Source organism: Castanea sativa, chromosome 11 (genome assembly GCF_040712315.1).
Source record: "Castanea sativa cultivar Marrone di Chiusa Pesio chromosome 11, ASM4071231v1".
Taxonomy (NCBI): domain Eukaryota; kingdom Viridiplantae; phylum Streptophyta; class Magnoliopsida; order Fagales; family Fagaceae; genus Castanea; species Castanea sativa.
In genome coordinates, this window is record NC_134023.1 from 70144546 (window position 1) to 70207491 (window position 62946).

General features: G+C 38.2%; 2 protein-coding genes and 2 pseudogenes across 2 annotated transcripts; 2 read left to right on the top strand and 2 right to left on the bottom strand.

Annotated features, from left to right (window-relative positions):
* Positions 1-5016: 5016 nt before the first annotated feature.
* LOC142617062 (ankyrin repeat-containing protein BDA1-like) lies at positions 5017-8303 on the top strand (annotated as a pseudogene).
* A 30094-nt stretch (positions 8304-38397) lies between these two features.
* On the top strand, positions 38398-44717 carry LOC142617344 (uncharacterized). The gene is made up of 5 exons (XM_075790147.1): positions 38398-38457; positions 39493-39640; positions 41031-41709; positions 42139-42891; positions 43447-44717. Exons 3-5 carry the CDS (start codon positions 41107-41109, stop codon positions 44206-44208), a joined length of 2118 nt encoding a protein of 705 aa, XP_075646262.1. The 5' UTR covers positions 38398-38457; positions 39493-39640; positions 41031-41106; the 3' UTR covers positions 44209-44717.
* A 1375-nt stretch (positions 44718-46092) lies between these two features.
* On the bottom strand, positions 46093-48865 carry LOC142617343 (G-type lectin S-receptor-like serine/threonine-protein kinase LECRK2; annotated as a pseudogene).
* A 2187-nt stretch (positions 48866-51052) lies between these two features.
* On the bottom strand, positions 51053-54518 carry LOC142614802 (beta-hexosaminidase 2-like). Its single transcript, XM_075787437.1, has 2 exons — positions 53648-54518; positions 51053-52193 (listed from the first exon to the last, which is right to left on the bottom strand). Exons 1-2 carry the CDS (start codon positions 54447-54449, stop codon positions 51238-51240), a joined length of 1758 nt encoding a protein of 585 aa, XP_075643552.1. The 5' UTR covers positions 54450-54518; the 3' UTR covers positions 51053-51237.
* Positions 54519-62946: the final 8428 nt, after the last annotated feature.

Consider the following 62946-nt stretch of genomic DNA (forward strand, 5'->3'; position numbering starts at 1 on the left):
TGGTTCGGTAAACTCTGCCACCAAGTCAGCAAAGACCTGGCCCTTCACTGAGGTGCGAGGCTTGTACTTAACATCAAAAGCTCCCAAAATGGTTCCCCATTTTGCCACCCTGCCAGAGTAATCAGCACTGCGTAACACCGCCTTGAGAGGCAATTGGGTCAGAACAACCACAGTATGAGACTGGAAATAATGAGGAAGTTTGCGCGTGGCGTGGACTACGGCTAGCAGCGCTTTTTCCAAGGGCAGATAGCGCACCTCGGCCTCATTCAAAGACTTACTAACGTAGTAGACCGGTCTTTGCACCCCGTTTTCATTCCTTATAAGGACTAAGCTCACCGCATGGACAGCCACTGCCAGATAAGCGAACAAAACCTCGTCCACCTCAGGGCGAGACAAAATGGGTGGCCGAGAAAGATACTGCTTAAGCTGCTGGAAAGCTAACACGCAGTCCTCGGTCCATTGAAACCCTTTCCACCTATTTAATAATTGAAAGAAAGGACGGCATCGGTCAGCTGACCGAGAGATAAACCTATTCAATGCGGCAATCATTCCGGTCAGTTTTTGGATCTCTTTTGGGTTCCGAGGCGGCTGCAAATCCTGAATAGCCTTGACCTGCGCTGGGTTCACTTCTATGCCTCTGTGAGTAATCATATACCCCAAAAACTTTCCAGACCCCACGCCAAAAGAGCACTTTGAGGCGTTAAGGCGCAGCCTATACTTTCTTAGCATCTGGAAAGTGTCGGCCAGATCTTTCATGTGTGAAGGTATTGTCTTACTCTTTACTACCATATCGTCCACGTATACTTCAATGGTCTTCCCCAGTTGTTGTTCAAACATTCGGGTCATCATTCTTTGGTAAGTAGCCCCAGCATTTTTCAACCCGAACGGCATAACCTTATAATGATAGTTCCCGGTTGGAGTAATGAAAGCAGTCTTCTCCTGGTCTTCCAATGCCAAGGGAATCTAATGGTAACCCTGGAAGGCGTCCAGAAAACTCATCCGAGGATGTCCGACGGTAGCATCCACCAGTTGATCAATATGAGGCATTGGGAACGAATCCTTGGGGCAAGCCTTGTTCAAATCTGTGAAGTCCACACATACTCTCCATGTGCCGTTCTTCTTTTTAACAACAACTGTATGGGCCAACCACTCGGGGTAGAAAACTTCTTTAATAGCCCCAGCCCTCTTGAGTTTGAGCACCTCTTGCTTCACAGCTTCGGAATGTTCTTTGGAAGAACGCCGAGGTGGCTGCCTTCTCGGCACAATGGCAGGATTGACATTTAAATGATGACAGATAAAGCTCGGATCTACGCCTGGAGCCTCATAGGGGTCCCACGCAAAAACATCTATATTGTTCTTCAGAAATTCCAACAACTCTATCTTCTCTTGATGTGGCAAACGTATGCCAACTTGGAAGAACCTCTCTGGGTCATCTGCTATTACAAACCTCTCTAACTCCTCACAAACAGCCTCATCTCCTGTCGTCGCTCCAGGTGCAGCCGGAGCTGTTAATTGCTATGACCCTTGGATGGGCAAAGTTGATGATTCAGCTTCTGACTGACGAAGCACTGCGGCCGATATACATTGCCTAGCCACTATCTGGCTGCCGAGGATTTCCTCTACGTACTCTCCCGAGGGGAATTTAACCTTAACATGCAAGGTAGAGGAGACAGCTCCCAGAGCGTGCAGCCATGGCCTGGCAAGGATGGCTGTGTATGGGGAATACGCGTCGACCACAATGAAATCCACCTCGACCGTTTCTGAGCCAGATTGGACGGGCAAACGAATCTGTCCCTTCGGCACAACAGCCCTTCCTTCGAAGCTTATGAGTGGCGAGTCATAAGGAGTTAAATCTTCCAACGTCAGCATTAGCCCCTTAAATAAATCAGGGTACATGATATCTGCACCGCTGCCCTGATCAATCATCACTCTCTTCACATCATAACTCCCTATTCTAAGAGTGACCACAAGAGCATCGTCATGGGGTTGAATGGTACCAACCTTATCTTCCTTCGAAAATCCTAAGATGGGTAAGGTCATTCTCAACCTCTTCGGCCTGCAGTCCGCATCCTCAGCCTGAGAATGGGAAACTGCCATCACCCTAGTGGGACCTGAGCCGGTCCTACCAGGTGCAGCGAAAATAACATTGATTGTTCCCAATGCCGGCCGAGACGAATTGTTCCTCTGATTGTTTGAGCCGGACTAGCTGCCCTGCCCAGTAGGTTGACACAAGTGCTGCTTCAGCTTTCCTTCACTGACAAGCTGCTCCAAATGGTTCCAAAGGGTACGACAATTCTCGGTAGTGTGGCCCGCATCCTGATGGTACTGGCAAAAGAGGTTCTGATTCCTCATCGCAGGGTCCCCTGACATCTTACCAAGCCATTTAAAGAAGGGCTCCTTACGAACTTTCTCCAGCAATTGATGTACTGGTTCTCGGAACACAGTGCTCACGGCCTGAGGTGCTGCCGAGCCGGACTGCCCAACGTAATCTCTCCTCGGCTTGTTATTGTGGTACCTGTCTGACCTGAAATCCCTTCTCTCCTGCGGGATAACCTTCTCCTTACCCTTTCCTTGCTGCTGGTCTTCCTCCACCCTCTTGTACTCATCAATACAATCCATGAGACAACGTACGCTGCGAACGGGCTTTTTGGTCAAAGACTTTCTCAAGTCATGATCAGTAGGAAGACCCACCTTAAAGGTATTGAGCGCAACCTCATCAAAGTCACCATCTATTTCATTAAACATCTCCCAGTAACGGTCGGAGTATGCTTTCAACGTCTCCCCTTCCCTCATGGACATGGATAACAGCGAATCCAATGGCCGAGGTACTCTGCTACACGTAATGAACCGCGAAGCGAATACTCTAGTAAGCTCCCCAAACGAACCTATAGACCCCGATTTAAGGCCGTTAAACCACCTCATAGCCATAGGTCCCAGGCTAGAGGGGAAAACTTTACACATCAGGGTCTCATTGTGAAAGTGCACCGCCATCCTCTGGTTAAAGTGATTCACGTGCTCCACTGGATCAGTCCGGCCATTATAGATGGTAAAAGTGGGCTGGGTAAACCTTCTGGGAAGCCTTCCTTTCTTAATCCTCCGTGTAAACGGCGATTTGGAGAGTTGGTGCAACACCCTACTCATAGCATCGTTGCCTAAGCCCCTAGAATGAATTTTCTTACGCCTGCGAGTTGGCTGGTCGTCCTCCTCACCGGAGGATGTTGCACTGGTGGGAGAGCGCGACCTTGAGCTGTAGCCACTTCCCCTATCCTCCTCTGAGGAAGGATTAGATGAGGATGATAAAGGCCTACGTCTGGCGCGGCGTAGCTTTCTCTTTAAACGGTTGATCTCTTTCTGCATGACTTTAGAACTGTCCTCCTGGGGGGTGCTACCCTCACCATGAGTATGGCTGGCACCTGGGTACTCTGTATGGATACTTCCCTCACGATCCCTTCGATGTTCAAGACGCTCGAAATGGTCCTCCGGTTGTGATCCTTGTGATTCTGCATGGTGAGAGCCTAAGCCTGCCATGGTGTCCCAACTTTTTCTAGACTAGGTTCCCACAGACGGCGCCAATTGTAAGTGCACAATTGCACCTGGCCCCCAAGAACAGTTACGGGCTCAGGCCCAATGAGCCTTAAACAATATGAATTTGTAGAGTGTGGGCTTGAAACCTAGGTTAGAAGTGTCTGAGGATTAAATGACAAGCCAAAGATTGCAAACACTTGAAAACAACAAGGAATATTGTCAATCAACCTGCTCGGACATAAGCCGAGAGCTGTTCTTATATTATCTCTTTCTCTTTTTTCTTTTAGATTACAAAGAAGGAAGAAGCTCTATTCCCGTTCTAGCTCTTTTCTTAAATACTCCTCTTTTTGATACTTTATACACGTGTTGCCCCCACTCCCCCTTAGCCTAGATATCTCTTTTCTCAATGCCTTTGAATAGTAACCAGAAGCTTCCCTTCCACTGTTCAGGTGTCACTTCCTCATTAATGCGGCCAGGGTGGTAGATGCAGGGTCTTTAATGTGGAGGTGACAGCCTTTATCTTTGATATTTCTCTAACTTCGGTGCTTTTAGGACCTTCAAGGGTTCACCCCCTTTAACCCTTGGTCTTGACCGTGTCATTCCCTAACCTTTACCATGAAGTCCCGGGTTCCCCGGTGTCCGTCCGAAGGGAAATTCACCCTCGGCTGGATCCTCGGATCCTCGGCGCATGGGCCAACCCGTAGTACTAACAAGTTCTAAACCCAAGAGCAAGTCGGCCTTCCTTAGCATGGCCCAAAGGCCCACATTCCCATCAGGGTCTTTTTACTCCCCACAGAAACTATATAAATAACAAAAATGAAAACATTCCTATACACTTTGGTGATATCAAAAAATAAATAAAGGGCAAAATATAAATCTAAGTTATCCAAAAATTTTGAAGTTTACTAAAATAAAATTCGTGATAACATTTGTATAAACTATAGAATAATGCTAGATATACAAACTATTTTACTAAATATTTTGAAGTTTACTAAAATAAAATTTGTGATACTTCCACTAAAAAGAAAGAACTTCCTTTTTGAATAATAAAAAATAAAAAAAAAAACACAAAAACAAAGAAAAACTTATTTCCTAGGTTTCGTTTAGGATCATTCCACACTTATGACAAAGTCTTTTTCTTTCTTTCTTGTTTTTGATTTTTTGGTTTTTTTGTTTTTGTTTTTTGACGATTCAGTAATAACAACAATGGAATAGGGGATTTGAAGTAGAGAAAGTGTCTTCTCTCTCAAAATAATAAGAAAGTCGACTATGTCATGATATAGATAAAGAATAAAGAGTTGAGTTAAAATATATGCTAATCTAAAGCAAGCTTGGCAAGAAGCATAATCTAAATCAAACAGAAATAATATTCCGAAGCAGTCAAAACCACGTAGGAACAAGAATCTAAAACATACCGAAAGTTTTAATTAGGTGACATGCTGGAGATCTTTGAAACTAATTAGGTTGAGAGAATTGAGAGGATGAAGCAGGATGGATGAGAGAATTGAGAGGATGAAGCAGGTTGCTGAAAGTGGAGATTTTAATGCCTTTTACCAATTAATTGGAGAGGATGTAAAACTTTTGGAGCACATTGATCAGCTACCATTTGTTCAAACTCCTTTACACGTAGCTGCATTTACTGGGAACATCCAATTTGCCATGGAGACGATGGGTTTAAAGCCTTCATTTGCTTGGAAACTAAATCCAGACGGGTTTAGCCCTATTCACCTCGCTCTACAAAATGGGTATATCAAGCTGGTGCGTAAGCTTCTACAGTTTGATGGGGACCTTGTCCGTGTCAAAGGAAGAGAGCATATCACTCCTTTGCACTATGTAGTAGCAAACATTGATAACCTTGATCTATTGGACAAATTTCTATTAGTCTATCCCAATTCTATTGCAGATGTGACGGTTCGAAATGAGACCGCTTTGCATATTGCATGCCCTCAAATATTACAACCTTGAGGCTTTCAAATTCTTGGTGGTATGGCTTGGAAGATATTGTTCTAAAAATACTTTATTTAATGAAAAAGCAGTCTTTAACTGGGAGGATGATGATGGTAATACTGTGTTGCACATTGCAGTATCAAAAATTGAAACCCAGGCAAGTTTTATGTCTCTTCATTAACAAAATATAAATAAAAGGGAATACAATTAAAATAAAATAACTAACTATGAATAGTCTAAGTGAGCATTTTATTTTTTGAATTATTTGAATTAAAAATATTTCTTTGGGGAGAAGTAAATTTTTTTTTCTTTTAAAAATTTATAATATTTTATATCTAAATGTACAATTTAAAAATGCATAAAAGTTAGGGAGCGATGGCCTCCCTTGGTCTACGCACAATTCCATTTTTATCACTGGTATTATATCAAAAATTATTTTATCATTTAATGATTTAGTGGCTTTGTAATAGTATGTATTATGATAATTTTTTCTTCTTCTTTAATTACAAATTTAGTTAACAAATTATAAAAGAAAAAGAAGTTTATACATTTGGATTAAAAATTAACCAAGGATGAGATTGACTAATTTACATTATGCAGGCTGTGAATCACCTACTCGCATGGGTTTCGGATTTGTTCATGTAAACCATAGGAATTCAGAGGGTAAAACAGCATGGGATATCTTCGAAGGACAAACACAAGTAAACAACAAAGAGATCAAGATTTTGCTACGCAATGCTGGAGCTTCATCGGGTTCATCTCATTCTGCAGTTACTCAAAGTGATTATAATGATATTGATGAATTTTACAACTTAATTGGGAAGGATGTAAAACTTTTGGAGCACATCGACGAGCTAACATTTGTTAATACTCCTTTACACATAGCTGCATCTGCTGGGAACATCCAATTTGCCATGGAGATGATCTTTTTAAAGCCCTCATTTGCTCGAAAACTAAATCAAAATGGGTTTAGCCCTATTCACATCGCACTACAAAATGGGCATATCGAGCTGGTGCGTTAGCTTCTACAATATGATAGAGACCTTGTTCGTGTCAAAGGAAGGGAGTGTCTCACTCCTTTGCATTACGTAGTGGAAAGCGGTGAGCACCTTGATCTATTGAAAGAATTTCTATCATTTTGTCCTGATTCTATTATAGATGTGACGGGGCCGAAACGAAATAGTTTTACACATTGCCCTCAAATATAACAGGCTTGAGGGTTTTAAATTCCTCGTGAAATGGCTTGGAGTAAATGTGTATGAAAATGCTGAATCACATCAAAGGTTTTTTTTTGAACAAGAAGGACAATGAAGGCAATACTGTGTTGAACATTGCAATATCAAAAAATCAAACCGAGGTAAGCTATCTCCATTAACATATACTAAGTATTAACAAAATATGAATAAAAGAATTAAAAAAAAAAACATAAAATAACCAACCATGAATAGTCTAGATGACCATTTTATTTTTTGAAAGAAAACTTATTTTTTTGGATCAAGTAGATTTCTTTCTTCTTCTTTCTTTCTTTCTTTTTTTTTTTTTTTTCAAAATTTAAAATACTTTATAACTAAATATACAATTTTAGAATGTTTAAAATTTTAGGGAGTGATGGCATTCGTTGGTTTATGTGCGTAATATATACTAGCCTCATCACACGCACTCCGTACATGCGATGAGGCTCTTTTATTTATTTATTTTGAGTTTAATGTAACTTTTCAACTTGAATTTATTTATTGTTAGTGAGGTTACACATGAAGGGATTTTTAAAAAATTAAAATTTAGGATTTTGAAAATGAGTAAACTGCTGAGTTTAGTGTGTGCTAATTTTTAGGGAAAAAATTGTATCAAACGTGTGTAGATATATTTAAAAAAAGGTGCTACGTCCACAACATTTTTACAACACTTTCACAACAAATCATAGGTGGTTAGTTGTTATTGGTTTAAATTTAAACCTAGCACTAAGATTACTTTTTTGTCCCTACAATAACAACCAGTAATAATATGTTATTTAAGATTTGTAGTGAAAATATTGTGGATATATCATTTCTCATATTTAAATAGAGAATGTATGCTAATTTTTAGGAAAAATGTTTCTCGAGTAGTTTTTTGTTTTTGAATTTTGTTGAATTACAATTTTAACCCTATTTTTTTTTTTTTTAAGAATAAGGATTATCTAATTAGATTAGGGACATTTTTAACATTTTTTAAAACTATAACTAACTTTTTGAATCCTCTTTATATATATAAATAAAAAAAATTATCTGATCTTGTAATGATTTAGTGGCTTTGCAATTGCATAGTAATACATTATGATTTTTCTTCTTAATTATAATTTTAATTTAAAAACATATATATATATATATATATATATATATATATATATATATATATAAAATAATAAAAAGAAACTTATGCATTTGGATTAAGAACAGAGCAAGGATGAGACTTAACTGATTGACATTACGTAGGCTGTGGGGCTCTTACTCTTTTAGGGTGACGAATTTGTCGATGTAAACCATAAGAATTTAGAGGGTAAAACAGCATGAGACATCTTGCAAGGACAGGCACAAGTAGACAACTCAGAGATTAGAGTTATGCTACGCCATGATAAAGCTAAACCGGCTTCATCTCTTTCTACATTTAATAGCCATCCAAATAACCAAAGGCTGCTGGACTACCCAAGGCATTTTGTGTATGTGAGTACGGATATCGTAAGGAAATCACTAGAAGAAAGGCGCAGTATGCTTCTGGTGGTTACAATACTGCTTGCAACACTCAGCTATCAAGCGGTCCTCACCCCTCCTGGTGGACTTTGGCAAGATAATGATTAGTGCATAAATACCACAGTAGTAGGGAGTATTAATAGTCCTGTTACCACACTAGTGTGTGAACACAAAGCAGGGACAGCCATTGCTTTTGAAGATCCCCTTTTTATAATGTTCCTCTCTTGTAATTTTATCACATTTGTGATCTCAAACTGATTAATTGTTCTCCTCACTCTAAATGGGGAAGTTAAGTTTCTGTTCTTCGGACTCAATGTCACCCTCTGTTTCTGCAATTGTTATACAGTCTGGGCCATAACGGATGAGCAATATTCTTGGATATTGTTGGCAATTGGTCCGATGGGGTATGTAGTTGCAGACTTAATTCATCTGGTCTTGTAATGATTTAGTGGCTTTGCAATTGCATAGTAATACATTATGATTTTTCTTCTTAATAATAATTTTAATTAAAAAAACATATATATAAAATGATAAAAAGAAATTTATGCATTTATATTAAGAACAAAGCAAGGACGAGACTTAACTGATTTACATTGGCTGTGAGGCACTTACTCGCTTGGGGTTCCAAATTTGTCAATGTAAACTATAAGAAATTAGAGGGTAAAACAGCATGGGACATCTTGCCTGGGTTGCACCGACACGCCATTTTTGGCATCGTGTCGGTGTCTGACACGTATCGGACACCGGAACCGATATAATTTGCCGGACTCCGGTGTCCAAGCAGTGTCTCTTTTTTTTTCGCTTCTCCAACACGGCTCCGACGCGGCTCCGACGCGGCGCCGACACGTCCGACACGCTAGGAGTGAAAAAAAAAAAAAAAAAAGAGAAGAAAATCACAGATTGGCGATCGGCGCTGCCGCTGCGGTGCCCTGTCCATCGCCGCTGTCGTGCCCTCTGCTCGCTACTGTTGCCCTCTGTCCATCGCCGGAGCTAGATCGGGCCGATCGGCGAGCTCCATTGACATCGCCGATGTGCCCTGTCCCTTCCGATCTCTCTCTCTCTCTCTCTCTCGACGTGGACGTCAGGTCCGATCTCTTTTCTTTAAGCTTCTCTGTGTGTGTGTGTTTTTTTTTTTTTTTTTTCTTTTAGATATTTGGCCATTTGGTAATGGGTGAGTGGGTTACTTATAAACACTCACTTGTTATAAGGACAACGTCCCCTTTTCTTTTTTTTCTTTTTTTTTTTTTTTAATCCCACTCTCACTGTCACTGTGTGAGAGTGGGATATAATATAACCTTTATGTTGTTACTGTCATGATGTGCCAAATATAATGTTGTTAATTGTTACTGTCATATAATATAATATTGTTATTGCTATAGTTTTATTAATTTATTAAAGTTAAACTTAAATATTGTAGATGATTTTATTAAAATGAATACTGAAAGTATAAATTGAAAATGAATATTGTAGCTTTTGAATGTAGCCTATTTAAACTTTTGGTTTGTACTCTAAACATTTTATGTGTATTATTGTACTATTTTGAGTGTTAGTTTACTTATTTGTAGTTCTTACATAATTTAAATTCTAGACATAAACGTATTTTATGTCTAAAAATATTTAAAAATATGCCTAAATATAAAATTTAATTAATTATTTAATTGCCGTGTCCACGCCGTGTCGTGTCCTTGTTTTTCAAAAATTGCCATATCGCCGTATCAGTGTCCGCGTCGTGTCTGTGTCCGTGCATCATAGCATCTTGCAAGAACAGACACAAGTATACAACTCAGAGATCAGGGTTATGCTACGCCATGATAAAGCTAAACCGGCTTCATCCCTTTCTACATTTAATAGCCATCCAAATAACCAAAGGCTGCCATACTCATACTCAAGGCATTTAGTGTTTTGGCGTAGGGATATTAATCGTGAAATTAAGAAATTATCAAAAGAAAGGCGCAGTATGCTTCTGGTGGTTACAGTACTGCTTGTAACAGTCAGCCCTCTTAGAGGACTTTGGCAAGATAATGGTCAGTGCATCAATACCACAGAAGTAGGGAGTAGCAGTCATAATGGAACCAATCATCTGACTCCCACTCCGTCCAATACCACATTTACGTGTGAACACAAAGTAGGGACAGCCATTGCTTTGGAAGATTCCCATTTTGTGTTGTTCCTCATTTGTAGTACTTTGACATTTGCGCTCTCAAACTCATTAATTGTTCTCGCTCTAAATGGGAAAATTAAGTTTCTGTTCTTTGGACTCAATGTCACCCTCTGTTTTCGGCTTTTAGCTATTGTTATTCAGTCGGGGGCCATATCCGATGATCCATATTTGGAAATTATAGTGGCGACCGGGTATTTACTTTTAGCACTGACTTATTCCAGGAAGTAATGATCAGACTCAGTGCAGGGACAGCCATTGTTTTGGAAGGAACCACCTTTTCTGATTTTCTTGATTTACAGTACTTGCACATTTGGGTTCTCATACTCAGTAATTGTTCTCCTCATTCTAGATGGGTACATTAATTTCTTCATAATCAATGCCTAATTCCTCTGGTTTTGTTATTTTTCTCCACTCCTGACCATAACTCAGGCTCCAAATTGCTATTTGTCTTTCTTTCAGCCTTGATTTTTGCAATCTTACCAGCGAATTTTCCCGCTTTGGAAAGAGTCAAGCTAAGTGGTTTGTGGATTCAATCATGGGAGAAGAATTGACGAAAAAAAAAAAGTAGCCGACCTTGGAGTAGTATGCATATGTAATGTATGTCAATTTTTATTTTTGTTTCTTTGATAATAAAATTTAGACTATGTTTCTATGGGCATAGTTGAATTACTTAATGTATATTGCAATAAGGTAGTGTGATTGCATAGCATTACTTAATTTTTGTATTTAGAATCAAATTTCTCACATACCTTATATGTTAAGAGTGTTTGGTTCTGAAAACTGCGGATATTATTGGGTGCTTTAAATTTCAAAAAAGATCATGTTTTGGAAGCATACTATCATGACGATGAAACAGTGGACAAACTCAGTTTAGCTGAACAGTTAGCAATAGCAAAGAGTGCTTCCAAGTCTTATATGAATAGCTGGAAAAACAAATAAAGTTCTTTGGTTCTTTTTCTTATTCCTCAACAATTTTCTTTTTTTTTTGTACTTTGGAACTATGGTATCAAAAAACAAAAAATATTGTGCCATGGTAAGAAAGGCCTAGTGAAAATGTAAAATCATATCATTATGCCACCCACTATCTACAGGGGAATATAAATGAAAATCCATTGTGGTCAATCTAAGCAATGGAAGTGATATTGTGCCATGGTAAGAAAATGGAAGTGATATTGTGCAATGGAAGTGATATTATTGGGTGCTTTAAATTTCAAAAAAGATCATGTTTTGGAAGCATACTATCATGACAATGAAACAGTGGAAAATGGATTGACCACAATGGATTTTCAGCTGAATATCACTTCCATTGTTAGGTTAATGTGTTCTAACACTGTTCACTGAACTTGTTTTTGGTTTTGTTAACTAAAGAATTAGTCGAACTATTATGAAGTGGTTCACTTGCAAGGTTGTACATGAGCTATGTTCATGTATAAATACTTGTACTTGCTCGAACAGTGAAAGAATATAAATTAGTAGTCCTTGTTTTGCTGCAGAAAATTGCAGCTTCTTTCTCTACTGAAAAGGGTTGGTTTGTTGCAACCTTTAAGCTATCTTTGTGCATCTTATCTGCTAGAATGTACACCCTAGCATTAGTTTTTTACCCTTTCATGTGAAACTCCCTGTCAAGCGTCATTTTATAGTACAATGTCTTTGTCTCCAAGTACTTCAACTAGCAAATTGATAACTATTCAGCAACCAAGCCCAAGTGTAGGCTTTAAGAAATTGGAGGATTGTATAAGTAGAAAATGAGAATAAGTGCTTAATGAACAGTACTATATAGAAGGAGCTTATATATAGAGAAATCAATCAACTCAAGAGTACGAGTAGTAAAATACAACTACACAGGTGGCACAGTGCAGTACAATAGTATAAGAGAGTACCAACGAATTTGTAGCAGTACAGTAGGCCCAAGAATGAGCTTGGGGCTGATACTTCTCAACGTCAAGGTGGAGAATGAGAGACCAACTTCAGTTTGGATACGAGGTCATGGGAACGACAACAAGGGTGTGACTTTGTGAAAAAGTCTGTAGGTTGATCATCAGATGGAATAGAGTAGAGTTGGAGGGAGCCTTGGAGGGGATGATGACAAAGATCACAATCGAAATCATTATGCTTGGTCCATTGGTGGATGGCATTGTTACGGGCAATCTGAAAGGAACTTTCATTGTCATAGTATACAGGAGTAGTAGAAGCAAGAGGGACCCCAAATCCTGAAAAAGCTAACTTAGCCAAAGGAGCTCCAAGCTAGTCTCATCTAGAGCACAATATTCAGCCTCAGCAAACGTAGGATGACTGAAAATCCCACCTAGGATGACTGAAAATTAGGTTCAGATGTTGAACTGTAGAGGAAAGGACAAGGAGGTGTAGAAATCTCATGAATGCCTTCTAGCATATGAATGACTTCCCTTATGGAAGGCCTTGATGATGGCACATCCTGGATACACAAAATTGCCACCATCACTAATTTCTTCACCTACTTCAGATCACTAAGAGTCTCCTCATCATTTTCCAGCAATCTTTCCACTTTACCTTTACAGTAACATTCATAAGCCCCATTCCATTAGAATTGCGGCCCTCTCCATCTCAATTTCCACAAATCTCCTGCAGCAAGTGATCTCCAACAACATGACTCCGAAATTATAAACATCCACCTTTATTTTGGCGGGTGTGTTCCTGAACCAATCTGGTGCAACATAGCCTTTAGTCCCCTGATGCTAGTGAGAGTTCGGGACTGGTGGTTCATAAAAAGTTTTGCTAGTCTAAAGTCAGAAATTTTGGCTGTAAAAAAATCATCCAATAGTATATTTTGAGGCTTTATGTCACAATGAATGATTCGTGTGCTACATTCTTTATGAAAGTACATTAGTCCAAAGAGATAACTTGACAATGAGCCATTGACCATAAATTTGTACACAAAAAGTCAGTCTTCACCATCATCATAGTAGCCAAGTAACCAAACTAGATTCTTATGGTGAGTTTGGCCAATCATAGTCACTTCGGTTTTAAATTCCCTCTTGCCTTACTTCACCATATTGTCTAACTTCTTGATAGCAACATATTTGTTATGACTAGATGCTAATACCCTTTTATAAATAGTGCCAAAAGAACCCTTACCCAATTCTTCTTTGAACCCACCAATGGATTCTTCAAGATCTTCATATGTAAATGAACGTAGATTCATATTAGGATCTTTTGTTGGAAAAATTTTAGAGAAATTTGATAGTTTTCCTTGCCACAAGCAAAATACAACTAGAGAAATTGCAGTTACAGAAAAAAAAGTTAAAAAATACAGAAGTAACTAAAAGGATTGCAAGGATCAAGGTGCACCGTTGGCCTAGATTTTGTGAAGTGCTATTCAAATTCAATTTCTTGAACAATAATTTTCTTTCAACTACACTGCTGTTGAGCCAACTTGGCAAATAACTTTCTTCGGACATGATCGAGAATAGGTTGCTCCCAGAAGTCTAAAGATTAAAACGAGGTGCACGGTGTCGTTTCACTTAGTGCTTAATATAGAAAGTGCTGCCGTTCTTATGATTAGTTAAGCTTATTAATGCACTTATCCACACGACGTCGTTCTGATGAAGCCGTTATTTGTGATTGAGTGGTTGTTACAAGCGCGGGAAATTCTGTTTTAGTTTGTTGGGTTGTACGTTCCAGCTGTAATTAGTTTGTTAATGTCTTTGTAATAAATGCCTAGCTACTTTTCCCCTAGTTTTTTTTTTTTTATTTTTGTTCAGTACTCCTAATCATAATCCTAGGCTGCAGCCTGGTCAAGTATTTCAGTTTTCTTTCCGCTTTGAAAAGAGTCAGGAATACGCTTAAACTTTTAAGATTGTAAGAGTCAACTCTAAGTGGTTTGCGGATTCAATCATAGGAATGGGAGAAGAATTGATGAGAAACAAAATATTAGTCCATCTTTCTAAGGGCATAGTTGAAGTACCCAATGCCATCCATGAGTATAATGTATATATATTGTAATTAAGCAGAGTGATAGCATAGCACAACTTAATTTTTGAATTTATAATAAAATTTCTCACAGTGTTAGAATCATATCTTTACATCTTTTTACATCTGTAAACTTTAAAAATAAGACAAGTTTTGATTCATGTACTTGCCAACATAAAACAAAAGACTCCGTGTTAACAATATAGACAACATGTAATCTATTGGTAAGATTTTCAAGGTATTATTCTTTTTAAAATATATAAGGTGGTGTAACATTAAGTAAGAGTTAACAAAAGCAGCATGCTTATTATACATAGAAGTTGTTACATCTTGCACAAACCATATCATTTTGATTGGTTCACAAAAGCAACTTGCCTACACTTTTGGGTCATGGTGGGTGGGGGTAAATGATGTAATTTAGTTGGGCTCCTCAATATTTGAAAGCTCTAAAATAGTTTCGGGTGCTCTAAGGGTCTAATTCGAATGAGATCATGCTTTGGAAGCATAAATTTATAACGAAAAAATAGCGGTCATACCTATAGTAAGAGTCTATCTTGAAGACCACACCCTCTGATGTAAGGTTAGATATATTTCCCTATGAGTTCTTTACTTGAAGGTAGCCTGACTTGTCCAGGATTAGCTCAGAAACATCCTGATGACTATAATAAACTCCGTAAGGATATTTGGCGTCGACATCCTGAGAATAAGTACATTGCTTAATGAACGGTGTCGTTTCACTTGGTGCTTAATAAAGAAAAAGGTGCCATTCTTATAATTAGCTTAGCTTATTAATGCACTTATCCACATGACGTCGTTCTGATGAAGCCGTTATTTGTGATTGAGTGGTTGTTACAAGCGCGGGAAATTCTGTTTTAGTTTCTTAGGTTGTACGTTCCGGCTGTAATTAGTTTCAGTGAGTACATTTCTCTATAATTAGTTTCCTCTGGTTTTGTTATTTTTGTTCACTCCTGAACATAATTCCAAACTCCAAATTAGTCGATTATTTCTGTTTTTCTTCCCGCTTTGAAAAGAGTCAGGCATACGCTTAAACTTTTAAGATTGTAAGAATCAACTCTAAGTGGTTTGCGGATTCAATCATGGGAGAAGAATTGATGGGAAACAAAATATTAGCGGACCTAATGTGTCTCAATTTTTACTTTTCTTTTCTTGGATAATAAAATTTAGTCCATGTTTCTAAGGGCATAGTTGAAGTATGCAATGTCATCTATGAATATAATGTATATTGCAATAAAGCAGTGTGATTGCATAGCATTACTTAATTTTTGAATTTATAATCAAATTTCTCACATATTTAGTGTTAGAACCATATCTCTTCTCCATTGTACATCTGTAAACTCTAAAAAGCTATAACAAGACAAGTTTTGATTTCTGTGCTTGTCATCGTAAAATAAAATATTTGGTGTTAACAATATAGACAACATTTAATTTATCGGTAAGATATATTTTTAAAATATTATTCCATTCAAAATTTATAAGGTGGTGTAACACTAAGTAAGAGTTAACAAGAGCAGCATGCTAATTAAACATAGAAGTCGTTATTTCTTGCACAAACCATATCATTTTGATTGGTTCACAATAGCAACTTGCCAACACTTTTGGGTCATGGTAGGTGGGGGAAAATGATGTAATTTAGTTGGGCTCCTCAATATTTGAAAGCTCTGAAATAGTTTCAGGTGCTCTAAGGGTCTAATTTGAATGAGATCATGCTTTGGAAGCGTAAATTTATAACAAAAAAATAGCGGTCATACCTGTATTGGTTGCATTCATAGCTTAATATTCCCAAAGCAGCCCTAGTTCAAGTCAGAGACCACTACGACTCTGGAGTTGAGATCACTGTTTTACTAGGTGAAGGTTCAATGCAGAGCACACCTTCATGACGCATAGTGACCCATCTTTGCCTAGTAATCTCTCTTTAACTAAAAAATTTAATATTAAAATGAGTGGGGGATTGTTGGAGCATTTTAATATTAATTAATTAAAATAAATAAATATTACAACATAAATGTAAAGATGTGGGAGTGAATATGGAAGATGAGGAGTTAGTGAAATTCTTTAATCTCATATTGAAAAGGAGAGAGACTGTTTTATTCTTTTTAATTGTGGTGATTTATGAGCTAATATGAATTGACTCAGATATTGGGCTAGATACGTGCGCAAGGGGGAGGTGAAGGGTGGAGATGTCAAAAATTGAAATAAATCAGCCTTTTAGATCCTCCTACTTGACAGCCCATTCAGAATAATTACCATATTTGTTAGTGAGTACATGGCCCGAATTAATACTCCATTTTTATTATGGAAAATGAAGAGCCATTAACCCACTTAATGGACTATCCGTTTAGGGCTTTTCATTCTTCAAAAACTCCTTGTCTCACCATTAATTGTGTAACTCTAACCCAATGAGATTAATATCCAGCAATTAATCTTGTAACATCCACAACATTAGAATAATATACCTAATTAATAAGATTAATTCGGGTAGTAATTTCGTAAGGCTCATTGAGCCTCTAAATAGACTCACTCAAACCCAATCCAAATGACTACAATATACACTAAAAAAATAGAGAGGTTCTTGGCAAGAAAGGGTGTTCTTTCTGGTGGATCTTTGGGCTTGAACATTTTGTGCAGAGGTAGTTCTAGCCATACGATACTTGTTGGGCTTCTGTATCTTGGGAGAGACAAGTCAGAGAAGGTCTACACCAGTTACAAAATTTAGCCAACCAAGGGCTTGAATCTCCTTAAAGAGAGCAAGTTCCGTACCTTAGTCCAAATAGTGTTGTGTAGTTTTTCTCTTTAAATTAATAATATTCAAAATTATTATTCAGTTTCTCTTTATGTTATTTCCATTATTATTGTGTTTGTACCAACAAGTTTTTTTGTTTTGTGCTTCCAAGCCAAATCAAGATGATCCATTGACTAACATAATCATACTTTCTTTAACGAATTTTCCCATTACACATGAATAGTAGTTCTAACTACTTTCTAAGTTAACAATTCAAGGCAAAGGATCTTAGTACACACATATAATAATTTCATGGACTTTCGGGAAAAATGGGCTTTTGCCTTTATTTTTTTAAAACATCTAGGATAATGTTCTTGTTTTGATCTATTATGTACCGTGTTCCTATTTTGAAACTCGATTTAAAAAAAAAAAAATCAAGTTACAGGTGAAACTTGACATTAGCAATGTTGAGTTCTATGCATATTTTTCTACTTAATTTTTTTTGAAAATTTAAGTGAAACTTGACATTCCTAATATTGAGTTTTACTTAAAAATATACATATAACTTGATTTTGAGAATATCAAGTTTTAACAGAACTCGATTTTGTTAAAATCGAGTTTTAAAAATAGGGGCATTCTACTAAAGAGTTCAAAACATGTAACATAAAGCTATATATTTTTTTTTTTTTAAAAAGGGCAATAGCCCATTTTCCCCACTCTTCTTCTTTAGCTTGTTACTATCCAACACAAACCTAATACATCTCGGATATTGTCATGATGGAGCAGTGAATCAATATAGGATGGAATAAGAGTGTTGTTGATTACCCCTAATAGATCACATATACCCATAGTTGTCAAGTTGAACTTTGAAGCAACTAATAATATGGCAGAATATGAGGCTTGTACTGTTGGAATGGAAGCTCTACATGAACTACAGGCAAGAGAAGTTGAGGTTTATGGGGATTCAACAGTAGTGATAGCTCAAGCTCAGAAGTTATAAAAGTTAAAGGAAGAACATCTAAATACGTATCAACAATACTTGGAGGGATTGACAAGGATGTTTGATAAGCCTGAGTACACCATTATTCTAGAGCTCAAAATCAGTTTGCAGATGCACTAGCCACATTGGCCTCCATGGTCGAGATACCAAAAGATGAGCAGACATGTCCCTTGGTGATCGAGAAAATATATCAAGTGATACATGAGGAGAAAGAAGACCTATTTGTAATGGTTGTGAAGGAAGACGAGATCCCTTGGTACTATGACATCCTAAAGTTCCTAGAGGTAGGAATCTATCTCGAGAAAGTTGGTAAGAAAGAACGTCGTTCAGTAAGGATGATGGAAATGAAGTTGTAACATCCCAACTTTTATTTTTTAAGTGTTAGATTTTTGTGTCCCACAAGCCCCCACCTACCCCACCCTTCCCCATCACTCCTTTTCAATCTATCTCATTCTCTCTTGGCCAACCATCCCTCTTCTTCTCACTTGCTTTCTTTCTTTTCTTTCTACTTAAACACACACAGACTTCTCTCTATCACTCCCTCACACTCTCCCACACTACCCACTCCACACCACCATCTCCACCATCATTTTTCTAGCAAGATCACCGGAAAAGCTTCTTAGGAACCTTTACATCTTCATATCTATTATTTAAGGTAAAAATTCTTAATTTTTTGGTGGGTTTTATACTTTTTCTTGAGGTTCTTTTATCTAAACTTTGATAATAATATTTGTAAGGACCAAAAATCACACTGGGAATTATAGCCCACTTAGAACAGGAAGTGGATCCAATCACTCAAGTCCCAAAACAAAGAATTTGTAGAGAGGGGACAAAACAATATAGGACAGCTGTGTCCCAAGGATTCCATTCAAAAAAATAAAATAAAATAAAAGAGGAGGAAACACTCTCCTATCAGCATTCTCGAGGAGGAATCCATTACATTCAAATAGTACTATTCATACAATTATCAGAGTCGTGTTCATCTCCTCCCTCCACTAGCCTTTTTCATCCCTATCTATACTTCTTACTCTTTGCATCTCCACCATTCATCTCCCACCTAACCACTTTCTTTTGTTGGCACTTGTACGATTGCTTGTAGAAGGTGGTGGAAACAAGCTGCCTAGCTATGGTTTGCACTGTTCAGGTCACCTTCACATCAATGTAGCTGATAAAATTGGTGCTCATCATTTAATGCGGCTAGGCAGCTGGGTGTAGAGCATTCAATGTGGAGTCCACAGGCTGTCTACCCCCAAACTAGAGACTTTCTTTCTCAGCCATACATCACCAGTCTACTCTTTGTACTTTTCCATGCAACCCTTGTCCTCAGGTCCTCAGCCCTCTTAATGTCCACTTTCGACCCTTAATCCACATCCTCGGTCCTCGGCCCCCCACAATAGCCCCTTACAACTTGTTCTATTAATTACAAACTAACTACCCACGTGCCATTTGCTTTCTCACGTGGTAACATCTTTTTGCTTCATACGACACACTCTTGACACTTTGGAATCCACGATCGATCATTTATGGTGTCAAGTAGCTTCTTGTCCCCCCACGTTCTACGACTTAATCAAAATTGTACGGTTCTGATTTTCCCCTTATTTATGAGTGGGAAAATTACCGAGCATTTTACCCCTATATAAGCAAGACATGGGGCTGGCTGAGGTTCATTTTGAACATTTTGACGATCTGAGTTGAAGAAAAGAAACCTCCTGAGGAGCATTTTTAGCGTTCATCAAGAGGTGTGTTAGTTTCTTCGTTGATTCTTTTTTGATTCTTTTTTCTTTATTCTTTCCATAAGGCTTAATGGGTAGATATGCTAGGTTAGTAGATACTACTGAGACAATGGCAGTTTTTAGGGCCCAATATAGAATCCCTGACGGTGTTGAAATTCGACATTGTGAGAAGAGGGAATGGCTAGTCCTACCAAGGCCTCCCAAGTTCGTGGTAATTCCAATGATCGCCTTTATTGAAGGTGGGATGGAACTTCCCATGGGGAGGGTAACCCGGAACTACCTCCTAAACTATAGACTAACTCCAACCCAATGTTCCCCCAACATCTTTAGGATTTTGGGGTGCGTAGATGCCCTAAACCGTAGGATGGGGACTAATCTTGCCTAGCACAATGTAAATTGGGTGTACAATTGCCAAAAAGTTGAGAAAACTAAATACTACATGAAGCGTAGGGTTCCCGCAGTTAGACTAATCTCCTGCCTGCCTGACTTGAGCAAGGGCATGAACGAGGATTTTCTTATTGTCTCGGGGGACTGGTACGACGGATTACACTACCCTACCCAAGAAGGGGAGCCAGGTAGGGTTCCCGATAACCGGAGCAATATTCGGGATTTTTAGTCAACTTTATTAGCGTAGTAATTCTTCATTTAATGATTTTCACTAACGATATTCACCTTTTGTGGCAGACGAATATCACACCATTCCAGCCAGACATTTGGTGAACTTCCAAGACCTAAATAGGATCCTTAGGTCGGTGATATTTTTACATAAGGACGGACAGCTTAGGGCGGCTCATGTTATTCTCGGCTACAAACCCTCTACCAAGCGTTTTCAAAGCCCAAAAAACGTTATTAGAGCCAAAGATTTGCGTTTGGCTTTAATTGACATGGCTGTACCAGGTTTCCTATTGACTGAGTCACCTCTAGAGGGGACCCAAGACGCCCAGCTTCCAACGCCCTTAGCGGCCAGACTCATCTATTCCCAAGAGCTCCCATCCGTTCTGAGGAAGAGGAGAGAGAGACTACACCCGAACCTATCCACCATGAGGTGACAGATAAAGATTTTGAAGTCTTTTATCGCGAAATGGATCGATTACCGCTTGGAGGGCAATGGAGAGGGTTTTCGCCGAGTTCTTCGGTTTCCTTACTCTCTTCCCTTACTCTTATGCGTTACTTTTATTGTTTGCTGTTCATGTTTATGCACTAGAGTATGATCAGTTGATTACGCTTCATTTACTCTTGTTTCCGCACTTAGTTTAAGTTAGAGTAAAATCAATCTAGCCGTAATTTATTAATTGGGGGTCTAAACAGCTTTTGTGTTTTTAACACAAATTCGAGCTTTCATGAACCATGTACCACCAAGTGAGCTATATAAATAGTCTCTTTGAAGAGACAAGATGCATATACATATATTGATCTAAGCTGATGTTGTCATTTTAAAAGACTTCCTACACTTCGAAACTAGTCTTTTTATCTAATGCTTTTCGCACCGTTTACTTCACCAAATTTTCAAGTTTGACAGCCACTGTGAATGTTAATCTCCCTCTTTCTATCCATGTAGCGAAGGACAAAGACTCTCAAATGATGGTGTTCAAGTAACAGGAGGAGAGAGCTACAGGCAAGGAAGAGATTAGCTATCTTTGTTGGCATTGCTGGCGGCTCCTTTCTTGAAATTATTGATCGCTCTTTCAAACTTCAGGGTTTATTATTGTAATTTTCAAACTATATTGTTTAATTTATCCCTTTCTTAAATTCCAAATTTTAATTTATTATTTTTGAAATGATAAGGTTTAATTTGTTATACCACCTAAAAGTTTCAATTTGTTATTTTTAAAATCATAAGGTTTAATTTGTTACACAATTTAAATTATAGGATTTAATTTGTTATACTACCTAAACTATAGCGTTTAAACTATAATTTAGTTTCTTCTTCTTCTCTCTCTAAATAAAAATCTTCCTTGGCTTGTAATTTAGTTTCTTCTTCTTCTATCTCTAAATGAATCTAATTCTTTGGTTGTCCAGTCACTTTTTCCCTCCTTTATATTTCGAAAAATATTAGGATTATAACCAATTTCATAATTATATGATGTTTCTAACTACGAATGGTGGGTTCATGTGAAAATATTAGGCAGTCAATCATTGTTTGTTTTCCAATCCATATTATCCTGTCTCTACAAACCAAGCCCTTTTATTTTTTTGTTAGTTACAATTTAGCCCCTAAACTATGGGTCAAATTCAGTGCCTCTACTAAATTATAAAACCGATTAGTATCTCCTATGATAAATTGGTAATAGCTAAAATACCCCCTAGAATTAATAATTTATATCAATTTCTATTTTTTAAAATTTCTATAGTTTTAAAGAGCAAAATTAATTAGTATTTTAGTCTGATGATAAAGAGCAATCACCAGGAGCTAAAAAATTAGGTTCTCATGTGCATGACATCCCACTTTATGTGTGTGTGTGTGTGTGTGTATATATATATATATATATATTTTCCTTTGTGCGTCTATACGTTTTTAGGCCCCTTAAAACAACAAGATTAACCTAGTTATTTAGCCAAGTTATTAACTTAGGTAAATTATGCAAATCTAAGTTAACACAAAACAATCATATCATGCAAAGCAGCGGAAAAATAAATAACACAATAATATGATGATCTAGGAAAACCAAACCGGTAAAAAACCTAGGGAGGACTTAACCTAGCTATCCTTAAAGTAAAACTGAATCCACTATAAAGAAATTGATGTTTACACAATAGCGACTTAGACCACTAACATCCTATTGCTACCTCGAGTAGGAAACTTACTACCACGATCACATGACAGCTTCGAGTCCACAGACTACTTTCTTCTTGGATTCCCAGAAAGCACAAGCACTCCCGCTTGTATATCTTTAAGCTCTTAATGCAGCAACTGAATGATCATCAAGGTCTTGACATAGTCTTGATCCTTGATAACCCTAAGTATGTGTGAAGGCAAACACATCTAGATCTCACAGAAGATTCACACACATAGCATCAACAACCTCTAAAAAATGTGGCTAGGGTTTTCCCTTTTATACCTAGGGCAAAACATAAAACCCTACACACAAAACGAGCTTGGGCTAAGTTGGAATTTTCTGCAGAAAAACAATCTGCACGACTTTCAATCGGTCGAGCCAGGCAGAATTGCACAGTAAATTCTCGATCGATCGAGCCAGGCAGAATTGCATAGTATATTCTGTAGCAACTCGATTCCAACTTTACATTAAAGACACATACTTTGAGCAGTCTAAACAAGACGAAAACGTTTTTACCATGGTTTGTCAACATTATAAATTAGTGTTCTAATACATTTAAACCTAAAGGTCTTAGAACCTAACAAACTCCTCCTTTGACAATCTGTGACAAAACACAAACATAACAAAATGCTCAAAGTTTACATAGAAATAGTCCATTACAAAAACATAGCCCAATATAACAAATTCAACCTAACTACCATCCATCAGTTGCAAGTGTAGACAGCAGCATGACTGAATCAACCTGTATATTCCTGTAACATTTAACAAACACATAAACGCATATGTGGAAAATACAAGTAAAACAACATAACTTCTTGATTTCACATAAACATAAACTACAAGACATATATCATGAATAACCTCATGTATAAAGATCAATAAACAATGTAGCACAATGTGAAACAAGAAATAGATAAACACAACAAAATATCTCCCCCTATCATGGACAACTCAACATGAACAACATGAGCCAAAAAGATACATACAAAGTGAAGCCCCTAGATACAATCTAAAAACTCCACAACTCCAAACAAATCAAAAAACTCCCCCTAACTACAAAAAACTCCTCTCTACACCATATATGCACTCCCCCTTTTTGTGACGAATTGTCAAAGGGCACTCACTCATCATCAAAAGCAGGTGGCGTTCTAAGACTCTCCAAATCTGCTCGCAAGACACGAAGCTCATCAAACATGTCCACCAAAAGCTAACCATGAGCCGTCTGAACGGTCATGACAGTCTCCAACATACGTCGAATGTCTGAATCATCCGAAGTAGATGGCGGAGGAACATCAGTAGCAGCAGCAGGAACGTAAGACGCCTCAACAGAAGTATCACCTGTAGAGGAGGGAGGAGGAGGAGGAGGTACAACACTAGAAGAGTCAACCCTAGGACATTTAGAGCTTGTTTTCAACTGAGCAGCCCTCTGCCTAAGAAAGGTGGCACCTATAGAAGCAATAATATGAACAGGCTGAGATGCGAGAAACTCCTCTAAACCAAGATGGAGAAGAATCCTATGTATAAAGACAGGGAAGAAAAGAGCGTAACCAGTAGAACTACTCCGATGAACCTCGTTCAAAGAATGAATAAACAGATGAGGAAAACTGATAGGAGCATCAGTAACAAGAGCATACAAAAACACACATCGCTAAATAGGGATGGTGTGTAGATGAAAAATAGGCCACAAGGAATGACAAGCAATCCTCAGAGAGATAATGGACCTCAGAGAGCTCAGGAGTAGTGATCCGAGGATCAGAACCCCACTGGATAGAAAACCCAGTGATGTAAGACATGATGTTGTCTAGGGGAGGAGAATCATCATAAGGATAGACAGGATGCTCAACAAGTGGAACCCCAAGAGCAGCAACCACTACCGAAGGGGTAATGGTGTACTCATCACCACGAATCCAACTCCTCACAAGAGTGCCGAAATCATAGGAGTGAACAGAGAGGTTCGAGTAGAACTCTCTAATCAAGGTAGCAAAAGAGGGGTAAGAAAAATCTAACAAGGGCAACCAACCCCTACACTCAAAGTTTTTCCTAATCTCGGGATCTAGCTCATCTAAAAGAACCTGTCTCTCAGCCCAAATGTTTCTCTTAAGATTTAGCGTCTTAAAGGTCGCTTGGTGTTTCGCACTCAAGAATCTCTCACTCTCAAAGGATGGAGCAGAAGAAGAGGAGGATGACCTCTTGGCTCTAGTTTTCCTAGGCATGATGCTAAGGAAGGAATAGACAAGCAGAAAAGAACCAAAAGAGAAAACCAGAAAAACCAAGGGCAAACTGCAAGTTAGCACAAAACAATATAGAAAATAACACTCTATATGATGCATGAACAAAATCAACACATGGTGCATGCTCTAAATGCAGTGAGAATCAGTTCAAATTAACTTTAAAATCACAAAATTGGCTTGAGCATAGAGTTTAGAGCAAAAACCCCAACCTTTTGAAAAGCCACTTGTACAATTTTCAAGACATTGACCAATTGATCATTACCCAAGATAGAGAACACATTAAAATGATCAAATTAATCAATCCAACAAGCCAATTTCATCAAATTAAACTTAATTGAACAAAATCCCCAATTTAGGTAATTTCAAGCCCTTGAATTCCAAATTTTTCACAAAATACCAAATTGATCAAATTAAACCACCAAGAACTGTTGTATATCAACCCACAAAAAAAAAACCCATTGATCAATTGTGAAACAAAGAGCCTAAAATAGCAAAAACCCCAAAAATCCTTAGGTTCGAAATTCCCCTCTAAATGCATGATTTAATGCATGACATGAAAATAAATGAAAAAGGAAGGGTAGAATGGACATACTGGCCTTAGAAGACAAAATCCTTGCAAAAGATCGGAGGAAAACAACAAAAATAAACTTTGACTCTTGGACCGGTTGAAAAGAGAGAAAAAAAAAAGTTTGAAAAGTTTTGAAAAGTGAAGAACACATGAAACTCAAACCTTTTTAAAAAACTTCCTGTGCGATTTTTGATCTGTTGAAAATTAGGTTCGATCGATCGAAAATGCCTTCGATTGATCCAACAGCGATCGAGTACCGATTGAAACAGACAGAAGTTAACCAAAATTTTAATTGCAATTTCGATCGATCGAGAAACAGCTTCGATCGATCGAAATTTTGGAAAAAAAAAAAACAGTTTTTTGAAAAACACAGCATTTTATGCAAAAACTCCTCAAAGCAAAGAATTTTATGAATAAAATGCATGAGTATGAGATGAAATGCTTTTCAAAAACACAAGATTTAAGCCCAGATTTTCCAAAAATTAAGATTTTCACTCAATTCGCCTTAAAATCTCAAACTTCAAAACACATTTTGCGTACAAACTCAAGGAAGTTTCAATCTTAAAATCTCAAATTACACACAATAACATGTACAAAGTTTAGCAAAGAGTAACTTGTGTAGTGTGTGCAACTAGCAAAAGCTTGAGAGACATGTGAGGTAATATATGAATAGTAATTAAGCACAATTTCTACAAAATTCATCACATACAATTAAAAGAGACTATCCCTCAAAGAGTTACATCATATAACTCTCACATCTCCTAGAATAAAAGCTTGCAATCATGTGAGTTTCTTAATTTGCCTCATAATGTACTCACAAATTTTATTGTATCAGAAACTTATTAAGAATTAGCCGGGATAATGTACACATCAATTTTATTTGATTGATTTAATTATAGTCCAATAATATACACACAAATTTTATCATTTAAACTGAGGCTACACCTTATGTTCTTTTTGTGCATGTGTTACACTTTCTCAAGCACAAAATCTTACGATATGCACTAAGGTGTTCATGATTGGCTAGTAAATAGTGGTGAGATGGTTATTTATGCCTTTCTCAATAAGTTCAAGTCCGACAATCAAAAGCATGTGATTTCAAGATCAAGATCATGTGATCAAAAACTATAAACATCTTTCCACACAACATGCACTACAAAGCTCAGTGCAATAAATAAGCTCATCCAAGCTAAACAAGGTACATAAACATGTTATGTAAAGATAAATTGGCCAACCTTGATATCAGATCCAAGAAAAAACAATGCAAAATACATTTTGCTTCCCATTTCTTTTCCTTTTTTTTCTTTTTTGGATTAAAAATAACAAAAACATCCTAGAATGAAATGCATGAATGTTATGCAATGCAAATCCTAGGAAAAAAAAAACAAAAAAACAAAGAGAACATAAACAAGAAATACAAAAAAAAAAAAAATGGTCACAAAGAGTAGAGTAAGGAAGCACAAGGACCATGTCAGAAAGACTCACTTAGATTGAGCCTTTTGCATCCAAAGCTTTTTAGATGCACCTTGAGCATTGGAGTTCTTATTCATATTAGAATGATTTCCAACTCCAAAATTGGAATAAAGGTTTAGAGCATTTACCAACTAACCAATAAGTACCATAGGGTCTTGTGCTTGAGATATAGGTACTTTTGGTTTATTTACTCACTTAGTAGCTTGAAACTTGAAACAGTTTGGACGAATGTGTCCAGACTTCCACAAAAATGACAAACCCATACAGGTCTATCATGCAATTTTCCCTTAGAAGTATTAGAAGTCTTAGGTTTAGAATCTTGAAGATCAACCCTAATCTTTCTCGGAGGTATGACTTCTATAGGTTTGACAACTTCACACACGGGGGGCTCAGAAGAAGGAACAAAGTTTGTGGAATGTGTTTCAGAAACAGAGATGCTTTCTACAAAACCTAACCCAGTTTTGTCTAACGGAGACTTTTGAACACTCAACATCTGGTTAAGTTTGGAACTAGTAGACCTATTAGTTTGTTCTTTAGCAACAAATAAATCATGTTTCAAATTCTTAACTTTATCAAGCAAAAGCATGTTCTCAGTCTTCACATTATTCAACAGTTCATTAGCATCAAACAATTTCACAAGCAAATTTTTCTTTTCAAGCTCAAGAGATGAAATTTTCTTTAAGCCTGGATCAACATTCATAGCATCCTTTGCAGCAACTTTGCAAAGTTTATTATAGGCTTTTTGAAGATCTGCATCCTCGGAGAGTTCCTCATCAGAAGGGTTCTCCTCAACAGAAACACTTTCATCAACTACAGCAGTAGTAGTGAAAGCAATGAAGTTTCCATCCTCACCACTACCAGACTCATTGTCAGAAACTTCATCATCACTAAGGGTTACAGCCATAGCCTTACCCTTAGACCTCACGTATGTAGGATATTCAGATTTCACATGATCATACCCTTGACACCCAAAACATTGTTGTCCCATAGAATTATTAGAAAGTTGACCTACTTTTTCTTTAGGTTTATCAGTGTTATTAATCTTAGTGGGATCATTCGTCCTAAAATTTCTAGGTTCAGCAGTGTTCTTACCTCTAGCCCTTCTGTTATTGTTCTTAAGAAAGTTTCTAAAGTTCTTGACCAGATATGCATTCTCTGTAGCGGAGAGCTCATCATCAAATCCACTCACATCAACATCATTAACAAACTTTAGAGCCATTGATTTGGATTTGCTAGTCTTAGGTAGGTTCAACTCATAGGACTAAAGAGATCCTACAAGTTCATCAACAGGAATGGAGTCCACATCCTTGCTCTCAGTGATGGTAGTCACTTTGGGTCTAAAGTCCTCAGTCAAAGATCTAAGAATCTTCCTAACAATTTTAGGTTGATCATAGATTTCACCCAGATTATATGCAAAATTAACAATATCATTAAGTTTAGCATAGAATTCATCAAAAGATTCATCATCATACATCCTAATACTTTCAAATCTAGTAGTTAATTGCTGCAACTTATTAATTTTAACTGCCTTTGTGCCTTCATGCACAGTTTGGAGGATATCAAGCAGTATGAGCAACCTCAACATTAGAGATCCTCTTAAATTCCTCCATAGAAACAACATTAAAGATAGCATTCATGACTTTGCTATTAAAAGTTGCTGCATCTTTCTGAGAAGTTTGCCACTCACTCAAAGGAGTAGTGGGCTTTTCCCATCCGTATTCAACGGAATTCTAGACTCTCTCATCAATAGATTTCAAGAATGCTTTCATCCTGACTTTCCAGTAAGCATAATTATTCCCATCAAAGTGAGGAGGAATAACAAGAGAGTGTCCGTGTTCCATGACAACTGGGTTCAAGGATCAGCTCAAAGATCAAAAGATCTTCAACAAAAGAGCTACCCGCTCTGATACCACTTGTACGTTTTTAGACCCCTTAAAACAACCAGATTAATCTAGTTATTTAGCCAAGTTATTAACTTAGGTAAATTATGCAAATCTAGGTTAACACAAAACAATCATATCATGCAAAGCAACGGAAAAATAAATAACACAATGATATGATGACCCAAGAATACCAAACCAGTAAAAAACCTAGAGAGGATTTAACCTAGCTATCCTCAAGGTAAAACTGAATCCACTATGAAGAAATTGAAGTTTACACAATAGCAACTTAGACCACTAACATCCTATTGCTACCTCGAGTAGGAAACTTATTACCACATCCACGTGACAGCTCCGAGTCCACGGACTACTTTCTTCTTGAATTCCCAACAAGTACAAGCACTCCCGCTTGTATATCTTTAAGCTCTTAATGCAGCAACTGGATGATCATCAAGCTTTTGACATAGTCTTGATCCTTGATAACCCTAAGTATGTGTGAAGACAATCATCTCTAGATCTCACAGAAGATTCACACATATAGCATAAACAATCTTTAAAAAACGTGGCTAGGGTTTTCCCTTTTATACCTAGGGCAAAACATAAAACCTACACACAAAACGGGCTTGGGTTGAGTTGGAATTTTCTACAGAAAAATAATCTGCATTACTTTCGATCGGTCGAGTCTAATTCTCGATCGATTGAGTCAGGCAAAATTGCACAGTAAATTCTGCAGCAACTCAATTCCAACTTTACATTAAAGACACATACTTTGAGCAGTCTAAACAAGACTAAAACGTTTTGACCATGGTTTGCCAACATTACAAATTAGTATTTTAATACATTTAAACCTAAAGGTCTTAGAACCTAACAGCGTACACCCAATTAGCCAAACCAAGATAACCCATGGACTCTTGTCTCGAGCAAACGAAGAAAATATATAAGACTGGTTAGGCTATGGTCACTTCTGGATAAAAAAATTGTAAACCTCTTCAGCTCTTCTTGAACCAATATATTAGGTTCGGCATAGCACATTATTATTTTTTATTTTTAAAGTTTTGGGTTTGTGCGCCAAACGTTGGACCAATGTATCTGTTTTCCATGTGCATAGCAATATAGCATCCGACATTTTTAGTTTGTATTTTTAAGGTTTTGGGTTTGTGTATCCAACGTTGGACCAATGCATCTGTTTGCCATGTGCATGGTATCCCACTTTTTTATTTCTAAGGTTTTTGCTTTGTGCATCCAACTGGACCAATGTATTTATTTGCCATGTGCATGGCATGCATCTTTTATAAGTTTATTTTTTGCTTTGTGCTTCCAACCAAACCAAGATAACCCATTGATTCTTGAACATACTTTTAAATTGCATGGCATCCCACATTAAAAAAATAATAATAATAATAATAATAAAAAAACTGTAAATCTCTTATTGGACCAATATATTAGGTTGCTATGCGCATGCTATCCCACACTTTTATTTATTTATAATTGTTGGACCACACTTTTATTTTTAGTTCTTTGTTTGTGCGTCCAAGGCTCCAAGCCAAATCAAGATGATCCATTGACTAACATAGATTATACTTTCTTTTTTCTTTTTCTTTTTTTGCTGAATAACATAGATTATACTTTCCTTGACGAATTTTCCCATTACACATGAATAGTAGTTCTAACTACTTTCTGAGTCAGCAATTCAAGACGAAGGATCTTAGTACACACACATAATAATTTCATGGACTTGAGATCTCTTCTTCAGGGAAAATGGCTTTTGCCTTTATTTTTTAAAATATCTAGCATAATGTTCTTGTTTTGAAATTATTAAGTACCATATTCTTATTTTGAAACTCGATTTTAAAAAAATCGAGTTACAGGTGAAACTCGACATTAGCAATGTCGAATTTTGTACATATTTTTCCACTTAATTTTTTTTTTTTTTTTTGAAAATTTAAGTGAACTTCGACATTACTAATGTCAAGTTTTACTTAAAAATATACATATAACTCGATTTTGAGGATATCAAGTTTTATACAGAACTAGATTTTGTTAAAATCGAGTTTAAAAAATAAGGGCATTCTACTAAATAGTTTCAAAACGGAAACATAAAGCTAGATATTTTTAAAAATAAGGGTAATAGCCCATTTTCCCCTCTCTTCTTCTTCAGCTTGTTACTATCCAACACAAAGCTAATACGTCTCAGATATTGTCTTGTGTTGGATTCACTAACCGTGCGCACAATTGCTAAAACTAGATTGGAGTGCGAAAAATCTAGTTTAAACCCCTATGTGAATTATTTAGTGAAATTATCAATTTTATTATCAAATTGTACACCTCCGTTAAGTGATCTACAGTAATAACCATATTTTCACTGCAGTTAAGCAGTTACGAAATCCATAAAATTAATAAATAAATAAAAAATATAAAAAAACAAAACAAAACAAAACCAAAAACCAAAAAAAAAAATGGTATTGTAGAGAAATTTGTAACTAAATTCTCTCAAATTCTAATGAATTCACTCAAGCCAACACCTCGAAAGTGTCTAGCAAATCAGTTTTTCCATTTGCTTTTCAAAAATAAAGTCCACCTGATATATTCAATTAACCCTTAAAATTTGAAAGATGCTATAGTAACCCTAGCAAATATTTAGAACCCTAAAACGTGCTTTTTACAGCTTAGTCTCACTTTTAAACTAAACTAATGATATTAGTCCAAGTGTAAATGATTAATAAATTTTCATATCCTAGTTGATGTCATCCAATTTTGTTATGGAAATTATAGTGTAGCTAAGGTTATCATTCTACCGAGAAAACGAAAACAAGAACATGTTAAAAGAACCAATAATATATAGAAAAATCACTAGGCGTAGATAACTCAATTTGTACCCCTTATGACTCGAGCCCTCTTTTCCCAATGACGACATCACTCAGAGGCTTAGGGTTCGTTTACGGCCCAATCTCATAAATCTTTTAGCTTGAAGGATGTTTTGGTAAAAGAAGATATGCAGGAATCCCCAAGTATGCGCGCAAATGTTGTTAGTATACTTGTTCAGATAAACAAATTAATATTTGTTCAATAATTTTAAAGTTCTACAAATCTCAACATTACTAACCAAAACAAAATAGCACAAAAGATAAGTAAAACAAATACACAAATTAGGTGACTTGCTAGAGATCTTTAGAATAATATGCTACTCTAAAGCTGGCTTGCCATGAAGCAGAGTCTAAATCAAATAGAAATAATATTCCAAAGCAGCCAAAACCCCGTAGGAATAAGAATCTAAAACATACTGAAGTTTTAATTAGGTGACTTGCTGGAGATCTTCGAAACTAATTAGGATGAGGTGGTAATATTGGCTTTGTTGTATGCAGCACTACCAATTCAAGGCACACATCAACAAGTTCAGACCAAGAAAAATCCTGCCTTAATATGTAAGCCTTCTCTAAAATGAATGAGCGGATGAAGCAGGCAGCTGAAAGTGGGGATATTAATGCCTTGTACCAATTAATTGGAGAGGATGTAAGGAATGACATGAAGAAGCTAGAGAGGCTCGTGATTGTGGCAATTGGGTGTATCCAAGAAGACCCTTCACTTAGAGCCTCGGATGAAAAGGGTCACACAAATGCTCAAGGGAGTTATTGAAGTTTCTCTGCCCCCATCCCCTTCATTGTATAGTTTTTCTCTGCCTTCAAAAAATTAATTCATCATCAATTTCCACTGCTGTAACCATTTGTTATAAGTGATAAAGGGGTTATTTTGTATACAGCCAAAATTTTGTTCCCATGATAAGAACTCAAATTTTTACAGAAATTTAAAATATTTGGTTTGATTCTAGAGTAAAGTGGTGAGTATATTTATGCTCCTTTCCCAGAGTTCCTTGCCTCTATGGATAAACAATTTCAATATTCATGTGCATGCTAATTTTTTTTTTTTTTTTGATGTTTCTCTGGTTACCTTGATGTATATGGATGGGACCATTTGAATTTTTCTTCTATGATGACTTTACAAGAAGTTGCACCAAAGATTCTTCTATAATAAGGATTTTATAAATTATATAAACAAAAAATCACAGAGTTCATAAAAATTTAGGTAGAAGGATATCAGAAAAGTTAGCTTGAGAATTGTTAGGAGCTTGGTAATGAAGAGAGGTTTTGCTGGATTTGTGTGGGAATTATTGTGTTTTTTTTTTTTTTTTCCTAAGGGGTTGAGTTTTAACAATCTGGGTTGTTTTCTAGTTTTAGTTTGATTTGTTCTTGTCAGTTGTTGAGTGTTTGTATCCTGTTTATGGTGAGTTCTTTTTTTTGTTATTATCAGGCATTTGTTGTATACAATAATTTTGATTCATAATAGGAACAAAAAATGTCAGACAAAGGGGAAAGTGAGAAGACGAGTATTTTGACTCATAATCAATACATTCTAGGTGAAAATGTATCTTCTATATAAAGGAAAAATCAAACTAAGACCACAATCAGGTTATGCAAATTACTTTTTTGGGGTTTAATTATGACTAGGCAAACTTGTTTTGCTATCGGATGTCCCAAGTATGACTAAACTCTTCTAGGTATCGCAGTTAGGATTTCCTTGGCATCACACGTCAAACAAAGTTTCATAACATGGGTCAATATTTAGAAAACTTGTTCTTCTTCGCTATAGAATAGAAAGCATTACATCCATATAAAGAGATGACTAATACCCATAGAAAGCATTATATCCATAAAAAGCATTACATCCCCAAAAAAATTTAGAAAACGTGCACTTTATAGTTTATTAATCTGCTTGCATATCAGTTTATTAATTCTAATCTGGCTCTGCTGTAGTTGATTGCTACTACTACTCTTTTTTTTTTCTTCAAAACTTTACCTTAAAAATAAAATCCTAAGTCTAAAAAGCTCTGTGTTCATATTGGCCTCTTTTGGTTCAGTCTTTCATCTTTTACTGAATTCCCATTGTACAAATTGGTTTTAGTTGCTCTAACTCATACCTAGTTCCATAAGCATATTGTGTGTTCATTTCTCAAACTAACTGCTTATCATTCTTGTGCAGTATGGCTGCTGCAAATGCTGGGCAGATTGACTATACACAGCTTGGACCCATTGACAAGTCGGTGTTGTCAAAGTAGCTCAAGCATCGGTCCGAAGCTATTTGGAATGGGCAGTTAAAACACAACACTAAAGATTTAACTAATGTACATGCATTTAATTCATACAATGTACATGCATTTGTTGTCATATATTAATCCATGGTTCTATTCTGTGCAGGATCCAGGATCCATTACCTGTCGTAGCCGTAGTTCAGAGTTCTCCAATTGAGAGCCAATGGTGGATGACCGAGTCAGGAACATCATCAAGGCAGTTGGTTTGGAGGGACTCCTTTGGGTCCCGAGTAGAGAGATTGACCATGGTCTGATAACGGCCTTAGTGGAGTGATGGCGGCCCGAGACTCACACTTCCACATGCCACATGGTGAGATCACCATCACATTGCAGGATGTGGAGGTTCTTCTCGGGCTTCCTGTTGATGGTGACGCTATAACAGGGAGCACGCAGAAAACTTGGGTGGATTTGTGCTGGGACTTCCTTGGCTTTCAACCTATAAATCAAGACAACCATAAGCAACTTACTGGCCAGAGGATTCTCATCAACTGGCTTTTGGAGCAAGTTGCTAATCCATTGCCGCCTAATGCTGAAGAGGACCAGCTGCATAAGTACACACGATACTACATCCTAGCACTACTGAGGGGACACAATATTTATGGACAAATCCGGCGATAGGCTGCATCTAATGTGGGTACAGCAATTGGAAGACCTTCACAACCCACAAAGGTGCAGTTGGGGAAGTGCTTGCCTTGCATGGTTGTATCGAGAGCTATGCAGGGCAAGCAAGGACACCAGTCAGATTGGTGGGTGCTTACTGTTGGTCCAGTATTAGGCATGGGCTAGGTTCCCCTATTTGTGCCCGGCAGTTGAGCATGGCCCTCCAGTGGGTGCTTATGGTCCTCCAGTGTGTGGTCCACTGTCCCTGAAGTAAGTCTTTACCTCATGCACATCATATACATTATGTGATCATTACCTAAGCCCACAATCATGTAACTTGATTTTATTTATTTATTTTAAAGGCTTCTAGAAATTTTTTATGTCAATATTGCGTAAATTTTAAACAGAGGTTCAATATATATGATTATGTTAATATACTCTAATTTTGTGACTGTCATGTGGCTTGTATGTGCTTTGTTTTTTATAAGGACTGTTTCTTATACTAGTGATATTATTAATTAAGTAAATATCTATAAGATTATCTCAGTAGTTATATGTGATCACATTATAGTTTTAACATTGGAATTATCTCAGTAGGAAAGTTGTAGATATTGATCTAGTGTTCTTGATTGTAGGTGGTTGTGGGTCCCAAACAAGAAAAATAGGCCTGCCCACATCTTCAAGGACAGGAATCGCGAGCAAATAGCTTCAATGTTGCCAGGCCATGTATGAAAATGCATTGTTTTACATGTTTAGGAACAAGATATAGGTTTGGTGAGCTTTGAAATATAAACATTGTTGCCTAATGTGTTGTGTACTTGTTTTTTGGCTGTTGTAGGTGGTGTGGCAGCCATATGAAGCTGAGTTAGAGGACCTTCCGCCGTGGTACGTTGCAGGGAGGTCCGTGTGGACGGTAACGGTGCTGCTTGTATGTTTCCACCTAGTAGAAAAACATACAGCGAATTGTGTCGTTCGTCAATTTGGGATGATCCAAGAAATTCCCCGCAATGTTGACACTAACACAGTGCTTCATGGCATTGATTTGAGGGGGAAGGTCGGTGTTGATTGGACACAAAAACATGCTGTGCATATCGATGAGTGGGGTAATCGCCTTCAACGACGTTCTGAAGCAGTGCTTGGTGATATGCCTCCACAGCACGAGTACCACGACTGGTTCAAAAGGATAACTCGGAGGTTCATAGATAGGCCCGGTGCTATAGTGACTCTACTGGTAACTTCTCAATGTCTTCTACATCTTACCGTACTGAAATAGCATGAAACCACTGTTTAGAGAACATGATATATGTTACTACATTTTCTGCTTAGCACTTGGTCTCCCTATAATTTGCAATTATTACTAGCAAAACCAATTCAGAACCAACATTTATTTTGTTATCAATTGGCATTGTTGATTTCGTATTGCATTACGAATATGTGTGGTTTTTCCATGTGCAGATTGAAGGATACGTCCGTTTGTTGAGGCGTCACCCAATGGGCACAAAGGACCACAAGGACATTACTGAGGTGCTGACGGCAGTGCATGCGATTGAACGTGTACAACCTCCTATCCTTGAGGCCCCAAATGAGGAGGTAGCTACTCCTGCGGGCCCAAGCACTACTGAGGGCCCAAGCACGAGCACAGCTTCGGCCGGATGTCGCCCTTGTCCGCCTGTTGCTACCCCTCGGGTTGTCCCTATCCCCAATCCCTCTCCATCCACCCCATATCCATCCCCTAGCCCCAGCATCCCTTCATCCACCCCACATCCATCCCCTAGTCCCACCCTCCCTTCACCCACCCCACATCCATCTCCTCGCCCCACCATCCTTCCACCCACCCCACATCCTTGTCCTGGGTCTAACATTCGTCCACCCACCCTACGGTCATTTCCTCAGCTGTCACCCGTTCCATCCTTTGACTTGGATATTGATCCAACCCCACCTGACATGCAGCAGTGCTTGGTAATTTATCCGTTCATGAAGGACTTCTTGTGGATAACGATAAATAATCTTGATGTCATACCAAGCAGGGTTCAAATTCAATTCGTCCATTATTTTCCTCTTCAAATCATCCAACGTCTTCAACTTATGACATATCATCATGTAGTAGCATTCGATACCCGGTCCTCTAAATGGGAATCCGTCAATCTCTTTAGGATTGTTAAGGGGTCCACCATAGTATACATTGATATCAATATTCTTCAGAGATTGTGAACCTATTAGAGAGTAAAGTATAATATGTTAGTGACATATTTTATCTCTTTTATTTAACATCAATTACAAACCTTTTCTATCTACTCAAAGTAAAAAAATTACAACTTCTCACCCCACAATTGCATATACTTACCCCACATCACATACAAACACACTCAATTATTACCATTTCGTATTCAAACAAATAAAAAAACTAAAGACAAAACTCACCTCCATTACAAAATTTCAACTCAGATCTAACAAAAATATAAATAAAAATATCAAACCAAACAACTAAAGTCATGAGGATATGCAAATGAATGAGTGCAATTATGTAACATCATCATTCCAGTGCAAGAAAATTCATGGCATACCCTATTACACTATTATTAATGAAATAACATAGAGTAGGGTTCATTAGACAAAAAAAAAAAAAAAAAACACTAATGTAAATATGATCATAAGCAATCAAAATTAGACATATCATCTAATTTGAAAATCAAGGCATTAATATACAGTTAAATATACCAGATGTGATATACAAACTCAAATTTAATACAAATTATGGAGAAAAGTAAGCAGATGAATTCACCGAAAGCTTGCAAAAAGACTTCCTAGATCATGAATAATATATATATATATATATATATATATATATATATATATCTATCTCCTCACTGTCTAATATATATATATATATATATATACATATATATATATGTATTTATACATATATATATGTATGTAAATATACATATATATATATATATAAATATATTTATATATATAGTGGTTAATATAAACAAATAACAAATAATTAGGAAATGTCATGACAAATTCAATGCAAACAACACTTTCTAAAGCACTTATATACACTAAACAACCAACTAGAGAGTGAGGAGACCCTTACCTGACATGAGGATGTGCAAATGAGAGAGAGAGGGGGAGTGAGAGAGGGAGACTACAATGAATGTTGGGCTTGTATGAGAGTTAAGAGAGGATCAATGTTCTGCTGTTGAATGTGTATGAGAGTTGAGAGAGGAGCAATGTTTGCTGAATGTGTATGAGAGTTTACAGACCCAGACATTCATTGAATATCTAGCTAGGATGGTTTTGCTTTTCTAAAGAATCTGGAGAGATTTAGTTTTGCTTTTTTGAAGATTCACGAGACCATGCTTTTCTGAAGATTCCTGAGACCTGAGGACATGGAAGTGACCTCCTGAGACCCAAGGACATGGAAGTGACCTGAGACCTAGACATTGAAGTGACGGTCTGACCAGTGCACGTGGAAGACCACATTTTAAAATCGAGTTTCTGAGACTCGGTTTCACTTTTAGCAAACCGAGTCTCTTAGGCTCGAGATCCAAGTGGCGTCTATGTGGACTCTCAGAGCACAGAAATCGAGTCTCTAATGCTCGATATAAAACTCAAGTCTCTAAGACTCAAGTTCCAAGTGTACTCCACATGGAATTAGGCCACATCAACCTGGGAAAACCGAGACTCAAAGACTCGATTTATAAGCCCAAAATCGAGCCTCTGAGACTTGAGATGTTACTAAATTATATAGTTTGGAAATCCGGCCTGCTAACTATATAGTTGAAAAGTAATGGCTAATTTGCTATTTTCACCCTTGGCCTCGTGAATGAGAATCACGAAGTCAAAATAATAAAAAATTAGAAAAACATAAAGCTAATGTAGAGGAGAGTGCATGGACTTTATAAATCAATGAGGAAGGCCAGAGGGTTCTCAAAGCACTGAAAGAAGAAGAAGAAGAAGAAGGAGAAGAGAAGGAGGAAGAGCGAACTACAAGCACTTGAGGTAAAACTTATGTTCGATTTTTCTTCCTCTTTTATTATTTTTCTATTCTCTTAATGGGTTTTGAATTCGTCTCGTTAAGGATGTATTTATTACACTTCACAATTTTAAACTTGAAAATTGTAATTATAATTGCTATAAAGGGCAAAATTTATGTATAGTTTCCTAAATACTGTTTACTAAGAAACAGACGTTAGAAGACCCATCTCTACAAATTTTCCCTCTAGTTGTTTCTTTCTTTTCTCTTTTTCTGAGAGAAATTGTATACACATTTGGCTCCTTACTCTTCAAATCTATCTCTTTGTTTTACCTTTGAAGGTGAGTGAGACAACTCCTCCTCACCTCTCTAAGCTCCACCACACTGCCATAGACTCTTCTTTGTCTCTCTCTCTCTCTCTCTCTCTCTCTCTCTCTCTCATATACCGATCAACCTAAATCGGTGGTGGTTGTGCTAGTTTGGCATCGCAATCTAGTGGTTGTAGATCGTCAACGATGGGAGATTTGGATTTGGGTGGTCGTAACTGGTCATTGTAGTGGTGGATTTGGATGTCTGGAGGTTGATTTTGTGGGTTTGTGTTGATATTTGGGTTGAATTTGGTGGTGGGTGTTGTAGTTGCTTGGTTGTGGTAATGAAAATATGGTTCAAAATTCTGCTTGGTTACTTGGGAAAAAGAGAAGAAAGGAAGAAAGCAAAGAAGAGGAGGAAATTACTGTTGAGGATTGTAGTATAAAATGAAGCCATATTGACTGGATCTGGTTTTCTCACAGCCTAGGAACGAAAAAAAAAAAAAAAAGGTTAAAGAAAAGAAAAGGTAAAAAAGAGAGATAAGATAACGCCGGTTTGCTTATTTGGCTAAGTGACAAATGTCAAAAAAATTAAAAGGGGAATCTAGGCAAACAATATCTAAGTAATTCTATCTAAATTTAGCTCAAATATTTTATAACACTTTTACAAATTATTGAATTTGTAAATTTTTACTAGTTTTTGTTTCAATCTATTACTAACGTTACTTTTTTCAATAAATAAATAAATAATAGAAAAATATAGAGGTAACGTAGAGCGGTAGAGGGGAGCCATCCTATAAAGTAATGAGAAAGGCCGAAGGATCTGGCAGCCAGTGGACAAACTGAAAGAAGAAAAAGAAGAAGAAGAAGAAGAACGAAGAACGAAGGACAACTACCTGAGGTAAAACTTATGTTGAGTTTTTCACTTTTTCTTTTTCCATTTGTTTCTTCATTTATTTATTTTGTTTTTTCTCTTGATGGGTTTGAATTGGTATCCCCCCTCCAACTATTAATTTTCAAAAACATAATTCGTCATGTGATTTTTTTTTTCTTTATTTTTAAGTTTGTCAGAAAATGTTAAACTATTATAAATTTTATTACAAAATACTTGAAAACTGAAATGACAACAAATATAATGGATGCCACATCCATATCATACTAGATAAACTCTTTATTACGTCTTTGCTTCGTGATAAAAAGTTGATATATAATTTGTAAGACTTTTGTAATAAAATTAGTAATATCTTTAACATCTCTTATATATTTAATATTCATGTTATGATATTTTGTAAGACTTTTGTAGTATTTTTTATTTTCTATTTTTTAGAATCATAGTAAAATTATTAACATCCTTAACATCTCTCATATATTTAATATTCATGTTATGAAATTTTGAGGGTGTAATAAATTTTCATTTATAGGTATATTGGAATATAATTTTCCTTTAGCATCAATCATACATTTGGTCATATTAAAAAAATAAAAATAAAAAATAAAACTCATACATTTGGTATGCATGTTGCACCATTTTGAAGGTCTAATAAATTTTCATTTCTGGGTATATTAGCCCCTTCACGTTGATCTGCGCTTGTTTAGTGTATTAAAAAAATTATTCTAAATCTAAAAAATTTGTCCAATTTTTTTTATAAGACTATCTTAGAAATATAAAAAAAATGAAGCCAATGTGGGTTAAATTTCCTATTTTTTATAAAACTATTTCAGACACCTAGAAGATCATGACACCAATGATGGATAAAATTCCTTTTGTAAGTGGTACAGACTACTTAGATGCATAAATGTTATTCTATAAAAGAAGCCAACATATTCACCAAGAATCTAACATGACATTTAAAAAAGAAGCTGAAAGAATGACACTTCTACTCAAAAGAACTCAATTTTTTTTAATAAAAAATAAAAATCATTCTTAAATTTCTTTTGGGATTGAGATCATTCCACACTCATATCGAAGTCTTTTTCTTTTTACTTATTGTTTGGATAATTCGATCATAACAACCACGGCAATATAGGATTTGAAGTAGAGGAAGTGTATTTCTCTCACTTGTAAGTTGTAACCTAAAATATATGCTATGATATAGAGAAAGGAAATATAGTAACCAAAAATATGTGCTACTCTGAAGCTGGCTTGCCATTGAGCAGAGTAATATTCCAAAGCAGCCAAAACCGCGTAGGAATAAAAATTTAAAACATACTGACGTTTTAATTAGGTCACTTGCTGGAGATCTTCGAAACAAATTAGGATGAGTTGGTAATATTGGCTTCGTTGTATGCAGCACTACTAATTCAAGGCACACATCAACAAGATCAGACATAGAAAAACCCTGCCTCAATATTTCAGCCTTCTCTAAAATGAATGAGGGGATGACGACGGCTGCTGAAAGTGGAGATATTATTGCCTTGCACCAATTAATTGGAGAGGATGAAAATCTTTTGGATCGCATTGACCAGGTACCACGTGTTCAAACTCCTTTACACATAGCTGTATCTGCTGGGCACATCCAATTTGCCAGGGTGATGATGGGATTGAGGCCCTCATTTGCTCGGAAACTAAATCCAAACGGGTTTAGCCCTATTCACCTTGCTCTAGAATTTGGGCATATTGAGCTAGTGCATCAGTTTCTAGAGATTGATAGGGACCTTGTTCGTGTCAAAGGAAATGAGTGTATCACTCCTTTGCATTATCTTGTAGCAAACGGTGATCATCACATTGATCTATTGGAAAAATTTCTATTAGTTTGTTTTGATTCCATTAAAGATGTGACAGTGCGAGATGAGACAGCTCTACATATTGCCCTAAGAAATGACCAGCTCAAGGCTTTCAAATTTTTGGTGGGATGGCTTGGAAGAAATTTCTTTAAAAATGCGTCATTAGATGTAAAAATGGTCCTGGACCAGATGGATGATAATGGCAATAATGTGTTGCGCATTGCAGTATCAAGAAATGAAACCCAGGCAAGTTTTGTCTCTCCATTAAAATCTATTCAATATTAACAAAGTATGAGCATAAAAAAAAAAATTACAAATAGTCTAGATAACCATTTTGTTTTTTGAATTTGTTTTTGAACCAAGACTCCTTTTTTTGGGGCTAGTAAATTTTTTTAATTAAATATACTACTTAAAAATGTTTATAATTTTTGGGAGTTATGGCCTCCCTTGGTATACGTACGTACAGTTCCATCACTAGTTATATATAGAATAATTATCTTATTTTTCTAATGATTCACTAGCTTAATTATCAATTGCATATAATACATAATGATCATTTTTTCCTTTAATTACAAATTTATAGTTATAGTTAAAAAAATTATAAAAGAAGAAGAAGCTTATTCGTTTGGATTAAGAACAACCAAGGAGGAAACTTAACTAATTTACATTATGCAGATTGTTAGTCACTTACTCGCTTGGGGGTCTGAATTTGTCGACGTAAATAGTACAAATTTAGAGGGCAAAACAGCATGGGACATCTTGCAAGAACAAACACAAGTAAATAGCAGAGAGATCGGGCTTATGCTACACAGTGCTGGAGCTAAATCAGGTGTATATCCTCCAAATGCTCAAAGTGATGATAATAACATTGATGAATTTTACAACTTAATTGGAGAGGATGTACAACTTTTGGAGCACATCGACAAGCTACCATTTGTTAATACTCCTTTACACATAGCTGCATCTTATGGGAACATCCAATTTGCCCTGGAGATGATGACTTTAAAGCCCTCATTTGCAAGGAAACAAAATCAAAATGGGTTTAGCCCTACTCACCTCGCTCTAAGGAATAAGTATCCCAAGCTGGTGGTTCGGCTTCTACAAATTGATGGGGACCTTCTTCGTGTCAAAGGAAGGGAGCGGCTAACTCCTTTGCATTACGTAGTAGAAAGTGGTGAGAGCCTTGATCTATTGGAGGAATTTTTATCAGTTTGTCCAGATTCTATTATAGATGTGACGGTTCGAAATGAGACGGTTTTGCATATTGCCCTTAAAAATGACGAGCTCGAGACATTTAAATTCTTCGTGGAATGGCTTGCAAATAATTCTTCTGAAAATGCTGAATTTAATCAAAGAAAAGTCCTGAACTGGGAGGACAATAAAGGCAATACTGTGTTGCACATTTTAGCATCAAAAAATAAAATTGAGGTAAGCTCTCTCCATTAACATCTACTAAGTATTAACAAAATATGAATAAAAGGTGAAAAAAAACATAAAATAACCAACCCTGAATAGTCTAGATAACCATTTTATTTTTGAACCAAAACTCATTTTTTGGGGTCAAGTAAATTTCTTTCATTTTTTTTCTTTTCAAAATTTAAAATATTTTATACCAAAATATACTATTTGAAAATGTTTAAAATTTTAGGGAGTGGTGGCCTCCCTTGGTCTATTTACAGTTTTGTCACTGGCGTAATATATATATATATATATATATATATATATATATATATATATATATATATATATATATATATATATTATCTTTTAATTATCCTGTGCGTTTGCAATTGCATGTAATAGAATATGATTTTTTTTCTTCTTGATTATAATTTTAGTTATAAAAAAAAAAATATATATATATATATATATATATATATATATATATATATATATATATATATATAAAATAAGTAGATGAAACTTATGCATTTGGATTAAGAATGGACCACGGACAAGACTTGACTGATTTACATTACGCAGGCTGTGACACACTTACTCTGTAAGTGTGTGGAATTTATGGATGTAAACCATATGAATTTAGACGGTAAAACAGCATGGGACATCTGGCGAGAAGACAACAGAGAGATTAGGTATACGCCATGCGGTGCTGGAGCTATACAGGGTGCATTTCTTCGTACATTTATTAATTCAAATCAAACGGACCATAGGCTGGTCAGGTTTGCTTTTATGAATAGGGATATAAGCCTTGAAATAGAACGTGAAGTGAGGAAACTTACAGTGGAATGGCGCAGTATGATTCTGGTAGTTGCAGCACTGATTGTAACACTCTGCTTTCAATCAGTACTCACTCCTCCTGGTGGAATTTGGCAAGATAATGGTCTGTGCATTACCACCGAACCAGGGAGTAGTTATCATCAGATTCCTCCCTTTAATAAAACAATAGGGAGTAGTAATCATCCTAAAATCATTTATCTAAGTCAGTCCAATACCACATTAGCCTGTGAACACAAAGCAGGGACAGCTATTGCTTTGGATGATCGCCTTTTTGCTCTGTTCGTCGTGTGTAATACCATGGTATTTTCAATCTTAAACGGATTAATTGTATTCCTCATTCCAAACTTGATGGTGAGGCGTCTGTTCTCAGTGTTCAGTATCACCCTCTGTTTTAGCTATTTTTATTCAGCCTGGACCATAACCGATGCTCCAAAACTGATGGTTCCGTTAGTGTCTGTTGCGAGCATCTACTTTTTTATATTGCAGTGGATAGCCTGGAAGAAATGATCAGACTCAGTGCAATACCAAAGCAGCACACAAAGCAGAGACAGCCATTGCTTTGGAAGGAATCCGTCTTCTGATATTCTTTATTTACAGTGCTCGCACATTTGTGTTGTTCTCATACTCAGTAATTGTTCATCTCATTCCAGCTGGGTACATTAAGTTCTTTGTAATCAATGCCTACTTCCCCTGGTTTTGTTATTTTTCTTCACTCAGGTTCCAGATTGGTCAATTATTTCAGTTTTTTCTTTCTGCCTTGATTTTTGCAATCTTACTAGCGAATTTTCCCGCTTTGGAAAGAGTCAGGCTAAGCGGTTTGAGGATTCAATCATGGGAGAAGACTTGACGGAACAAATAGCCGGCCTTGGAGCAGTATGCATCTGTAATGTGTGTCAATTTTTATTTTTGTTTCTTTGATAATAAAAATTTAGTCTATGTTTCCATGGGCATAGTTGAAGTACTTAATGTATTGCCTTTATTGCAATAAAACAGTGTGATTGCCTAGCATTATTTAATTTTTGAATTTATAACCAAATTTCTCACATACCTTATATGTTAAAGAGTGTTTGGTTCTGAAAGCTCCGGATATTATTGGGTGCTTTAAATTTCAAAAAGATCACACCATCCTGTCGATGAAACACAGGTCATACTTATATTGTTTGCAATGTTAGAGTGAAGCTTTTAGAAAAGAATAAACTATACTTTGAATCAGAATAAGGTGAAATCCCCATTGGCCCGGTCATAATGCATAGACTTAATTAAGTATCCATAAATGTCTATTCTTCAAAAACAAGTGAAAAAAAGAACAAATAATGATTCTAGCTTGGTCTGTTCAAGACTTTGCCTTTGTTAAGTGCAGCCTGCCTTGCTATTCAGTGTAGGGGTATGCATTCAGTTGTAGTACTCACAAGCATCAAAGCAGTGTCTTATTTGTGTAATGGAATGGGAACTCTAGCTAGTCCATGGGCATGAAGGCAGTTGTGCTGGACTTTCAATTGTTAAAGAAGCAGATGACAAATGTGTAGCTTGGACAAATTCATTTTAGCTGAACCGTTGGCAATAGCAAATAGTGCTTCAAAGTCTTATATGAATAGCTGGAAAAACAAATAAAGCTCTTTGGTTGTCTTTTTTTCACCAACATTTTGTTTTGTACTTTTGGAACTATGGTATCAGAAAACAAAAAATATTGTGCCATGGTAAGACAAGCCTAGTGAAAATGTAAAATCATATCATTATGCCACCCTCTATCTACAGGGGAATAAAAATGAAAATACATTGCAGTTAATCTAAGCAATGGATACATAAAAAGCCATTCACCTGAATACAACTTCCCTTGTTATGGTTAAATGTGTTCTAACACTGTTCACTGAACCTGTCATTGGTTTTGTTAACTAAAAGAATTAGTGGCATGATTATGAAGTGGTTCACTTGTAAGGCTGAAACTGAGCCATGTTCATGTATAAATATTTGCATTTACTCGAACAGTGAAAGAATATAGATTAGGTTTGGAGTCCTTGTTTTGCTGCAGAAAATTGGAGCTTCTTTCTCTACTGAAAATGGCTGGTTTTTTGCAGCCCTTAAGCAATCTTTGTGCGTCTTTTCTGCTGGAATATACAGCCTAACATTAGTTTTTTCCCTTTTCATATGAAACTCCCCGTCAAGCATCACTTTGCAGTACAATGTCTTTGTATCCAAGTACTTCAACTAGCAAATTGATAGCAATTAAGCAATGAAGCCCAAGTATAGGCTTTAAGAAATTGGAGGATTGTATAAGTAGAAACTTAGTACATTGCTTAATGAACAGTATTATATAGAGGTCAATCAACTTAAGAGTACTAGTAGTACTATACAACTACATAGGTGGGGCAGTGCATTACGAGAGTACCAAGAATGAGCTTGGGGCTGATACTTCTCAATGTCAAGGTGGAAGATGAGAGACCAACTTCAGTTTGGATACAAGGTCATGGAAATGACAATGAGGGTGTGACTTTGTGAAAATGTCTGTAGGTTGATCATGAGATGGAACAAAGTAGAGTTGGAGTGAGCCCTGGAGGAGACGATAATGAAGGTCACAATCAACATCGTTATACTTGGTCCATTAGTGGATGGCATTGTTACGGGAAATTTGAATGGAACTTTTGTTGTCATAGTATACAGGAGTAGTAGAAGCAAGAGGGACCCCAAATCTTGAAAAAGCCAACGTAACCAAAGGAGCTCCAAGCTAGTCTCACCAAGAGCACAATATTCAGCCACAGCAAATGTAAGATGACTGAAAATCCCACCTAGGATGACTGAAAATCAGGTTCAAATGTTGAACTGTAAAGGACATGGGGTGTAGAAATCTCAAGAATTCCTTCTAACATATGATTGACTTCCCTCATGGAGGGCCTTGATGGTGGCACATCCTGGATACACCAAATTGCCACCATCAGTAATTTCTTCACCCACTTCAGATCACTAAGAGCCTCCTCATTATTTTCCACCAATCTTTCCACTTTACCTTTACAGTAACATTCATAAGCCCCATTCCATTAGAATTTCTGCCCTCTCCATCTCAATTTCCACACTCTCCCGCAGCAAGTGATCTCCAACAACATGACTCCAAAACTATAAACATCCACCTTTATTGTGGCGGGTGTGTGTTCCTGAACCATTGGTGCAACATAGCCTTTAGTCCCCCTGATGCTCGTGAGAGTTCAGGATTGGTGGTTCATCAAAAGTTTTCGTAGTCCAAATTCAGAAATATTGGCTGTAAAAAAATCGTCCAATAGTATGTTTTGAGGCTTTATGTCACATTGAATGATTTGTGTGCAACATTCTTTATGTATAAGTACATTAGTCCTCTAGAAACTCCTGAAGCAATCTGCATTCTTTGTCACCAACTTGGTCTTACTACTCCAAAGAGGAAACTTGACAATGAGCCATTGAACATAAACTTGTACACTAAAAGTCAGTCTTCACCCTCATCACAGTAGCCAAGTAACTGAACTAGATTCTTATGGTGAGTTTGGCCAATCATAGTCACGTCGATTTTAAATTCCCTCCCATCTTCCCTCACCTTCTTGTCTAGCTTCCTGACAGCAACATATTTGTTATGACTAGATGCTAATTCCCCTTTATAAAAAGTGCCAAAAGAACCCATACCCAATTCTTCTTTGAACCCACCAGTGGCTTCTCAAGATCTTCATATGTAAATGAACGTAGATTCATATCAAGATCTTTTGTAGGAAAATTTTGGAGAAATTTGATAGTTTTCCTTGCCACAAGAAGAATACAACTAGAGAAATTGCAGTTACAGAAAAGAAGTTAAAAAAATACAGAAGTACCTAAGAGGATTGCAAGGATCAGTATTGCTTGATTCTGCTTTCCTTGGCCTGGATTTTGTGAAGAGCTATTCAATTTCAATTTCTTGAACAGTTCTTTTCTTTCAACTGCACTGCTGTTGAGCCTCCCGTGAGAAAGTGGTAATTTCTTCTTCCAACATCTTCCTGTACCATTATAATACTCTGGTTGCTGGAAAATGGCAACTGCACACAGGAAATCTGGCGTGCAGATTCTGTTGTAGGCTGTAACAGTTCACAGTCAGCTAAAGGCCAAACAACATACTCCATCTCCAAGAATTCAAATTGATCCTTTGAAATTAAGGATCCCATCTTGTAATAGTTACTTATGTAGCTTAAATCATCTTGTTTGCAGCCAATATTCCTCTTATTTACATCCAAGAGAGAAAGCCTGGGGCGCATTAGCACACTGGCTTACCATAAGCTTCCAGAGTAAGTATGCTGTTATAACCACAAGTGCAACTTCCAAAATCGCCACCAATGAACAAGCAGATGTTATCAGAAGCATACCAATTGGCAAGCCAGCTCTGGGTGAGCATAGAGTCTGAAACTCCATCAAAATCAAGCGTTTCCCTATAGTAAGAGTCTGTCCTGAAGACCGCACCCTCTGATATAAGGTTAGATATATTTCCCTATGCATTCTTGACTTGAAGGTATCCTGACTTGTCCAGGATTAGCTCAGAAACATCCTGATGACTATAATAAACTCCATAAGGATATTTGGTGTCGACATCTATTTGATTAAGTATCAGATTGTAGGATGTCTGCTCTATGCCAGTGAAATGGAGCTGAAATTTCCCCCCTCGTAATTTTCTTCGGACATGATAGAGAATAGTATGCTTCCAGAATCTAAGACTTGGGTTGGTAAGCTTGTATTGGTTGGTTCGTTGAAGCTAACCCATACGATGCTTTAGTTTGTGCTTGTTATCACAAAATTCCCAGTGTCTAGCATAGCCCCATTTGATACTTCACGATTCTCACTGTTGTTGGACCTCGACAACTCCAATCCACTTGGAGCTTTGAGTACAAGCTGTCTGGTAGCTTTTGATTGCCTCTCTTTACAAACCAAACTATAGTTTCATCAGGTATCTTAGCAAATCAGATAGTAAGTAGGAACTTATCTTGTTCACCTGGAAGCCAGTGGAATCCAAATGTAAAATCGCCAGATGGTGAAGACCATGTGGAGTTATTGTCAGTGGCTAAGAGAGTTGAAACCACACATACGTTATTGTTAACTTCAGCTATTGCAGGAACCAGGAGGGTGATAACTGATAACAAGGACAAGCAATTGGCAAATGGAAATGAGAATGTAATGAAGCCATTGGAAAAGGACAGTGCTAATACAAAGTGGTCAATGGTAGACTTATGAAGAACTTAAATGTGTAGCCTTGGTAAATATTGTTGACTTTGAAATTTGCAAATGGTCAAAATAGTCAGGAAAATCAAACTGCAGGCAGCAGGTAGTTAATTGATAATATTGGCCGGCACATGCTTTGAAAATGACAAAATAAATTAATCATGGATAGTTTGACATGTTCAGGTGGGTTTTCATTCACTCAGGATTGAGGAAGGCATATGCTTTGAGTGGAGACAAAAGCTAAGTGGTAAAGATTGACAAATATCAGCAAATTTTATCAGCAAACAACCAAAACAATCAATATCAAAGGAAGACAGTTTCTACAAGAAATAATTTGGCATTAACGTCTTGACTTCAAGACATATGACCCTTCCTTCGTTTTGCACCCAACAAACAGCAATAGCCAGTAGAATATGTTGAACATAAATTATACTTCAGATTTGAATAAGGTAAAACTCTGTTAGTCTAGTCGCAATGCACAAACTTGATTATGTTTAGTGTCAACCTCCAAATATCAATAAATATATTTTCATCTGTATAGGTGACAAGCAGAACAAACAGTAAGTGTCAAAAAAAAAAATTTTAAGTGATTTTCAATTTCTAAAATAACTGCAGGCTGCAGCCTTTCTTGCTTTTTGCCAAATTATGCTGAAGCTTCAGCGTAGGGATATTCACTCAGTTCTAGTACTCAAGTGCAGCAAAGCAGTGTCAGATTTGTGTAATGGAATGTGTAGCTCTAGCTGATCTATGGAGGCAGTTATGCTAGACTTTAAGCAGGGTAAAGAAGCAGATGACAAATGCATAGGTTGGACAAGTGAACAAACTCAGTTTAGCTGAACCATTAGCATTAGCAAATATTGCTTCCAAGTCCTATAAAATTTCACCTAGAACAACAACTAAAGCTCTTGGACTTCTTTTTTCTCTCTACATTTGCTCTGTACTTTTGGAACTATGGTATCTAAAAACAAGAAATAATGAGCCATGCTGAATATGATATCTTTATGCCGCCCTCTATCTACAGGGGAAAAAGACAAAGGAAACTTAACTGTCTATATAAGCAATGGAAAAATATAAAGCCATTTTGACTGAAAATCCAGACATTGTTCACAGAGCCGTTACTTCAAATAAAATAAGTTGTAACACTAGCTTTAACTTGTGTTTGGTTTGGTCAACTAAAAAATAGTCGTTTGATTATGAAGTGATTCACTTGTAACTTGTAAGGCTGAATATGAGCCATGTTCATGTATACATACTAAATTTACTGGCTGAAACAGTGAATGAATAAAAATCAGGCCCTGGAGTCCTTGTTTTACTGCTCTGTGCTTTCTCTGTTTGCTGCAGAAAATTGCAGCTTCTTTCTCTGTGATAAGGGCTGGTTTGTTGCAATCCTTAAGCTATCTTTGTGTCTTATCTGCTAACATTAATTTTTTCCCTCTCCATCTGCAACTCCCTGCCAAGCTACATTTTATTGTACAATGTCTATTGTTCTAGGTTGTTGTTGCGATTGCTGTCTTTGGCTCTAGGTACTTTAATTGACAAATTGATTACAATGCTTAATACCAGGCATACATTCTTAGAAACTAAATAATTTTATAAATCAAAGCCATTTTATTTTATGTGGTAGACATAGCTTCATAAATTCCTGTGAGGTCTACAACCATGACTTCACACCTCCACTATTACCTAGTTATTTTCACCACCATTACCATCCATATGATCATGTTCATAATGTTCTATTTTCTTTAGCATTAATTATACTCATCCAATTATTAGAAATTTGAGTTGATAGAATTTAAATTCTATTAATTAATGTAAAATCCTTCCTTTTAATAATTCTAAAAATTCCTTAAAAGTATTTTTTAACATCAAACAAAAATCCAATCATCCAATCTCTGTGACAGAAACTAGAGTACAAGATTACGTCTTCTAGTGTATTATAGCTCCACCAACAAAAGTATCATAGCCAAAACCCCACGTCCTTGTCATTCTTTCCCTCTATAGCTTCATCATAATCTTAATTCCTTCATATAACACCCTCTCAAGCTAGTGCTAGTCAGGAGAAAAATTAACTTATTTTTTGATAGGTGAAGAAAAAGATTTAAAACTGCGTTGAGAAGGCTAATTGCTTAAAACTGCATTGCACACAGCAGAGTGATTTAAAACAGGACAGAAGTTACTATTTGTCACATGAGTTAAGGGCTCAATACATTTGCAAAGTTAAATACAATTACCATTCATCTTCCTCAAATAATGCATTAGCAAGAAAAGTAACACAACAAATCAAATCCGTAATTGGTATTAGTATTATTATTTTTCAAGTATATAAGAAGGAAATAGCTAAGCAAAAGGCTGAACTGTGTTGCACATGCCAGGGTTCCTAATGCACCAAAGTGGCTGAATGGGTTCAGCTCCAATACCTCTTTGCACCATTCTATATCTCCACTCGTTCAACCTATCTGTTGCCTCAGCATACCTTTTCTTACCTGTCTCATCTCGATTCCCAGACCACAGTGTCTCTGCCATTGCTGAAGCTCGTGGCCATATTCTTGCATCTAATACTGCAGGATCTGCTTGCTCGGACCACAATGCCACCTCCCCACCTAACACTAGATTGGCCTCCTCCTTGCTCAACCCATATGTTATATCATAGTCATATATGGTTTGCCATGTCTTGAAAGGTGCACACCATGATCCTCCATTTCCAGAGGAACCACTTGTTTGATTATCATACTGGCTGTCATTCCCTACAAAGCCACCATGCCCACAGTCCAGATAATAGAAATCCGCAGATGATACAATAGCCCGGTATCCAGAAGAAACGATCTTTTTGGTGTTTTTATGCCCATTGTTCCATGTCTGCAAGATGGTATGCTCTGGAGGAAGAGCTGTGGTTGGTACCTTGATATTACCATCCAATATAACATCTTCCCAATAAACCACCGTTCGGTTTAGGGATACAATATAAGGAAAAGTAGAGTTGACAAAGATCTCGAGTAGTTGACTGAGAGTTCTGCCATTTGAGAGGAAGGACTGAATGGCTGGATCAGCTTTCCAACAACCAGGGATGATCTCATCAGCTCCAGCATGGTAGAATGGTTCTGGGAATAAGGTGGCCACATCGTTAATGACTCTTTTCAGGACTTGGTAAGTCTTGGGGTTTAAGGGGTTCAAGTGGCCTGTTCCAGGTTCAGAGGCAAGACGGCCTTCCCACATACTTCCAGCTGGCCACCAGAACATGTTTGCACATGTCACAATGTCAAGGTAGGCTTCTGCCCATGATCCTGTATGGGCTGCAATTAAAAAACAAAATTTTAAACTCCTTCCATTTTCATCACAAGGATTACTATAGTTTAACTTAATACAACCCTCTGATATGGAAAAGGAATGGACTGAAGTTTACTTGATATCATCGTATGCATTATGATTCCAGATTAAATGGTTCAACAATGTGAATCATCTTGGGTTTTATGTCTTTCTAAAATCCTCACCCAATCCCACTATCAAAAGTTGTATTAGCTTGTGCATAATCCAATATCCTGTGTAAAATAGCTTGGGCTGCTTCCATTTATCATATTTGATGCCAAAGGAATGCAAGAACTCACCATGGACAAGTAAAATGGGAGGTGTATGCTTGGGTTGATTTCGGTGGGAATGTTTTTTTGCAGTAATGCAGAATGGAATTCTATGCAGTGAGTAAGGACTGTATTCTTAAGAGGAATAAATGTAACAGTAGGAGAGCTTACAAAGTGATTTCTGGCATGTTTTGTTGATTAATTAGATGGAAATGGTAGTTATGGTTAGTTTTATCCATAATGTTTGTCATTGTGTAAGATCTGTTTGTACCGCTGGTAAGAGGTGTTTGAAGCTTTGAATAGCAGCTTGTTTTTGCTACTATGCATGTTTTGTTAGTTGAACAAAGGTCACTTGTTCATCAAGAGGTTATCTAGGCATCCTAATTTTTAATTACAAGGGCAAGAGATGCATATATGGGACTTGTTGGATTAGATTTAGACTGATTGTAGCAAATAGGTTGTTTGAAACAAGTTTACTAAACATAATTTCATTTCTCTCCTTTTTGGGTATAAAAGGTTCATCAGAAATTGTGAGATTCAACCGCTTTGTCTTTTGAAGTTTCCTAATTGATTTCTAAACCTGTGAAAGAATACCATAATTTTGGAGGGTTAAATCTTAGTTAAAGTTCTTTATGTATTAAACTTTAGGCTCCTCAATTAAATTCTATCATGTGTTTGTATTGGCTAATAAACCACAAGGTTGAATTCATTTGTGGTTTAATTCATTTGTACTTGGGAGAGGATGACAGTATGACACTATTCGCACTGCATAGGTCAATACAGTCTTGTTGTTGGATACAATTGAGGAACCCAAAGTACAACTCTTAAGGCACTACACCTAAGTTTTGCTCTTTTGGAATACACTTAAATAAGTTAGATCTGCATATCCAATGTTTGAACTCATTCTAGTATGTTTTGATGTAGTTGAGATTCCAAAGTTCTTATGCATATACAATTCCAGCTAGCTAAGAATTTGCCCTTTGTTTAATAGTTTCTTTGCAATACAATGCAAAATTGGTAACGGACGGCTCAAACCTGTAAAAGTGACAATTTTGTATACTAGATAGGACCTTTTATAACTAGCAATACAATCCCAGAAATTTTGTACCAAAAAGAAAAAGAGTAGGATTGCAAGCAAAAAAGTAAAGGCAAAATAGAGAATTTTTACCGATCGGGTGAGTCAATCTCTGGAATAATTCTCACTCCATGATCCAAGCCAAACTGCACAATTTTGTTTACATCATCAGAAGTGTACAGCATGTCCGGGCCGTAAGACCCCTTAGCTGCCAAATCAGGCTCAGACGGAACCAATAGTGGGAAAGAGTGTGAGTCAGTGATGTGCCAATGAAACACATTCATTTTATTCACACTCACAGCCCCAATAGTCCTCAATATGTCCTCAACTGGGTAGTAATTCCTAGAAGTATCCAACATAACCCCTCTGTGTCCAAAAAGTGGTGCATCCCATATATACAACCCCACAGCCACACGTAAAGGGTCACCCCAAACGAGCTGAGAAAAAGTCTCTAGGCCTCTCATGGCACCCCACACAGTCTCAGCAGTCAAATTAGCAGGACCCCGTGTGGGAATAGTGAGTGTATAATACTCATTCACGTTGTGGTGAATTGGGGCTGTGAGGTCTAAGACAAAGACCAAAAGGGTCTGTAAAGGAGGGGTGGAGGTGGTGAAGTTGAGTACGGGTGGGACTAAGGGAATGTGGTGCTCGGTTTGGATAAGATTGAGGTAGCGTTTGATGGCGGAGGAGAGGTGTATATGCGTTTGGTTGGGCGCTGAAATGGTGAAGGTGGAAGAGAGAAGAGTGGCTTGTGGTTGTGGCCATGAAAAAGCTCGTGGCTTTGGCCATACTTGGATTGAGGATTCAACTGCTGAGATTGGGAAGGACAATACTGCTCGTCCTATAGAGATAATGAGAATGGAATTGAAGAAAGGAAGAAACATGGATTTTTTGTTTACCATAAAATGTTAGATGGGTTAGAGTTAGAGGGACTTTTTGACCAAATTACGAGGGATTGAAGCACTTTGAAAACAGTTACTTGACTGTTCATGTTGTGGCCTTGTTAGAGTTAAATAGTACTTGTGTTGCTTCGGTTGTTGGTCTTAGTTTTGTTTGGGACTTTGCTTTTCGTTCGTGAGGGTTGATATGTTCGTAACATTTTTACAATATTTTTATAATAAATTATAGATGGTTAGTTGTTATTAGTTCAAATTTGAATCTAACACTAAAATTACTTTTTTGCCTCAACAATAACAACCAATAACAACCTGTGGGGGGTAAAAGGACCCAAATGGACATATGGGCCTTTGGACTGTAGCATGGAGGGCCGACCTGTTCCAGAATTAAACTCTACGAATTGGCCCATACGCCGAGGATCCGAGGGTACAGCCGAGAACGAGCTTCTCCTCGGAAAAATCCAAGAGAACTCAAAACTTCATTATGAAGGTCAAGGCATAACTCTGGAAAGACTAATGGTTAAAGGGGGACACCCTGAACCTTCTAGATGCACCAGTGTTAAAGAAAATATCAAGTGCAAAGACTGCCACCTCCGCATTAAAGGCTCTGCACCTACCTCCCTGGCCGCATTAATGGGGAAGTGACCCCTGAACAGTAAGACTAAAACTTCTAGTTACTGTCCAAAAAGGATCAGGGAAGGAAGTATTTAAGGGAGGTGGAGGTCAGAGAAAAAGAGAGGGGGGATCAGCAACAAAGAAAGAAACTAAGAATTGTAACTTCTAAGGAAGAAATAGCAATAATACAGAAGTGGTCCTCGGCTTACGTCCGAGGAGGCCTATTTTCAATTATCTTTTGTTATTTACATGTGTTTGTAACTCTTAGCCCGTTATCAAGTCCTCAGCACTTCTAATCTAGGTTACAAGCCCACGCTCTACAAATTTTATTGTCTAAGGCTCATTGAGCTTGAGCCCGTAGTTGTCTTTGGGTCTAGGTGCAATTGTACGCTTACAATTGGCGCCGTCTGTGGGGAATCTAGTCTAGAAGGAGTTGGGATACTATGGCAGGCTTGGGTTCTCACCATGCAGAGTAACAGGGATCACAACCGGAGGATCTTTTCGAGCGTCTTGAGCGTCGAAGGGATTGTGAGGGAAGTGTCCATACAGAATACCCCGGGGCTAGCCATACTCATGGTAGGGGTAGCACCACCCATGAGGATGGTGCTAAAGCCATGCATAAGGAGATTAATCGTTTGAAGAGAGTTACGCCGCGCCAAACGCAGGTCTTCACCGTCCTCATCTGATCCTTCCTCAGAGGAGGTATGGGGAGGTAGCTACAGCTCAAGGTCATGCTCACCCCCCAGTGCAATGTCCTCTGGTGAGGAGGATGACCAGTCAGCTCACAGACGCAAGAAGCTTTCTTCTAGGGGCTTAGGGAATGATGCTATGAGTCGGGCGTTGCACCAACTCTCCAAATCTCCGTTTTCACGGAGGATTGAGAAGGGGAGGCTTCCTAGGAGGTTTACTCAACCCACCTTTACTATCTACAATGGTCGGACTGATCCGGTGGAGCACGTGAGTCACTTTAACCGGAGGATGGCGGTGCACTCTCACAACGAGACCCTGATGTGCAAAGTTTTCCCCTCTAGCTTGGGACCTGTTGCTATGAGGTGGTTCAACGGCCTTAAATTAGGATCTATAGGTTCGTTTGGGGAGCTTACTAGAGCATTCGCTTCGCGGTTCATTACGTGTAGCAGAGTACCTCGGCCATTGGACTCGCTGTTATCCATGACCATGAGGGAAGGGGAGACGTTGAAAGCATACTCCGATCGTTACTGGGAGATGTTTAATGAAATAGATGACGACTTTGATGAGGTGGCGCTCAATACCTTTAAGGTAGGTCTTCCTACTGATCACGACCTGAGAAAGTCTTTGACTAAAAAGCCCGTCCGCAGCGTACATCGCCTCATGAATCGTATTGACGAGTACAAGAGGGTGGAGGAAGACCAACAGCAAGGAAAGGGTAAGGAGAAGGTTATCCCGCAGGAGAGAAGGGATTTCAGGACGAACAGGTACCACAATAACAAGCCGAGGAGAGATTACGTTGGGCAGCCCGGCTCGGCAGCACCTCAGGCCGTGAACACTGTGTTCCGAGAACTAGTACATCAGTTGCTGAAAAAAGTTCGTAAGGAGCCCTTCTTCAGGTGGCCTAGCAAGATGGCAGGAGATCCCACAAAGAGGAATCAGAACCTCTTTTGCCAATACCATCAGGATGTGGGCCACACTACCGAGAATTGTCGGACCCTTTGGAACCACTTGGAGCAGCTTGTCAGTGAAGGAAAACTGAAGCAGCACTTGTGCCAACCTAGCGGACAGGGCAATCAATCTGGCTCAAACAATCAGAGGAATAATTCATCTCGGCTAGTGTTAGGAATAATTAATGTTATTTTTGCTGCACCTAGCAGGATCGGCTCGGGTCCCACTAGGGTAATGGCAGTTTCACATCCTCAGGCCGAGGAGTCGGGCTGTAGGCCGAAGAGGTTGAAGGTAAATTTGCCCGTCTTGGGATTTTCTGAGGAGGATAAGGTAGGGACTATCCAACCCCATGGCGATGCTCTTGTAGTTACGCTTAGGATAGGGAACTATGATGTGAGGAGGGTGATGATAGATCAGGGCAGCGGTGCAGATATCATGTACCCTGATCCATTTAAGGGGTTAAGATTGAAGCTGGAAGATCTTACTCCTTATGACTCGCCACTTATAAGCTTTGAAGGGAGAACCGTTGTGCCGAAGGGACAGATCCGTTTGCCTGTTCAATCCGGCTCAGAAACGGTTGAGGTGGATTTCATTGTGGTTGACGCGTACTCTCCATATACAACCATCCTCGCCAGGCCATGGCTGCACGCTCTTGGAGCTGTCTCCTCTACCTTGCATGTTAAGGTTAAGTTCCCCTCGGGGGAATGTGTTGAAGAAATCCTCGGCAGCCAATCGGTGGCCAGGCAATGCATATCGGCTGCAGTGCTGCACCAGACAGAAGCCGAGTCTTCGGCTTTGATCACCAAAGACTTATAGCAGTTAACAGCTCCTGATGCACCTGGAATGGTGACAGGAGAGGAGGCTCATTGTGAGGAGTTAGAGAAGTTTCTGATAGCCGATGATCCAAAGAGGTTCTTCCAAGTAGGCATACGTTTGCCACACCAGGAGAAGATGGAGTTGTTGGAATTTCTGAAGGACAATATTGATGTTTTTGCATGGGACCCTTATGAGGCTCCAGGCGTAGATTCGAACTTTATTTATCATCGTTTGAATGTCAACCCTGCCATTGTGCCGAGAAGGCAGCCATCTCGACGTTCTTCCAAAGAGCATGCCGAGGCTGTAAAGGAAGAGGTGCTCAAACTCAAGAGTGCTGGGGATATTAAAGAAATTTTCTACCCCGAATGGTTAGCGCATACGGTTGTGGTTAAAAAGAAGAATGGAACGTGGAGAGTATGTGTGGACTTCACAGATTTGAACAAGGCCTGCCCCAAGGATTCGTTCCCAATGCCGCGTATTGATCAACTGGTGGATGCCACTGTCGGACATCCTCAAATGAGTTTTTTGGACGCCTTCCAGGGTTACCATCAGATTCCACTAGCATTGGAGGATCAGGAGAAAACTGCTTTCATTACTCCAACAGGGAACTACCACTATAAGGTCATGCCATTCGGGTTGAAGAATGCTGGGGCTACCTACCAGATAATGATGACTAGAATGTTTGAACAGCAACTAGGGAAGACCATTGAGGTGTATGTAGATGATATGGTGGTGAAGAGTAAAACAATACCTTCACACGTCAAAGATCTAGCCGACACCTTCCAGGTGCTAAGAAAGTACAAGCTGCGCCTTAACGCCTCAAAGTGCTCTTTTAGTGTGGGGTCCGGAAAGTTTTTGGGATACATGATTACTCACAGAGGCATAGAGGTGAACCCAGCGCAGGTCAAGGCTATTCAGGATTTGCAGCCGCCTCGGAATCCAAAAGAGATCCAAAAATTGACCGGAATGATTGCCGCATTGAATAGGTTCATCTCTCGGTCAGCTGACCGATGCCGTCATTTCTTCCAATTGTTGAATAAATGGAAGGGGTTTCAATGGACCGAGGATTGCGTGTTAGCTTTTCAGCAGCTTAAGCAATATCTTTCTCGACCACCCATCTTGTCTCGCCCCGAGGCGGACGAGGTCTTGTTTGCTTATCTGGCAGTGGCCGTCCACGCGGTCAGCCTGGTCCTTATAAGGAATGAAAGCGGGGTACAAAGACCGGTCTACTACGTTAGTAAGTCTTTAAATGAGGCCGAGGTGCGCTATCTGCTCTTGGAGAAAGCGCTTCTGGCCATAGTTCACGCCACGCGCAAGCTTCCTCATTATTTCCAGTCTCACACGGTGGTGGTTCTGACCCAATTGCCTCTCAAGGCGGTGTTACGCAGTGCCGATTACTCTGGTAGGGTGGCAAAGTGGGGAACCATTTTAGGGGCTTTTGACGTTAAATACAAGCCTCGCACCTCGGTGAAGGGCCAGGTCCTCGCTGACTTGGTGGCAGAGTTTACTGAACCATTGCTAGAAGAAACTCTAAAAGAAGCACACAGGATGGAAAATCAGTTGGTGTGATCACGGCCGTAGTGCCTTCGACTTGGAAAGTGTATGTGGATGGGGCAGCTAATCAGAGAGGGTCTGGTGTTGGACTTGTTCTAATGTCCCCTGAGGGAATTGTTTTCGAAAAATCTTTGAGATTGGCGTTCTCGGCTACTAATAATGAGGCCGAGTATGAAGCAGTCTTGGTGGGCATGGTACGTAGGATGGGTGGAAAGGAAATCCATGTGTTCTCGGACTCTCAGTTAGTGGTCGGCCAAGTCATGGGGACCATGGAGGTTGGAGACCCCAAAATGCAGGAATATTTGGCCCAGGTCAAGCGTCAGCAAGTTGAATTTGACTCCTTCGTCTTAGCTCATATTTCTAGGAGTGGAAACACACATGCAGATTCTTTGGCTATGTTGGCGACGTCCTCGGCTCAGGACTTGCCCAGGGTTATCCTCGTGGAGGATTTGTTGGAGCCGACTCTTACCGTTGTCAGCACAGTTCACATTCATCTGATAAGGCCTGGACCTAGTTGGATCGACCCGGTTATATCTTTTCTTAAGAATGATACCCTTCCTGAGGACAAATTTGAAGCAGAAAAGATACGTCGAAAGGGGCCACGTTTCTGGTTGTCCGAGGACCAGAAGCTGTACAAACGATCCTTCTTAGGACTGTACTTGTTGTGTGTGCACCCTGAATCAACGGAAGTACTACTGGAGGAACTGCATGAGGGGATTTGTGGAAGCCACACTGGGGGAAGGTCCTTAGCCCATAGAGCTCTGACTCAGGGTTATTGGTGGCCCAATATGCAGAGAGAGGCTCAGGACTATGCCAAGAAATGTGATCAATGCCAGAGGTTCGCCCCTAATAGTCATCAACCTAGAGGGGTTCTTAACCCTCTCTCCAGTCCTTGGCCTTTTGCCCAATGGGGATTGGACATAGTGGGGCCATTTTCGAGAGCTGCAGGAAACAAAAGATGGCTTCTCATGGGGACAGACTATTTCACTAAATGGGTTGAGGCCGAACCCTTAGCAAATATCAGAGACGTTGACTCCAAGAATTTTGTCTGGAAAAACATCGTCACTAGATTCGGTATACCACACACACTCATCTCAGACAATGGCGTTCAGTTCGACCAGTAAGGCTTTTAGGAAGTATTGTGGTGATATGGGCATCATAAATAGATACTCCACCCGAGCTTATCCTTAGGGAAATGGGCAAGCCGAGGCCGTTAACAAGGTCATAGTTAGTGGGCTCAAGAAAAGGTTGGACGATGCAAAAGGCAGATGGGTTGAAGAGCTGCCATATGTTCTGTGGACGTATCGGACCACACCGCACAGGTCCACGGGAGAAACACCATTCTCTATGACTTATGGAGCTGAGGTGATGATACCTCTGGAATCTGGTTTTCCTACCCTAAAGACGAGCTCTTTTAGCCCAGAGAATAACAATGGACTCCTGGAGAAAAGTCTTGATTTACTTGAGGAACGACGCGAGGCAGCTATGGTCCAAATGGCTTATTATCAACAGAAGCTAAAATGGGGGTATGATGCCCACGTGAAGCTAAGGCCACTTGCACCTGGTGATCTTGTACTAAGAAAAGTTGTAGGCACTTCTAAGAACCCAGCTTGGGGTAAGCTAGGACCCAACTGGGAAGGCCCCTATCGCATTGTTTCAGTAGCAGGTATAGGGTCATATCGGCTAGCTGACCTAGATGAAAGAATTGTACCACGCCCATGGAATGTAAATAATCTTAGAATGTATTATTATTAATAAAATGTGCTTTTGTCAGTTAACATTTCAAAGTTATAAGTACCTCTGACGCTTGAAGTTACTATTCTTAAGAATCAAACAGAAACTTGGTTAAGTGTAGTCCTCGGACCACAAACCTTGTGAAAATTGATGTCTTGTCATTTGTTAAACAGAACCTTAATTATGTCGGGTCCTCGGACCTCCTACTTTAGGGAAATTAACATTTGAAGTTACTATTCTTAAGAATCAAACAGAAACTTGGTTAAGTGTAGTCCTCGGACCACAAACCTTGTGGAAATTGATGTCTTGTCATTTGTTAAACAGAACCTTAGTTATGCCGAGTCCTCGGACCTCCTACTTTGGGGAAATTAACATTTGAAGTTACTGTTCTTAAGAATCAAACAGAAACTTGGTTAAGTGTAGTCCTCGGACCACAAACCTTGTGGAAATTGATGTCTTGTCATTTGTTAAACAGAACCTAAGTTATGCCGGGTCCTCGGACCTCCTACTTTGGGGAAATTAACATTTGAAGTTACTGTTCTTAAGAATCAAACAGAAACTTGGTTAAGTGTAGTCCTCGGACCACAAACCTTGTGGAAATTGATGTCTTGTCATTTGTTAAACAGAACCTTAGTTATGCCGGGTCCTCGGACCTCCTACTTTGGGGAAATTAACATTTGAAGTTACTGTTCTTAAGAATCAAACAGAAACTTGGTTAAGTGTAGTTCTCGGACCACAAACCTTGTGGAAATTGATGTCTTGTCATTTGTTAAACAGAACCTTAATTATGCCGGGTCCTCGGACCTCCTACTTTGGGAAAATTAACATTTGAAGTTACTGTTCTTAAGAATCAAACAGAAACTTGGTTAAGTGTAGTCCTCGGACCACAAACCTTGTGAAAATTGATGTCTTGTCATTTGTTAAATAGAACTTTAGTTATGCCGGGTCCTCGGACCTCCTACTTTGGGGAAATTAACATTTGAAGTTACTATTCTTAAAAATCAAACAGAAACTTGGTTAAGTATAGTCCTCGGACCACAAACCTTGTCACTGTTCTTATTCTTATCACCCGTTTTGTGGAAATCGTTATCTCACCATTCATTAATTTGGATCTCAAGTTCTTCATTTTTAAGTGTTAAACAAATTTTTGTAAGGAATGGTCTTCGGACCTTACATCCTACCGAAAGCAATATGTCAGATTACAAAGGTTTAACTGTCATGTGAGTTGTCTAACTGTGACATTATTTGATGTCTAAATTAAGTTATGTGGCTGTTTTGAAGTCATAGTGGTTTGCATGGTGGAGTTATACTTATTTATTCTGTTTTCCCTTTAACTATTTGTTATTGAAAACTTTCATGGCAAGCACAAAAAGAATAAAGTAAAACAAAGACAACATGAACGAAAGTTGAATAAAAATTTTCTTCATTAATTATATACAAAGAAGGGGAGTACAGAAAGTTCCTATACTAGGCCCTAAACTAGGGAAGGGGGGTCTTGAAGGGAGCTGCTGCCAGCCTCAGTACTCTTCAATTCCAGCTCAAAGGTGGACAAGGCTTGTTTCCCTTTGTCTGTTGAAGGAATGGGGGGCTCCACGCTTTGGATCTGCTCCTTCTCGGCACCACCGCACTCATCCTTCTCTTTATGGGAACCTTCAGGTTCTGTAGGAGCAGGAACGAGCTCTTGCACCACAGGAGGAAGGGCAGGAGAGGCAGCAACAGGAGGGTCTTCAATTTCCTGTATGTCTAAGGGAAGCCAGATGTTCTCGGGCTTCCTCAGCTCGGAAGCTTGAGAAACCCCTGCTGCATTCATGGCCTCTCCCCAGACCTGCTGACAGTACTCTCGGCACAAGGCCGCAAAAGCCTCTGTCAGCTCTTCTTACGTTCTAGTCACCCCCTCTTGATAACTAGCCTTCTTCGTGGCCTCCAAGGTGTGCTTGTGGGCGCGAGCCTCCTCCTTTGCTCGCGTAAGCTCCTTTTCCAAGTCAGAGCGTGCCTGGTAGACTTGGGCGAGCTCGTCATCCTTTTGACGGAGAAGCTTACGCTACCCCTCCACTTGGGTTTCCATCGTCTTCAAGCTGGCCTTGTCACCATCTCTTTCTCTTTTCAAGTCGGCCAGCTGGGACGTGATTTTCCCATTCTCTGCTAG

Bases quoted from the DNA above. Each gene is read 5' to 3' on its own strand.
- LOC142617344 (XM_075790147.1), top strand. From the start codon at position 41,107: ATGAATGAGGGGATGACGACGGCTGCTGAAAGTGGAGATATTATTGCC. The intron at 41,710-42,138 runs GCAAGTTTTGTC...TACATTATGCAG, and splicing joins TATCAAGAAATGAAACCCAG to ATTGTTAGTCACTTACTCGC. The intron at 42,892-43,446 runs GTAAGCTCTCTC...TACATTACGCAG, and splicing joins CATCAAAAAATAAAATTGAG to GCTGTGACACACTTACTCTG.
- LOC142614802 (XM_075787437.1), bottom strand. From the start codon at position 54,449: ATGGTAAACAAAAAATCCATGTTTCTTCCTTTCTTCAATTCCATTCTC. The intron at 52,194-53,647 runs CCGATCGGTAAA...GTTTTTTAATTG, and splicing joins TATTCCAGAGATTGACTCAC to CAGCCCATACAGGATCATGG.